The sequence below is a fragment of the Rhea americana genome, unplaced genomic scaffold (assembly GCF_003343005.1).
Source record: "Rhea americana isolate MKP2758 unplaced genomic scaffold, rheAme1 scaffold_153, whole genome shotgun sequence".
Lineage (NCBI taxonomy): Eukaryota > Metazoa > Chordata > Aves > Rheiformes > Rheidae > Rhea > Rhea americana.
The window spans coordinates 1,029,056-1,083,423 of NW_028185628.1; the positions used below are offsets into that span (position 1 = coordinate 1,029,056).

The 54,368-nt window shown below is 35.7% G+C and overlaps 3 protein-coding genes across 3 annotated transcripts in view; 1 reads left to right on the plus strand and 2 right to left on the minus strand.

The window, feature by feature from the left end:
- Positions 1 to 217: 217 nt before the first annotated feature.
- On the minus strand, positions 218 to 7,842 carry LOC146598779 (carnitine O-palmitoyltransferase 2, mitochondrial-like). The gene is made up of 5 exons (XM_085299725.1): positions 7,652 to 7,842; positions 6,056 to 6,136; positions 5,173 to 5,279; positions 2,289 to 3,590; positions 218 to 546 (listed from the first exon to the last, which is right to left on the minus strand). Exons 1-5 carry the CDS (start codon positions 7,840 to 7,842, stop codon positions 218 to 220), a joined length of 2,010 nt encoding a protein of 669 aa, XP_085155851.1.
- A 6,542-nt stretch (positions 7,843 to 14,384) lies between these two features.
- Positions 14,385 to 42,860, plus strand: RHOBTB3 (Rho related BTB domain containing 3). The gene is made up of 12 exons (XM_085299745.1): positions 14,385 to 14,398; positions 14,562 to 14,787; positions 20,537 to 20,729; positions 23,137 to 23,288; positions 24,774 to 24,885; positions 26,984 to 27,349; positions 30,520 to 30,632; positions 32,143 to 32,254; positions 35,744 to 35,917; positions 37,577 to 37,743; positions 39,347 to 39,443; positions 42,638 to 42,860. Coding segments are annotated over exons 1-12 (1,830 nt in total). The 5' UTR covers positions 14,385 to 14,396; the 3' UTR covers positions 42,754 to 42,860.
- A 9,551-nt stretch (positions 42,861 to 52,411) lies between these two features.
- The window catches only part of GLRX (glutaredoxin), a 7,566-nt gene continuing 5,609 nt past the window's right edge, over positions 52,412 to 54,368 (minus strand). Inside the window, exon 3 of the mRNA XM_085299726.1 lies at positions 52,412 to 52,628. The gene's annotated coding sequence lies outside the window, so the exon portion shown is untranslated. The remainder of the gene's footprint in view (positions 52,629 to 54,368) is intronic.

The following is a 54,368-nucleotide window of genomic DNA, read 5'->3' on the forward strand; positions in this document are numbered from 1 at the left end:
CTAATATTAACACTGAAAACAAATGAACAAGAAATAACAACATGAGATCCATCATAACATTTTAACATCACTCTGCTCATGTTTCCCTTTTATAATTAGTGTTTGCATTTGCATTTTCCAGTAATAATGTTCATTATTGTATTTTTAAATTCTTTTGCCATTATTTTTAATAATCAGAAGTTACTCGAAAAACAAAGTTTTGCTACCATTTATGGTATTACATAAGAGGTCTTCCTTCTAAAATATCAAAAATGTCATTTAAGCTGTATTCAAGGCATCTCAGGAATTCCTGAAGTTCTTCATCTAAATAGCTAGTTGCATTACATCCTAACCAATCATCAGACACATGATATCCAATTCCAAAGCCATCTGATACTACTGGCCCAAATCCACCAAGATTAACTGCAGGACTTTGTARTGTACTAGTTGAAATTATATTATGATTTATTTTCTGGTAGGCGGTGTCAAGAAAGAAATCAGGTGTAGGTTCACCTCTGGACACTGCAAGATGTTTCAATGCAAATAAATGGCGATCAAATCCATTTCCTAAAAAAAACACAAAAACGAAAATAAAAGACAAAAATGCACAACCTGTTTTAAGACCTCAGAATATATATTTTCCTAATTCTGACGCAATATTATTCAAAGATTTTCTTTAAACTGGTAACAGGCAAATACCAAAGCTAAAATAGCTAGAACTGGTACTTTAACACTCTGGTATTTCCCTTTTAGTACACCAGATAATAAAATACATAGGTTAATAATTCTGAGCATCTTATTAGCTGTAATGAGATACCTGACACATGTGATCTTAAACCTTTATTCAGGTAACAAGACTTCAACTGAAGTCAACAAAATGTATTTATTCAGCATCAGATACATATAATTTATATAGATGCCAAATTTAGACAGCCAGTTCTGAAAGTCTGGGTTTCATAATGGAAACAAAAATTTACATAACCCCTCCTGCTAGCAATTTCACTAACACAGCTTCTTTTCCTCCTCCTGCATTTACGAAGGCAACAGATTAAAACAAAGTGTTTTTTCCAAAATTTTTAGATGAATTTTCTGAAATGAGAAATGCACACAGTTCTTCTCCATGGGCATCTGGATAGGAGAGCTGAATAAAATTCTGCAGATATTTCACTGTGTGAAMCACAGTATGGAATAACGATCACTTTTTTGTGCAAGAGAATAAGGTTATTCCAAATKGATGATTGCTTTGGCATAGCTTTATTCTACAACAGCATTTACCTATGGAGCTATTGAGGAACTGCTAGTGAGTAGTTCCTCACAAAAAAAAGATGAATATTATAATCTCGTTACTTATTTGACACTATACAGCTAGTATTTACTTTTTAAAATTACAAAAATAAATATGGATTGGATTACCCCTCTGAAAATTAGTATTCTAATAAAAATTAACTTACTCCATGAACTTTTAAAAATTCTCTCAGGATCTCATGCCAGCTTTTCTATCCTTCAACTTCTTTAAAAGTTGTCTTAACTATCTAGCCATGATTCTTTACCTCACTTCATTTGGTTTTTTTTTTTTCCCTCATACATTGCTGTTGCTTTGCTGTGATGGCAGTCCATTATACTGTGTTAAAGTAGAAATGACTTTAAATTCTAATCCTCAYAGAGCATTCTAAGGGAGACCTAGAAGGGAGATACATATGGAAACTGATGCCTTTTCTCATTTTCAGTTATTTTAAATGTTCCAAACTGCTAAGAAGTGAATACAGATTCTACGTGCTAAGGTAGAGAATTTCTTTACTATTTTTGACTATTAAAAATTGAAGTCTTATCATTGAAAAATATATGGCAACTGAAATGCGGTAAGGAAAGAACACTGAAAAATTCAGAATCAGAAGAATTCTTCATTAGACTTTTAAACCCACCTTTCTTGATAACAGTTTGAAGAGAGCAATATAAACAAGGAGTCTTTGGATTTAGGGTCTCTAGCTTGATATATTAATGTATATCGTGTGTACGAACAGTTGTCAGAGAGACTAACACTTAAAATCTGCTAGGGAATAAGGGCTGACATTATGTTTTTTAGGTAAAATCYACCCATAAAACAATTTCAAAATTTCTGTGCAGATTTCAGAGCAGCCAAAAGGGCAGAACACTGATTCTTGAAGCATCTTTCGTAGTTTGTTTGTAACAGCAGAAACTGACATCTGGACACCTCCTTCCCATTACAATGGGTCTTGGGAGGCCTTCAAATACCAAGAGAATCAGTAACATTAATAAAATTTTAAAGACTTCATTGGCATGGAACTAACCTAAGGCAGCTTCCATTTGCAATCGTCTATGATACTTTGAACATTCATCAATCATATTTCTCAGTTCTGCTACACTGCGTTTACCTCTTTCTTCAACAATTGCCTGTGAACACTGTTTTGTGAGCATAGACGTGGGTCGAATGGTTTCTGTGCGTCCGTGTTTAAAAGCAGCAGTACTACATGCTTCATATGAAGGAACAACTTTTCCAAACTGTCGATAAAAAGTAATCTGACATGCAAGTTGAAAAATAGCATCGGGACTCATCCTCTGTTTTACAATATATTCTTTCCCGAACTTTTTGAACTGAAATCTTTTCATGGACATTTTCTTCTTCCTTTCATTAAACTTCTCATGTGCAACATGTATAGCAGATTGGATTGAGTCATTCAATTTAAACTTCAGTCTCTCACATGTTATGACAGTAGTTTCTGTAGACCTAGAATGTGGTAAAAGAGCTGGGTGCCGTGTACTGTTTCTATAAACTTCATTTACAAAACGAAGAACTGCAACTCCATCCCCCCAAGAATGCTCAAAGTTTATTCCTGCACGGCCATCACCTGTAATAATCAGACTAAAAGATTTATCAAACCAACGATTGAAGCCATTTCCATGAAGCAAGCAATGGGAGAGCTCATTCTCATCCTTTGGAAAAACATTATCTAAGCAGAGACAAAATATTGCACTGTCGATTTTCTTTAAGTTTTCTTCATTACCTGCTTCAAGAAGTTGTTGTCGTACTCTCGCCCAGCTATTCCTGTCTTCAGTGGTCAAGTATGATAGCGCAAATTCAGGTAAACTGTCTGCCTCTTGTATAATATAAATTAAATGAGCCACAATTTCAGATGGATGCAGAATATTATCAACAGAATCCAACACATCAAAAACATAAAAGTGTCCATTTCTCATCACTAGCAAATGTCTTGAGCATTCACTTGTGAACAGTTCATCTTTGTTTAGTTTTGGAATTCTGGAACTTCTGAAGAGATGTTTATATTGTGACATATCTAACGGATATGCATTTACCATATATGCTCCATACCATGACACAGAGGTTGGAAGAAGACGAATAAAGTTTTTGAAGAGCCTACTCTCACTCCACTTGGGGTTTCCATAATATATATCTGGCCTTAAATAATTATTTTTTAGAGAGTTCAGAAATTTGATGGATGATATTATCAGATTTGTTGCTCTTACCAACTGATTGTTGTAAGCTTCTCTTGGATCAGGAGTTAAACTAATAAAAGGGTTGAAGTTCAAAACAACAGGTTCTCTAGCAGAAAGATACATGTYAAACCAAGGATCTACAAAAATAAGATTAAAACTCAATTAAATCCCAATTAACTATCTGAAGAAACACATCATATAAAATATTTCTACATAGCAACTTGTTACTTTGATGACAGCTTTAAATTTGTACAAGTCTTTTGACTGATACAAAGAATATAAAAAACTCATGAAGACTGAAGCATTTACAGTAAGTTCCATTTATATTTTTTAGTTTACATTTTCACCACCGATCTCTTTTTTTTAAGCCATGTTTTCATGTAATGAATAGGATATAAGAGGTAGGCTCATCCAGTAAGTAACTCTGCTCCTGGAATTAGAGCAGGAGTTATTTTTACTTTAGTCATGATGCTCTGTATCATTTTGTTTTGAATTCACTTAAAAATGCTTTTGTTAAAAAGCATGAGCTATACACACCATTTCATATAGACTTCACTAAACACTGGCTTTCAGAAGGGGTAATTAAGAGTAAGATCAGAATATTCTTTTCCAGCAGAATACATAACACTATTTTGTGAGAGTATTGTTGAATGAACAACATTTTTTGTAAAATTGTTTGTAAACTGTTTGTAAAATACGTAGGAAAACATTTACACCTAAAATTTCACAAACAAAAGCCATTACTGTTAAAGAGAAAACATAATTGATTTTGTTCTTTGTTATTTGTTTACATACTTCCTTTTACTTTCTTCCAAAGATTTATCTCTGTGTGGACCTTTTCAAACATCATTTCCTTACTTTCCTATTTTTATTGGATGACAAAACATTTTTTTTTTTTGGATAACCCTTTGAAGATTTCTGTGGATAACCTACACTCAAGACTGTAGCTCAAGTTGCTGCCAAATATGTAATTGAAAATCATGATCTAATTTAAGACTCTTCACTGTGGAAAACTGTACAAAGACAACTGATGATTCAAATTTAACTCCTTCCCAACAAGAACCTCAAAATTTTTTCTTGAAGAAAGATTCTGATTTTTTTTTTTTTTTTTGCAAATGAGAAGGAAAAAGCATGTCAAAATTGTGTCTCCTTTTATCTTTTAGTAGTATTTACTATTCATCCTCACACTGTAAATATATCAGAGCATATTAATGATTAGAGCCTTATTCACAGTGCCTCTTAATTGTAAATAAGGTGAAAATAAGGCCTTTGCCTTTACAAAACTGATGCTGTTTCCATCTTCAGTTTTAGACTGCAATATGAGATCTTATATCTCAGAAACTGATTTTCATGACAGGATCAAAACCTAAATAATAGGGTCTGAATGTGATTTTTGAAAAAGTATCGTTTGGTTCTTTTTTAAGATTTAGTAGAGAAATAGTTAACATTAGGAGAAGAAGGGAAAAAAGAAGACATATGGAATTTAAACAAAATGTTATTATTTTGCATTAACAAAACATGATATTTTACTATGAGGTTAATAGAAGGGGAAGAGATGTAAGGAAATTTATGACATGCTTCAACATAAAAGCCACACTTCAACATAACAGCCACACTTGCCATGAAAATGTAAATGCAAGTAGTCCAAAAGCATGGCTAGACAGCTTGTTGATTCCAATTTTCACTACACCTCAGTAAGATATTAAGCGGAAAACAAACCTGATATATAGCTTGTATGTGTGTTCTTTTCATCTAGCTTAACCAACTCTCTGTGCAGGCGCTTGCCAGCTCCTTTTTCAAACTCCTTGACAATTCTTTTGGTATTTCTACAGTATTGAGAATAGCACATTATTACAATATATTAAAATTCCTCTTCTTGCTTATTTCTTTAAATGATAATTTTTTGCAAAACAAAAATCAAACCCTTAAAGCTAATCTATTCTCATTGGCTCTGAGCAGAACATCTTTCATGTTGACCAGTCTGGCATTCTGGCTTCATTTTTAATTGCAGCTACAATACAATTAATAAAGCAGTGGGCACTGAAGCAAGTGCACCACAAAACATCAAGTCCTAGAAAGTCAGTTACCTCTAGACCAATTACAAATGCAAGGTWATCTGAGGTTACATTTACCTATCTCAACTTAAAGGAAAAAGCATATAGGCAAAATACTTAAGGATTTCATGGACTGAGTCAAGACTGCAACTAAAGCTTGCAGAACTGGCATTTGGAAATATCTTCTTACTTGAAAATTTAGAAATTTGAYGTGACCTGTCAGAGTGCTTTCAAAGATGATTTTCTTTTTTTTTTTAATTGCAGATGTGCACTTTAAGTAAAGTAACAACAACCTGCATTCCCAGAAAATATTGTGAAAATAAAAAGTGACACTGGGCTTAGAATGTTTGTCACTTCTTAAGAGGGAGTGATTGCTAGCCTAATTTCCAAAGTAAACAAAGCTTTGACAGCCACATTGTCYGTATCTGTCTGTCTGCCAGCCATTAGTAGTGAACTTTGGCTATAGTCAGCTGACAGTGAAAAAGCCTCAAAGTCTTAAACAAACTAATTTTCRTTTATATTCTTTTATCATATACCACTTCTCATACCTGTATTGTTTATCATCTAACAAAGGTTCCTGGGCAGCCAAATACCGCTTTAGAGTATGCTCCAGTTTTGGAATAGGTAATCTGGAAGTACAAAAGGCTRTTAGATGAAAATTAAGTAATTTTTTATTGATATGAAGAAGGACGTAATGAAAAAGTTCAAATCCACAAGAAACATCCTGTCCCAGCACACAGCTCATCTGCTCTCAAACTATCTCAGTGAATGCTGCTGTTGTAAGAGATATGTTGACAGCAGACCAGGAAAAAGTTGGGAAGCAGYGAGAACTAGAAGGAAAATTAAATAGCTGTAAAATCATACYAGAAGTAAGAAGAAATAGTATCAACAGCCCRCTTAGAAGCATAGGTCTGAACTAGACCCCTGAATTTTTGAAAACCAGAAGAATTTTTTAATAATGTCATCAAATGACCACTTGGAAAGTATTTAAGTTTTGCATAAAGACAGCTCATTATTAACGTTCCCTGTATTTTAATTCCAGAGAAGTATCGTTTTATTAAAAAACCCTAGAATTTAAAATAGAAAAATTACTCCTGACAAAGTTTTGTTTATGACTCACTGAAAACCTATGACATYGATTGCTGAATAATTTTGTTATGCATATACTACATAGTAGATTTTTTTTTTATTTATCTAGGTATAATCTTTTATCCTTAGTTTTCTCTTCTTACAGCGCACATCACCTCATATTGACTGATATTAACAGACTATTTAATAAAGAATATTACCTGCACCCATGTAACATATTTTTAGCAACAAAACCTAGAAATCTTATACATTACTGAAGAAAACTGTTGGCAAGTGAAGGACAGAGCTTTTGCAAAAGTGTATTATGTAGTTCTGAGGCACTTCCCTCTGTGGAGTTCATGTGCTGGGTCACTTGGTCTTAAGCGCTTATCCAGGGGATCATAAAGTGGATTAAAATGGTCTAGAACTTTCAGAGTGAACATAAGCCATCTCTTCCCTGACCTCAGACTACAGCTGTTTCTACTGGAAAAATGGTCCCATGCCTCTGTAAGTATGTTGAGGCCACCTACACAGCAGAGACCSGCTGAACTGTGTGTACCAGTACTTCTGTTTCGGCCATCCTTATCTTTAAGGGTAGTTTAATTCTTAAGTTTTATCTTTAACGATAGTTTAAGAAGTTTCCCCACCTCTGGTTCCCTAGCACCCACTCCTTTCTCACTTCACTCGGTGACTGCTCCAAAATCACCTCTCCCCACAGCTCAGCATCAGCAGAGCAGCAAGCTAACAAGCAAGGAGAACGTGGCCTGAGGTCCACGCTCCTGCCACCTCCGTAACAAGGTTCTACCACGGATCCTCCACCAAATCCTCGGAGAAGGTCAGCAGTCGGGATCTCCTCACAGCCTCTTTTTCCTCCTCCTCACCTCGCAGCCCTGAGGGCACGAGTGGCCTTACCGCCCCGAACCGGCCAGCGAGGACGACCCAAGGAAAATGGCCCCCGGCGAGGGGGCCGACCCCAGCACGCAGGCCCGRCGGCCCGCGGCTTCCCGCTGCAGCAGCCGCCGCCGCCGCCCCGCGCCTGCCCCAGCAGGAGAGAGGGGCGAGCCCGCGGCCCCCACCTGGGCAGGCTCTCCTGGAAGTGCATGGTGGGGATGGTGCTCCTGTGCACGAAATGATGGTCCGTGTCCACCTGCGAGACGATGCCCTCCGTCATCCCAACACTCCGCCAGTACGCGCGGCGCCCCGCCGGGCCGGGCCGCCTCCGCCTCCGCCAGGCGCCCAGGCCGCGCAGAGAGCCCGGCCGCAGCATGGCGGCGGCGGCGCGAGGCACGGGGCGGCGCGGCCGTTAGCGCAGCGCCGGCGCGTGCCCGGCGCCGACCGTTAGGACCGTTAGGCGCCACCGCGGCAGGTGGGCGGGGCGCGGCACGTGGGGCCGGCCGGCAGCGAGCGGCGCGGCGCGGCGGTGTGGTGCGGTGCGGTGTGGTGCGGTGTGGTGGGGGCATCGGCCCGGGGTGCCTGCGTCTTCGGGGATGTCCGCTGCGTGCAGGTAGCTGGAGGGCTTCGGGGTCCCGAGAGGCTGCCCGGGGGCAGGAGGCGGCGGGAGCTGGCGGAGGCTGATGCTGCTCGCGGAGCAGCTCCTCCTTGGTGGCTGTCACCTTGGTGTCGCCCAGGTCTGGGGGGCTGCTCCGGGCTGCTCCTTCCCCCATTGCTCCGGAGGCTGGTGACGGGAGGCCTCTCTTGCTGAAGGGGGCTGCAGCTGAGCTCTGCTGCATGCTCCGCTGGGTTCTGGGCAGCACTGCGGGACGAGACTCACATGGGCTTCGAGTCCTGGAGTCCTTTGCCAGTAGAGTGGCTATCTGGCTTGAACTAGTTTTCTAAAACCTATTTTTCTCTATTGTGCTTGTTTCTGTTTCTAAAACAATGACAAATAAATATAAACCTACTTTTTAAATATGTTGACCTGTGTGGGCTATAATAAAGTCTATAATAAAGAACAAGATCGAAGAAGTGGATAAACACAGTCTTGTTGGGAAGGAGTCAATGTGGCTTCTGTAAAAGGAAGTTGTGCCTCACTAACTGCTGGAATTTGGAGGAAGGGCAATATGTGAATAAAGGGAATTCTGTGAATATAGTAATCCACTTTCATTTTCAAAAAGCCTTTGACAAGCTTTTTATAAGCTTATTAAGCTTTGTAAAGAAACTAAGTTGCCACAAGATTGGGCAAGAGGTTGGTTTTTGAACTGAAAGCTGCTTCGAGAATGCAAAGTGAAGGATAGGTCTTAATGGTCACACTTCAGAAGGGAGACAATTCATAGAATAATTCAGTTTGAAAGGGATCTCTGGAAGTCAACCAGAGGTCCAGCCTCCTGCTCAAATCAGAGCTAATTAAATCAGATTGCTTAGGGACTTGTTTGGTTTGAATGCCTTCAAGGATGGAGATTCTACAACCATACTTCAAATGTCCTGTGATTTGTACTAGTTTTGTTTAATGTCTTCATTAGTGACTTATGAAGGTAGTGAACAGTGAAATCTCCAAGTTTGTGTATGACACTAAGTTTTTGTTTTGTTTTGTTTTCAGGTAGTCAGATGCTGAGAAACTCCAGAAGGACCTCACAGTACTGAAAGATTGATAAATGATCTTTGGTAGATAAATATAAAATGATCAAGGGCATGGAGCAGCTGCTTTACTCAGAGAACCTAAAAACTGTAGGGCTCTTCAGTTTTGGGAGCCAAAGGCTGTGGGGATTATGATTGAGGTTTACAAAACTGTGAAAGTGGTATATGGTGTAAAGGTGGAGCTGTTACTCACTAAGTCTTGCAATCCTAGATTTAGAAGCCACTTGATGAAACTAGTAAGAGGTAGTTTATAACAGATGGATATTCTTTTTACCCAGTGAGCTGTAAACTTGCTAGCCTTGCTTTCCTAGAAGGTTGTGAGGGTAGACAATACCAGCATGCTGAAAAAGGGATTAGACAAGTTTACAGACAACAGAGTGGTAAACAGAATTATGGGGCTATCCTCTTAACTTCCCTAATGCAATAGTTGTGGATGCTGGAGGACTGTGAGGGGAATGGACTTCAGACCGACTCTTAGGCCTTCTTCCTTAAMCAGCCTATCCTGTAGCTGCTGTTGAACACAGTATTACATTAGATGGAATAGTAGCTTGGTTTGGTAGGTCATTTATTATGTCTTTTTTTTATTCCATTCAGATGCATGAGTTGGCACACTGAGTTGGTACACTGAGACTGTGGTTATCACTGTTATCATTGACATTGGATCTGTGTACTCCGGATTACTCAGGACTACTAAATTGTAGTACACAACTGTGTTTTATGTCCAGTCAGCTGATGCAGCTGATACAAAGTTAACCTGTCAATATTTTTAAATGACTTTGAACAAACAGAATGAATTTATACTGGATCAATACATTGCATTGTTTGTGGTGATGGTTTTGATACAGTATTGTTAGATCAGAGTTTACCGAATTGTTGAGCTTCGACCCTGAGGGTTGGACGGACAGTGAGTTCTGTCAATGAGTTGTTGTGCAAACTCTTGAGTAGGCTCTGGCACTTAAGTATATAAGTGGAACTGTGCTTTCAAGTCAGATTAACCCTACAAAGTTTTCTTGGCATGGATGTACTGAAAAATATTAGTAACCCTTAACAATATGCTCTTGTTTGTTTCCACTGTGCTTTTGTTGGCTTGAATTTGACAGAATACAACAGCGACAGAAAAACTCCTTTTGTTGGTTTATGCTTTATCGGTGTGAGACATCTTGGATGTTAGAAGCTATAGCAACAATCTCTGTACTATAGACAAACACAAATAAAATCAAGCCTAAGAAAGATTCTGTTTTGTGTCATTAGGAGAAAACAACTCTATTCACCAATAATATTACTGTTACTTGAAGTAATCTTCTGTCTTCTTTTAAAAACAACTTGAAAATTTACCTGTCCTAGAACAATAAACTTAATTTATTGTGTATCCAAAGCTGTTAATAAGGTTGGGAGAAGCTCCATGAATCAACAGCGTTAGAATTAATAAATGAACACAGAATCAATGAATCAATGTACAGAATCAATGAGTGGATAGGACTGCTGACAACTTCGACTCATTTGTGAAAATAAGGAATGGTTAGTCATATTTGAGTCAGTGCAAGTAAGACTACAGCTTTCATAGTGAGGAAATCCTTTTCACTGGCTTGGCTGCAGTTCACTCCTTGCCATAGAAAATGACATTACCCTTTTGTCAGCAAAGACTAGATTCTTTTTTTATTGTTTTGTCTCAGATAGTCACTGGAAATCTTAATGAGAAATCATTTGAAACAAYGTAATAATGTTCTAGTATTAAAATGCGTGAGATCAAATATGTCATTGTTTTCTGAATCCTGTCAAAGACTGTCTCTGTTTTCTATAATTTTGTCTTTGTGTGTCAGCAGTAATGGCAAATGTCTGCTGGTTGAAGTGTTTGCTGATCCTAGGATACTCAGCCTCCAGATTGTGAAATAGGAAACAGTCAAGCAGTCTTTTATATTTCTGTTCTTTTAGTTAAACAATCTTTTATTGCTTTCACTTGTAGTGCCCACATAACTGCTTGTGAGGTAGAGGTGCTAAGCAGCTTCTCACTTCATGATGTTTATTGCAATGGAACAGTTAATTTTTTTTTCTTTTGAAATTCATTATGTAATCACTCAGCAATGCAGAGGGAAAAATGGGGCTATAGACCTATTTACATAGAAGAACAGGCAGTATTTGCATCCTATTTTCATACTTATTTTTAAGTATTATGTTTTCTGGTTGTTAAGTGTTACTAACGTAGTACATTGTTTTAATCTGGAAGCTTTAAGTGGTGTGCATCAGATGAGATGAATCCCACATTCACTATTTGCAGAATATACTGCCCACAGAATTAATGCTTCTGGTAGTTCTCATTAGTTTCCCAGATGGTTCAAGGAAGGACTGAGAGGAGAGTAAGTGTTCTCTGACTCCCAGCTCTGTCAGTACTCTGGGCCTTCTTACTCTTTGGGCAGGATTAGGTCTAGAACTATGGGCTGTGCCATTTAGAATTGGTATCAATCACTTTCTCTGTGGTCTGCCTTATCTCCCATTTCAGTTTCTTTCTTGGTGTTCCAATTCAATATGTGTGTGTATAAGTATCTGTCTATCTCAGCTGGGGAACTGGAGCTGACCATGATGAACTAGAACACTGATAAACGAGGCTAGTTTTAAATTTTAAAACAAAGCTTTACTAGACTGGCATTTATTAGCAATACACTCTTTGCTAATAGTTCTTGCATGTTATTCATCATTGTCACTTACTGTATTTTAGTTATTGCACACTGTCAATATTACTACAAAGCAGTCAGTCGCTCATGTTTCTATGCTAAATTAACTGTGAGTATGAAATACCACAGAGCTGATGGTGTAAAGTTAGCACTGATTGCTCCAGGCTTGATCTTAGTTGTTGAAATGGCCAGTCTTGAGAGCTCTTTGACCACAGGAATTGGCACTGAAGTAGGTGACTTTTTTCTCTCCATCCACCCCTCCCTCAATTTAGGATTTTATCCATTTATAAAACAGATGAATTTCTAGACAATTCTCAGCACTTGGCCTCTACTCCTTGGCCTAAATACTGAAAGATGTATTTGAGGTTAGTTTCCCAGGGCTCTGCAAGTGTCTTAGACTTTTTCTCAGCTGCTTCCCTGCCTGGCCGGCTTCCCCTTGTCCCCAACACTGCTTGCTTAGCTGATTCTTCATTTTTTAAAGCAAGAGTGGCTTTTCCCAAGCTCTCAAGGTTGTGCTTTTTCAATGACGAGTAATTGACCATAAGCAGGCTATTTGTGTTCTGGGATTTCTGCTTTCAACCTGTGCCTATATTTTTCATGCCTTTGCTGTTACCCCAAACTTAGATATGGAAAGTTATTACCAAAGTCCAGTTCACACAGCAGCTTCTCATAACACGTTGATAACAAGCCAAATGGGACAGGAGTGGTGCCTTTCACAGTTAGCATAAAGCTTGTGACTTGTTTTTACTGGACAACTGATTACAAGAATATGTATACAGTTATAATAAATTAGTATGCTTATATTGGGACTCTTTTTAAAGAATTCTCAGAGAATATTCTCTCATTTTCAATGTTTAGTCTATTACAAGCCCCAGTTTCTCTGCTCARAGTTAACATTTCCAAGGACTGTATTTATTCCTCTTTTAAAAGTATGTTAATAGACCCAGTTGAAGGACTTTGTTGGCTCTAATGCAGTAAACCTATTTACAGTGTTCGGACTCTAYTGAAGAATTTAAATGCAGAAGGCAACACATTACAACCTCAGGATCATCTGAGGAAAAAGCAGTGGCTTCCTTTGATTGCCTACTCTTGTTTGAGTCACCTAAGAAGGATTCAAGATTTTTTTGATTTTTTGTTTCTCCCTCCTCCCTCCCCCCCAAAAAAATCAAAAGCACCCCATCTGTCATTAGTTTTTTAGTTTTCTAAGGAAAGCTGGATTGAAAATTGGTAGAAACTGGAATGTGGTAAAACACAGGAAAGGGAAATGACTGTTAATAAATGTTTTATTTGGTTTGCTTTACAGTAAGTCCTGTAGTATTTAAAACAAAAAAGTTAAGAAATACTATTTGATTTCATTAGCATATATCAGATATTTATGCTTATGATTTTTTTAAATAATCCACCTAATAAATACAACATAGTTACAAAACTTCAGCAAYAATACCAATTAATATTCTCCCACATATAGCTTGTCATCTTACTAATAGTGGAATAGTACCTTTCTAAGAGTATGGATTGTTGCAAGGCAAAGGTCAGTCTGTTAATTATTCTGTTGATTTTTTTATCAAGATCTGTGTTAAGTGAGTTCACATGATTTAGTGGCTTTACTTGTAGGATTAACAGCAGAATGTACTCACATAATAGGAAGTGTTCTTTTATCACATTATATACCAAAAGTATTTTGACTCTTTATTTTTAATTCTAATGTGTATAGTGATAGCTCATAGAGAAGATGCCATTTAGACTGAATTTGGTCAGAGATAAAATTATATTTATAAAATTATGTTTATTTTATTATAATTAAAAATTGTCCCTTTKAAAAGAGTGTTTCAAAAAGCAATATAACTGAAAAAAGCGAGTATTTAAAAAGTATCGACCTAACATTGAAAAATGTAAATATTATTAAACAAAACAAAGATTGAATTAATTTTAAGACAATTCATTACTTCACATTGTTCTCTTCTTTAACTGAAACTGACCTTTACGCTTTTCTCCTGCTTGGTATGGTTCAGCACACTGCTAATGCAGATTAGTTGGCAGTGATTTTCTTTATTTACGTTTTTTTTGTGCAGCAGCTGTAGAAGTGCACCATATAAATGCCTTCAGTGCAGTCAGATACTGCTTTGCTGAAGTGCCTTTGTCTCTTTTTGCTGACCTGGCTGCATTATGTTAGTTCTGCAGAAATGTCGAATCTCCCTCCCCACTGCGTGTATTATGCTCTTAGACTGAGTTTGCTGACGTCAGGATGCAATGGCTGTAACTGAGCTGCCTGCTGCTCGTTTTACATGCCGTATTCACCTACAGTAGCAGCAGATTAGCACAGTAGCAAACATTTGTGCTCTTGCTACTGTCACATGCAGTTGCATTCGTTGACTTGCGGGGGCTGAAGCATTGAGCAAGAAATTAGAACACATTGCAAATAGAAGAGGATATGCGACAGGAATTGGAGGTTACATCAGTGAGACTGAATATGGAAACAAACAAATGAAAAGCCAAGCAAGCTGAAGATTTATAATGCAGGCAGCATTTCCAGGTTTCTTTCCCACTTTGCTCTCACCCTGCTGTTGGATTTGAGATCATGTATGTGTTCTGCTGTTGATTACTGGGGGTGTTATAATCTAATGAAAGAAGAGGATTCAGAAGGATTAATATGTTTTGATCTAAAGGTATTTTTTTCTTATCCTTTTTGTTGATCTTTGTTAACACTGCTATGTCTTTATTTCTTATGTATCTCTTATTTTAGGTCTGTTAATATTGTAGCCTTTGGAAATGAAAGAGATGGATTTTCTGAAGACAATCAGCAGTCAAATCTGATCTGGAGCTATCTAGGGAGAAGTGCTCTCATTTCAGAGACTGAAAGCAGTTTATTGCTGAATTCTGCCAATCACATTAGAAATCCAGTTCTTACTGAATATCAAGCCTGTGTATTTGGAAATGTCAGATTGGTGGTACATGACTGTCCATTTTGGGTAAGAGATTGTTCTGAAACTTATTAACTGGACTTGACAGTGTAAGCTGTCTTAATTAAAYGAAAAAAAATATTTTTATTTTGAATGGTTTTCATTATTCTGGGATTTTAGTCATGTTTTACTCATTGAAAATAATAAAAGCATATAAAAGGTAAATAAGGCAAATACCAAAAATTCTCTGAGGAGTATAACAGAATGTTCCTCATTTACAGGCCGATGTATTTCATATGTATGATGATGATATTTTCAATTTGTTGTTTAGTGAAAGCTTTATTGAAAATAATCCAGAGGTAAACAAGAACTTCTTTGTGAAACTTGAATATAAGCAGTCTCTTCAACTATTTATCTATGACAATAAAGCAGAACATATATTTTTTTTCAAAAATGAAAAGGGAATTAAATTTCCAACTTTGAGAAATGACAGCTATTATAATTTACTTTATTGCAAAATACAGTATATGGAGTCATTTCTGTTGTAATAAATCATCACATCTTTACTTACCTTCTGATGTAGAAAATAATGTTAAAATGATTTTGGCATTGTTCCATGTTATTAACACTCCTGTTAGTAAGTGAGGCAGCTTAAGTATGAGCAGAGCAATGATTACATAAGAAGTGACATTGATCATCTGAATGTGTTAAAACATATTTTAATAAGTATTTAGTTGCCTAATTTCATGCACTTTGCTGAGTCCTTGAGGGCTRTTTCTTCTGAGCTAATTTAAGGACAGATTTGCATTTTGTAGCCGTTTGTATCTTACCTGGATTAAATCCGTATGGTTAAGGTGAGATAGTCCTAGGCGCAAATTTGGTAACTGTGTGCACTTAAAGCTGTGCCTCAAGCAGGGCAAACTGCTGTTCATTTTCTACACAGTTCCTTTTAGCTATCAATGCGGAAAAGCAGAGGGATGCATATTTGCAAAATATTGTCCCTCAGGTAAGCCCTTTTGTGAGATAGATTGTGGGTGAGTTTACTTATTTTTCCTTTTTGATGCTAGAGGAACGTTTCTTTATTTTGCCACTGTGTGTGTTTATGTCAGCCCAGAATGCTGCCCAGCTTTTTGAGTCTAGCGTTGGTCTAAAGCTCAAGTGCGTTGGATGAACTCTCCTGACTATCGCCCCAAGTTTACGATATAGGGCATTTTACTGTGTACCATAGGATTCTTTGAAATAGATGTATTAAGATCTTTCAGAAGTTCCCAAAACGCTCATGCACTGGTGTAGTAGAAAAATATAACAGGTCTGGAATGTGTGAGGAATGCTACAACAATTGCATTGCTCTCAAGAAAAGCAACACTATCATAGGTTCACATTCCTTTGTAAGCCTAGGATCACCAAACACGGCTTCCAAACACCGGTATTAGGAAGCAAGGCTTTTGACATCTGTTTAAGTCTTCATCTTTCCAGTGTCAGGATTGAGATAGCAGCCTACTTCTGTAGTGATTGATATGGACTGCTGAAAAATAATTGTCCAAGATGACTACATTTACTTAGTGAAGCAGTTTGATTTGGCAAGTTCAGCTGTGGATAATTTGTCAGTTTACAGTGCTGTAGAGAATGCTGATTCCTGATGCTGACTATGGAGAAGTAATGTCTGACAGATGTTACGGGTAAATATTGGAGAATGGTATTTACAACCTGCAGTGGGGCTACCTGCACAGTTGCTCCATTTCCTCCTCCTCTTTAAGAACTGTAAATATGTTAACTGTCTGTACAGTGTACTATTTTCTTTGTTTTTGCTGGCCTTAAAGAATTAAGAGAATTCATGATTCCCAATATGGAAAATAATAATAGTGTGCACACCATATTTTGAGAAAATCTCTTTCCCAGTGACATTTAAAGAGTTCAGGAGAGAAATGTTTTGTTTAGGGAGTCTGTTTATCATCTACAGAGATGACATGGAGTTTTAGAGATAGTGGTGGAGCATACTTTTCAAAACCTGAAGGCAGAATGCCACTGTTTCCAAAGTCACTTTGATCTCAGTGTATCGAGCACTGAGTATGTCACTATGGCCTGCTGTATCCTGAACTATGTGTATAAAGCTCTGTGCTGGTATGTTCATATGGAGTGGGCAGATACACAAATGGACAGATTTCTTAGTGATTCATACTTCTGGAAAACATTTTGACAAAAGATATAGACCTAGGCTGAGAGGAGCTGTACAGAACTGAGGAAACCATTTGTGCTATTGTTATTGTTGCATATTGTGATTTTAATGACAAATTGTTGCTAATTCATGCTCTATTTGTGGTGGTGTATATCATGCTGAACTAGTGTGTTCCACATTTTTTTTTTTTTTTTGCAAACCTCAGTATGGGGGCTAGTAACTAAAAAGGAATAATTTGCAAGATTAATTTCATGAATTGCTTTAGCAAGAATTGGTTTATTTAGCAAAGTATATCAGATTTGACAGCCGTGGAAGCCGAGGTGTTGTTTCATTGGCTTGCATGCATTTTACAGCCTCAGTCATTTTACACTGAATTTTGTTCAGCTTGTGCGTATGTACAAGTGTAAACTGCAGAAAAATTCCAGGAAAATTCTGTAACTAATGGCAAGTAAATCTTGGTCAACTTCAGAAAAAAAACGTAGCATGGAAGCTATCATTCATGTTTTGATTCTTTTAATTATGCTGAACAGTGGGCAGCGGAATGAAAGCTTCACTTTTAGTGATACTTCCCAGTTACGTTACCTCTCTTTCCCTCCTTTTTCTATGGCTTAGAGTAGTGCTGTATGGACATTAGGATGTCTCAGTCCTAGATTGGAGTCTATTGTTTTTTTTGTTACTTCCCTCCCTCAACCCCCATGAACCATCTCTTTCTTTCCCATGGCACAGTACCTCAAGAAATTTGCTGTTTTGCCCAGGTTCATAAAAACTTTCCAATTTGTAGAGAACCTGCTGCCATGATCATAGCGTACTTTTACTTTTTCCTCAGCAGCATCCTTATGCTCAGATTCCTGGCTAGGCTGACTGGCCTTTGGCCTCTTAGCATGTCTGAAGAGAAAAGAATCTGATCTTCTTTTTATTTATTATTTTTAGAAATCCACTCATATTACTACTTCATTATATAACTATAGATTGCAGCTCTTCATTGTTGGTATGTCATCCTTGCTCATTTTAAGGCTTGACTATCTGCAGTTGGCATTTTGCAATAATTGATTGTATCCTGTTATTTTCCTTACTAGGAAAGCAACTCTAACCTCTTTTTTTTTTTTTTTTCCAGCTCAGCCTATTAAAAATACAAATGTTTTGGAAAGTCTAGAGTAAAAAACAAATGTGACTTTTCAGGGTTGTAGTATGAATTGCTTTGATTTATGAAGAAGATACTTATATGCTGTGTGTTACTTAGCTAAATTTCTTGAGAGATCTAGTAAGTTACAGGGAGTACACCTACAAAATTCGTATTGCCAACTAGTGGAAGTGACTGATTAGAAATTCTATTGCCTGACAAACTTGCAGAGATCATTTTCAAAGAATGGAGAAGCGTTGTCTGAAAGATTTTTTTTTTTTTTTTGGCCAAATCCTGCTGTATGAGAACTCGGGGACACTAAGTAAAACTTGTAGATGATTTAAAGCAGGTAAAAGAAAATATTTCTTTATACAGCAGGTAGTTAACGTCTGGAGCTTGTTACCGCAAGAGTTTGAGAAGGCGTCTGACAGGCTCAAAGTTGATGAATTAATGGAGAATGAGTCCAAAAATGGATTCTCGTCAGCTTGTGTTAAATTACTTTTAACAATAGAAATATTGTCCTTTGGAGTAGTCATATGATTTTGTAGGGAAATCACATCTCAATTGCTTGTCAAGGCTTTTTAAACTTCAGTCCTTGACAAGTATGATTTGCTGATGGCAACACATGTGCTGAGACATGTGTTCTTAAGATTGTAAAAAAAGAACAAAGCTTTTTTTTTCCCTAGTAAATTTTGAGAGGAAGCAATAAGATTATAATTAAAATCAATAAGGTTGGAGGACCCTTAAGGTTTGACTTAAGTTGTGCCATTAGTTTTTTATTTTGTCACTAGTTTTGTCAGTGGCTGTCTTGGGAAGTGCATTGTGCCAAGAGCGGGAAGTGATGAGAAGTAGCTGCTAGATAAGTTTCATAGATGGTGTCTGGAAACTGAACTATTCTTTATCATCTAAAGAAATCCCTTCCACTATTTTTGCATGAAAACTGTCTTAAAGGTGTAAGCAAGACGTGTTTAACTTGGCTAAGGCTCCAGATGTTCTGTCTCCGTGATGTGCAACCCCTCATTGTCAGACACATTTTCAGAGAATTTTCCCAGTACATGAGCAGTAATCTAAACAAACTATTGCAGATTTGCTGCAAGATGAAAATAATCACAGTAAGACCTCTGGGAGCACATCTTTCAGATTTATGTCTGTAGATGTAACATCCAGAACAAGAACATCTACTAAGGTAATTTATAGGAGTGCCTATTCTGCTTTAAGCTTATTTCATGATTTAAGTCTTTATAGAGACAAGGCTTAAATTGAGTACAAAGTGCACTGACAGTCTAGACAAATATTTGCCCATTGATATACTTCTGTCAAGTTAGCATTCCTTTAMATGTAAGAGTACTGCAGCTAATTCACCACAGATATGAAACAATGATTATTTTGAAGTGATGAAAAATATCTACTCTGTTGAGAATAAAAGCCACTTCACTTGCTGATAGCAATCTTTTTTATATATTTTTATATACGTATATATATTTCTGCTTCCTATCTTTAATGCTTATTTTTGTGATCTGTTCTTCACAAATCACATTGCCCTCCCTCCCCCACTCTACCACTGGACTTTGAGTTTTGTCCTTTTGTCACTTCTTCCATGCCCATTTATTCTCGTCTTTTCTATGTTTTGTTTATATCATTGCTTATTTCCAGTGTCGTCTTAGCATACCAGTGCTCTGTAGTTTCCCATCATGGTCTATAGATCTGTTCTGAGATAGGTTTGAGTTCATTTTCAGTTCGCTGGATCAGTTCTAGATTTCTGTCAGAGTTTTCAATTGACTACATTTACAAAATGATGCTTTGCTTTGGTATTTATGAACTATAGTCAGATAAAGCAGAAATTGTGAAATTACAGTTCTCATGCAAATTGCAAATATACAAATAATAACTGTTACATGTAGATGGAGTGCAGCTGTATATTAATTGAATACAGAATAATTTTAAAGTGTAAATCTTAGTTACAGGGCAGATCAATGAAAGTGAGTAGGAAGTCAAGAAAGAAAGCTTAAGGGATTAAAATCCTAATGCTGAAGACATTAGCACTTGTTACTGTATGAAGACTTTTGTGAAGCAGAGAAAAAAGATTCCTAAGTACATAGCAGAGTTCTGTGAAACCCTCTTTCTAAAATATTACGACAAATTGTGGTTTTTTATGAATTGCTGCAAACCTCTGCACCTGAATTTGCTTTTATTTTTCTTAATAAAAACATTTGAAAGTTAAATAATTAAAACATTAAAAATTTTTCCATGGAAAGTATATTCTTAGATAAATACTATTTCTTCTTTTTAACTTCTGAATTATTAAGAAGCAGTTTATTATTTATTATACTGTGTAACTTGTTCTCCAAACAAAAAAACTATAAAGCACAAATTCTGCTCTTTTCTCTGTTGCTGCTCTTCAAATAAGAGATTGAACTGTCCACTGAAGATGCCTCTGTGAGGTTTTGTGTTACAGAATATTGAATGGTTGGTGTTTTCATTTATAAACAAGAGGATTCTTGATCAGTATTTTTTCTGTTTAGGATATATTTGACAGTGACTGGTATACTTCTCGCAGTCTCATTGGAGGAGCTGATATTATTGTGATTAAATACTCTGTCAATGACAAGACTTCATTTCAAGAATTAAAAGACAGTTATGTCCCAATGATAAAAAAAGCACTAAACCAYTGTTCAGTTCCCGTAATAATTTCTGCTATTGGTGCAAGAAAAAATGGTATGTATTCAATCTCATGTAGTAAACAGTAAAAGCATCATTTGGAAGTTAGTTGAATAGTGAATTTCAGTAGAAGCTGATTATTTTTTCCAGGATGCTAACAGAAATAAATATTAGTATGCCTCTTCCACAGTCTGTCAGAATGACAATAATGTGTTAATGTATTACAGTTCTGGAAATTGGTGTACTGATCAGAACAATATGCTTTATTAACACTGACCATGAAAGGCGTTGTGCTTTGACCTCTACAGTGACTCCTCTTGTTGAATCATACACTGGAATTAATTCTAGTGCTTTAAATTTACAAACACAAGTTTGAGAGTATGAGACAAACTCTGTAGTTTTGATCTGTCTCTAGTCATTATCTCTAGTATAAGATATCTCTAGTAGATGAGATTAAAATGAGATCCATTAGCTTGGAGTTACTGGAGAGGAGGATAAATCTTCTAGGATGTGGTCAGAAGAATGAAATCACTTACCCTATGAATGGATGTTAGGCTAACAAGCACAAAGCACAGTGTGCTGCCATATTAATACAGCTGAACTGTCATAGTAGAGTAGCTATGGTTTAGCTGTGTGTTAATGGAGTGTTCTGTCCAGGCTGGTTAGTAGGTCTGACGTGAGTACAATGAAAATTACTTTAGAGTAATTATATACTTAGCACAAAGGGGTTTTTGTTCTTTGGCTTTTAATTTTTTCTTAAATAAATACGGACATAATAGTTATACAACTATGGATAGTTAGTCTTAGAACTGACAGACTGAGTCGGCTTCAAAGTGGTCCACTAGTGACTGGCACAATTCCCATGAAAACCTGTTTGTGGTTTGGATAKATATTAATACCTTTGGTCTGTTTACATCACAAAAATAAGCTTTAAAACATACCAGATACTGATAGAACAAACACACAAACTTTATTCTGTACTTTGAAGCATTTTATATTGTACTTCCGTTGATTTTCAAGCAAGTCTATTTAGTCATGGGGTCCGATTCTTCTTTTTAAGTTTTTTTTTTTAGGTTTTTAGTTTACTTCTAAGGCAAAATGATAAATGTCAAAATGGAACCTATGAATTGTCTTGTACTTTTAACATTTGGCTAAAACAAGTGTTTCTGAGCATGCCTCCTGCTATGAATAAGGGACAGGATTTATAAAATGTAGGTACAGAGATTTATTTTGTAACATGCAAATAAATATTAAGGTATGTGAAATGTATCCTCTCTGGACATAATGTTCCATTTTACCAGGGTTTRTTTATAAATTTCTTTGGTCAGTGACCCAGAAAGGACTGTTAAAGAATGCTCTAAATTAATTTCTTTTTCTTTTGTAATTCACTGATAATGGTAAAATGTAACTGTGCTGTCTTATACAGTAATAGTAAATATGCCATTCTGATGGGATTGACATTATGAAATCAATTAACTAATGTTTTTTTTCCCTCAACTCCTCTTCCTTCTTACACCTCTGCTTTTTCTTTCAAGCATATTATACCACCAATCTGACTGACTCTACTATTGGTATTTTTCCATTTTTTTTGTTCTTTGTCTTCCTGTTCAATAATCTCATTGTGAGAGAAGTCAGTATTTTCTGATCATAGTTTTGCTACTGTTTGAGTAGACTGCTATGCACACACAAAGCCTTTTTCTTTGAAGAGGTATGTGTGAGCATAGCCATTTGTTCATAYAAGCTATTAGGATGTTAATCCTTTGTAGTAGCGAATGGTGCCACCAAAGGAAATAGCTGTTAATATATGTTATACATAGTTGAGAATACAGGGATGTAATGTAAAATATGTATTTCAAAGCATGCTCATAGCTGTCAAATTGCTAGCAGCATCAAGCAAAGTTGTGTCAATGTGACTCACGTTTAGATTTTTTTTCAGTTAACTAGGAGTTATCTTCAAAAATATATGTTTTAGGATAAGAATTTATATATAAAATGTCTAATTAAATCATATTCTATAGTATATACATGACCAGGACTGTAGTGGCAATTTATCCCTTCCATTATTTTATGTACTTCCTCCATTGACAGGTAGTAATAAATAATCTTAAGGATGCCATTAGTGAATAACAGCACCTACAGGTTTAAAAATTAAAGACTAATAAAAGACATATAAATATAAGCATACTTAGAATRCACACCAAACCTGAATTCTAGAAGTCCTGCATGACTTTTCTACTTTAACAAAATTTAATTTTAAAAATTGCTAATGTAATACAAACTGATTTTGTGTAGTAGTTAATATTTTTAATTAATTACAAAGAAGTTATTTTGCCATACTCATAGATTTGTTATGTTTCTCYTTTCCTTTTTTGTTATTGTCTAAATAATACATCTTTACAATTATTTAGAAAGTATTTGGAATTATTTAATGAAAACAACTTACACAAGTCATTTATTTTCTCAGAAGTGCCTTGTACATGCCCACTGTGCACTTCAGACAGAAGGAACTGTGTTACTACTTCTGAAGGAATTCAGCTTGCTAAAGAATTAGGAGCTACATATCTTGAACTGCATACTCTTAATGACTTCTATATACAAAAATATTTTGGAGGCGTGGTAAGTGAGAAATTGTAGTGTTATAACTACGGTATAGAGCAAATCTTTCTGATAATTAGTTCAAATCTTGGCTTCAATTTATAACATTGTAGTGCAAATGGAAAGTATGTAAATAATGCAATTCCTTAAGTGACCTCCAGAGGTCATTTACAATCTGAATAATCTATAGTCCTCTAATATTTTTAGATTTTTATTGCTCAATCTTTTATAATTGTTCTACGTGTACAGTGAGAATGTTAAAGTGACTGATTTTTTAACGTATTCCTGTAGTTGCTTCAGTTACAGTAATCGAGCAGTTTAGAACCCAGAGTAGAACATGCAGTCACTTGCAGTGAAGTTGAACTAGGCAGGAACAGCAAAGGTTGTTAAAATGCATCATCTATGATTAGCTCCTCCCTCCAGTGTCACAGTCCTGAAAACAGGGAAGTCTGCTCTGCAGTTTCTGACCTAGTCTATTAGATGTCTTCTGAATAAAATTATTTCTGAACTTTATACTAATACCTAATTTTCCATATTTTGAGATAAGTTCAGCATCTTGTTGAACCTTACCTTTACTTTCAAGGTAGCATTTGGGTTTGAAGATATAAATGTAGTTTGTTTGGCATAATAATTTCATATCATCTTTACTACTGTTGTTCCTGGTATATAGGTACAGTGTACGTTGCACGGGATTTGACAGTAACTTGAAATAGCTGGCACAAACACTTGGACAATCTTAATTGGATCCATTTGCTTCCACTTAAGAATAAGGAATCCACTCAACATCTTGTCCAACCAGAAGATTATTTTAGTTTTTATAAAGCTTTCTCTACACTATAATAATACCTAATGTGATAAAAGTGTTTATCACATATGTTAACTAGAACTGAACTACCCTTTATGTTCTCTTTGCTCTTGTAAAACAGAGCATTTCACCTCAGGTACATTCTTATTATAGTGATCATGCCTGTCTTCTGCTTCCAGTAAAACAAACCTTGGTCAAACCCGTCACATTTTAATGTGGCTTTGTTAGAAGATAGTTTAGCATTATTTAGTAGTGTTGGTTATTTTCAAATTGAAGACATTAAGTACTGTTTTATTATTTCCATCACTTGCTCCTGATCATTATTTATCAAGTCTGATTCTTTTCTGTAATTCTATAGCTAGCATCTACTAAGCTTAGTAAAGTGACTTTATTTCTGGTCATCTACTAAGCTTAGTAAAGTGACTTTCTTTCTGGTCTCATACCTGTCATTTTTGCCAAGATTAAATAGAAGAGAATTAATCATCATCATTTGGAATTAGTAGTCTTTTAAATTATGCTAATTTCAACTACATTTAGTACYTTCCAGTGATGAAGAAGTACTAGGACTCTGATGACCTCGATTACTGTTCGTAACGGCAGTAGCTTCAGTTTTGTATATAATACCCACTCATTATTCTTAATTTGATTTAAGCTTGTTCTTAAATAACTAGTAGTTTTTTAAAAAGCACTTCATGTTTTAGCTGGAATATTTTGTGATCCAAAGTTTGAATCAAAAGTCATCTGAAAAAATGAAGAAAAGAAAAAAGAACCAGAAGTGCCATCGAATTAAACCACCTCAGCTTGAACAACCAGGTGCTCACTAATATCTGATCTCTACTATATTGTTTGTTTTTTATATATATATATATATATATATATATATATATATATTTTATGCAAGTAATGTTTTGTCAAAGTTATTGTGCTCGGTATTATCTGTCGTCAGCTACTGTAGTTACTTTGCTATAATTGCATAATCTTTTAGTGATGCTTTATTTTGGGAGACTTTTGTAGCAGTATGTAGCATCACAATGGAACTCTAATATATTTGTGCAAAAATCATAGCGATTTTCTGGTCCATTTGATGAAAGAATCATAGAATCATAGAATCGATAAGGTTGGAAAGGACCTCTGGAGATCATCTAGTCCAACCTCCCTGCTCAGCAAGGTCACATAGAGCATGCCAGACAGGGTTGCATCCAGGCGGGCTTTGAATATCTCCAGAGAAGGAGACTCCACAACCTCTCTGGGCAACCTATTCCAGAGCTCTCTCACTCTCACAGTGAAGAAGTTCCTCCTCATATTCAGGCAGAACTTCCTGTGTTGCAATTTTGTGCCCATTACCTCTTGTCCTTTCACATGGCACTACTGAAAAGAGTCTGGCCCCATCCTCTTGACACTCTCCCTTAAGGTATTTGTAGACATTGATAAGATCCCCCCCCTCAGTCTTCTCTTCTCCAGGCTAAACAGGCCGAGCTCTTGCAGCCTTTCCTCATAGTGGAAATGCTCTAGTCCACTGGTCATCTTTGTAGCCCTTTGCTGGACTCTCTCCAGTAGTTCCATGTCTCTCTTGCACTGGTGAGCCCAGAATTGGACACAGTATTCCAGATGCGGCCTCACTAGAGCTGAGTAAAGTGGCAGGATCACCTTCCTTGGCCTGCTGGCAGCATTGTTCCTAATGCACCCAGGATACCATTGGCCTTCTTGGCCACAACAGCACAGTGCTCGCACATAGTCAGCTTGTCCACCAGGACTCCCAGGTCCTTCTCTGCAGAGCTGCTTTCCAGCAGGTCAGCCCCCAGCCTGTACTGGTGCATGGGGTTATTCCTCCCTAAGTGCAGGACTCTACCCTTGCCCTTGAACCTCATGAGGTTCCTCTCCGCCCAACTCTCCAGCCTGTCCAGGTCTCTCTGAATGGCAGCACAGCCCTCAAGGTGTGCAGCTGCTCCTCCCAGCTTGGTATCATCAGCAGACTTGCTGAGGAGGCACTCTGTCCCCTCACCCAGGTCATTGATGAAGAAGTTGAACAGGATGGGACCCAGTACTGAGCCCTGGGGAACTCCACTAGCCACAGGCCTCCAACTAAATTCTGCAGCACTGATGACGACCCTCTGAGCTCTGCCTTTCAGCCAGTTCTCAATCCACCTCACAGTCCACTCATCTAACCCACACTTCCCAAGCTTGTCGAGGAGGGTGTTATGGGAGACAGTGTCAGAAGCCTTGCTGAAGTCAAGGTACACAACGTCCACTGCTCTGCCCTCATCTACCCAGCCAGTCATTCCATCACAGAAGGCTMTCAGATTGGTTAAGCAGGATTTCCCCTYKGTGAATCCATGCTGGCTACTCCCGATCACCTTCTTTTTCTCCATGTGCTTGGAGATGRCATCCAGAATGAGCTGTTCCATCACCTTTCCAGGGATGGAGGTGAGGCTGACTGGCCTGTAATAACAATGTAACGGCTGTAATAACGTAATATTATGAAGTAATAGTWTTAATTTACTGTAAATAAAACATGGGGGAGGTGTATTTGATTTCTAAGCGTCTAATATGAATGTTCAGTGAAAGGATTACTGACAGGTATTTAGTCCTAAATATGCAGCTGTTTTTTCTCACTCTTGCTAGAAATTTGCTCAGAGCTTTTAGGCTTGGTAATCATTTCTTTTAAATATAAGTGCCTAAATAGGTTTTGTAAAATAGTGGATATTGTTTACTAAATAGTTTAGTTCTACTAACTAGTTCCATTGTTAGAATATTTTACATGTTAGAATATAAACATATTCAAGCAAGATATAAGACATTTTCTTATAAAATATTTTCTTTAAAAATTGGTTTTCATTTGATCAGATGTCTGGGAAAAAATGTACTATACTTAATACTTACAATTTACAGACCAACTCATTATCTTTTATAGAAAAAATGCCAATCTTAAGAGGTGAAGCCTCGCATTATGACTCTGATTTACACAACTTGCTGTTCTGCTGCCAGTGTGTGGATGTGATATTTTACTCAGAAGACTTAAAGAAAGTAGTAGAAGCTCACAAGATCATTTTGTGCTCTGTAAGCCATGTCTTCATGTTACTTTTCAATGTGAAGAGTCCAGCTGATATTCACGATTCTGCTATCATACGGACTGCACAGAGTCTCTTTGCAGTGAACAATGAGGCTGTGTTTTCAGTTCCTAGCAGTGGCTCATCATGCAACCCTCCAGTAAGAGTCATTGTTAAAGACTCCGTCTTCTGTTCTTGTTTGTCAGATATTCTACACTTCATTTATTCAGGTATCCTGTGAGAATGGTTCCAGCTAATTACTTCTTTTACAGCAAATGTGTTGCTAAGGTGTATGTCTGTTATCCTGAAAAATACACTTCTGATAGGATAATTTTTTTTGTGCTGTATTGCTACATCTATTTATCCCTTGTGATTATTAGGAACAATGTCTAATTGAAAGCTGTCTTTCACCTAAATTGCATTAAAATACATGCTTTTTGCATATTAACTATCATATGAAATGCAATGAACAGAAATTAAATGTGCTATTTTATTTAACCCAATCCATAAACTACATCAAAAACACTTAAAAGCTTTACCAACAAAATTTGAGACAGTTTATGACCTGAGACCTCCAAAATATTTTAAATAGTTGCATGTTCTAAATATGCTGAAGAGAATGTAGGGTTATTTAAGTAAAACTATTAAGTGCTTTCTCTTCCTGATCCTGTACTACTGAAAAGAGGACATCATTAACTGGCTTGAGTGCAGGGGACTRAGATATAATGCATATGTCTTGCTACTGATTAAATACAGGCAGTGACCTCACCTAACTAAAATTAATTCTAACTGTTCGTTAAAACAGTTAAAATATTGCCTATTAATCTTTGGGTGAAAGAGGGTTTTTTTGATAGAAGTACCTTATATTCTTAGATATCCTTAGAGATGCATATATAAGGAAGCATACTTAACTCCTGTAGAATGATACCTACCTGACATATGAAAAGAATTTCTGCCTTAAACTCATTTAAGGGTAACTAAAGTGGACATAGGCTTGTGAAGCCACAGGGGAGGCTTTGTCATCTTTCCATTACAGTTTATACCTTGAAAATCTCCTGGTTAGTACTTTCAAAACCAGTGTTGACCATAAAGAACAGATGCAGTGGTTTGTCTGGTGTAAATGGATATAAACCTAAATTATTACATAACTAGAGGATTAAACTTGACATTTTATTGGATGAAAGATAAGTGCATTATCTTCATCGACTGTTGTTTACAAACATTACAGTTGCTACCTGGTATATATTAATTTCACTTTTATGTCAACCATTACCCAAACAGATGAAAAACTTTGTGTATGGCATAGATTAAACTCTGGTCTGAGTCAGTTTGCCATCTGATGGGAATTGCCCTAAGTCATTGAATTGTTTGGTACATTTGAGGGATGACGTTTGAGGCGCATACTGAGAACAGATCAGATCAGAATAGTGTCACTGCTTTGAGCCTTATACTGCCATTACATTCTGTTTATGAGATTATAAAAACTGACCATCCATTCTGTTTATGTAAGAGCTGATAGAGCTTAAGGTGTCCTGTGCTGTATCATTTCCTGAATGCTGTTTCAGTCTTTTGTACCACAGACTGCCTTGAGAGCTATGCTAATTAATAATGCTTATCCTGAACTTTATTCTGTCTCTGAATCCTCCTTATTACAGACTTTTTGACCCTATGGATGAGGACTGAAAGAAACCCCGTGTGTATCTGACACTTAGTTCAGCAAAGAGTATAAGCTTAAACTATGGTGTTTTGTAATCTGTTTCCTTGTCTACTGTCATGTGAGTTGCAGTTAACAAATTTGGTAATAATACATATTTTATTTGCTATCAAGAAATTCTTGACAGTTTGGGCTAGATTCTACTCCAAGTCAACAAGATGCCTTCTCAGGCTATAAGAATAAATGTATTCTAAAGCTGGACAGCATGTTCTGTTTTGTGGAAAAAAACATTGGGAGAACAAAGAAATCACTGTAATTTTGACTCTGAAAACAAGAAATTCCATTGCAAATATGCTTTTCTTTCGTTACTGATATTCAGTTGTGCTGTAAACTTCTCTGGTTCAGAAACCTCTTGTGTTATGTAAGCAGTAATACACATACTGAAGAATTCTGATAAACAGTGAGATATTCAGTATTTTTATTAAATGTCCAACTGCAATATGTAGTGACTGAGCATGGAGGAATCACAGAAAATGATTCTGAAAGCAAGGGAGATGAGGATTGCCTTAATCTTCCATTCTGTAATAGGGCAATTTTTATCTTGAATTAAAATGCCTTTAGGAGAGCATGATCACACAGTTGATATGTCTCCTAAGGATTATGTAAAAGCTGTAGATTCTTTTTCTTTTTCTCTAAAAATCGCTCCCAAATTTTACATTGTTATATRTAGTATTTAGTATTATAGTGTTATATGTAGTATATAGTATTTATGGATACTTTACCATACTATCCTTAAATTCCCCAGAGAATATTTCAGGGCAATCAAATTGTTTTGTTGTCTTCTTTTTTTTTTTTCCTCCTAACATCCGTGATTTGTACAATGACTTTTTTTTCCTCTCAGTCTATTCAGCCTCGCAAGAAGCTTTTATTGTCTGCAGTATTACCTTTGTGCATTTGGTACATAATTGAGACATGAAATGCAGGTTTAACTTTCATGTAGAGTCAAAATGAGAGAAAGCTGCTTTGTAAAGGAGGATCCAGTGGCAGTTTAAGTTAGCATGATGATCTGTGAACAATAGCTGAGATGCTAGCACACTTAGATGTTTGCCAGCAGTAATGAGGCAGTAACTTCCAGTGCAGCACTTTTTGGCTACCTTGAACAGATTCAGCAGTACTTATTTAATGGAGACAGAACTAATAGATTCTGGTAGAAACATCCTCCTTTCCAGGTTTTATCCCAGTGTTTTATTAAACAGCTGATCACAGATATTCTACTAAAATGGAATTATTTATAATACCGGATATTGTAAATTATAATAATGTTATTTAATACCTAATATTATGCTCTCACACAGTAGTTTTCCTTTAAATGCTCTTGGTCTTTTTCTTAATGGCTTTGACTAATTTTAGGTGTTYGTATTTCTAATGTAGTCCAGGACAGCTAGATGTGTTTCTTCTCTCTTCTTCCCCAGTGAAATTAACATGTCTGAATACKCTAGAGAGCGCTGAAGGTCTAAGTTCAGACATACTGTCTATACTTGGTAGAAAAGTCATCACCAATTTACTGCGAAAGTTTGATCATGGCAGAATTGCATTTTTAACTTTCTGAGCATAAAGATCCAGCTGACAGAAGTGCTAAAATATAATTTCTGTAAGAACTGTTTGGAGCTGATGTCATCTTTCTTCTGCCTGCTGAGTCCTGTGCCTATTCTATTTATAAATCAACTTTATTTGCTTTTGTGACAGGTGCTTTCCAATGGGAACAGTTAGAGGAAGATATAAAAAAGAAGCTAAAAGATCCTGAAAAAACTGAACATGTTCTTGAGAAAGTTAAATGTATCCTGAAAACTCCAGGGAAGGTACATCTAACTCTTCTGTGGTAACTTTTAGTATTAGTTAGTTAAGTTCTTAGAAAATTATTTTGTAGACATTGTTTCCTTTACAGTGTTTATTTTAACTTTATTTTGATTTACATAATCTTTTATTAACAGTGGGAAGCTCATATGCATTTACAAAATAGAAAGAAATAGATGGTGATCTAATGTGCAGAATTAATATAATATAATCAGTAAAAAGCACATAAGTAGATCTCTTAAAAGGATTACTTACATTTCCTGCTTTGCACATTGTCTGACAATATGATTATGTTTTACTAATTCTCATGTGATAGAGACTGCCCAGGAGAGCTTTACTGTCTTGGATATATACCCCAAAGCTTTGCTTTTGCAGTAGCTTGGAAAAGATGGTTTCTCTTATAAATGTTGTGATAACATATTCAATTCAGAAAATGACTTCACAGTAAAATGTAATTTATGTCACATTGTGCTAATAGTTACATAGTAGAATTAATTTAAACAGCTATTTACACGTAGAACTACAATCCCTGATACTGTAGGAATTGTACAAAATCTTTCTGTCAATTTAAATGGGAAATAGTCTGTGGCTGTCTTGAGAAAACATAAAGATCAAAAGTTACTTAGCTGTTTTAAGCTTCTGATCTTTTAGTTGTAGGCTTACTAGTCCTCAGTGTCAAAAACTAAAAGTTCAAAAGATTGGATTTAAGAAGTCCTGAAAACTTAAGTCTGAGGGTTTTTTCCTTTTGTGTTTTCTTCATGTCTTCAGCATACATTTATTTCACATTTAAAAGTTTTTATTCAAAGGCATGAGAACTAGAAATGAATTGTGATTTGCTTGGTAACATTAAATATTCATTACATTAAAAAGATTTTTACTGTTTAAGATTTAATTCAACTTCATCTGGGTTTCACTTACTATAATCTAACAACATGATTTTGATATTGTTCTTTTTATATACAGAATGATAGTTTTAAATTCCTTTTTTTAATTAAGAAAAAAATAGAAAAAAGTAACTCAAAATAATAGGTTTTGAGGCTCTCTATTTTAGTATGCCCACATTATTAGAAGTAATAGTTAGACCTGTGAATTCCACCTGCATTTGTGGCAAACAATCTCAAGGCTTGTCTAGTAAGAAAYATGACTTCTTGACTGCCTCGAATTAGTAAATAGCATTACTGTGGAGGAACTGTGTGGCCAGAGTATGGGCAGCTCTGGCACACTGCAGAAAGGTGTGTGCCTAGATCTGCACAACTCAAACATGGATGTAAGTGCTCTTCCTACAGTGCCTCCAAGCTTGAGTTTTTACAGGTTTGTGCCCAAACAGTGTCCATATGAATAATGTTTGGACTTTTCAGAATTATGTGCATGAGAGATACGGTTGAGTATCATTAGCAAAAGAATGTGCAAAGTGAAAGGGTGTTGTTTAGTTTCTCCATATAAATGATATCTAGTAGTCATTTATCCTGTGAGCAACTATACATGACGGTATTTTATTAATAATTTATTTTGCAGCTCAACAATTTAAAGGACTGCAGATCTCATCAAATAAAACGGTTGTGTAATACTTCTCTCAGGCTTTTCTTTAATACACCTATGCTAGCTGATGTCATCTTCAAAATACAAGGTACAGGACATGTTTTTGTTGCTATGGATGCATCTGTGTATCCAACATTTATCCTCTCTGTAAGAAAGTGGAAAATGGAGCTGATTGTATTTTCTGTTGCATCTTCATTAAAGTCAGAATTAAGAAAATGTATGCATGTATTAATAACTGTGAAAAACAGTTATCTGCTTAGAGGTAATGCTGTTCTGTACTGATACTTTAGAGCAGTGTCCACTTGCAATAAAGTTTATTAGGCCTGAGCTTAATACAAATGCCTCTACAAGTGACATCTGCCTTTAGGGGAAGACTTTGTGTCCCTGTAATCTGTGTGTACTTCTGATTAGTAAAGTGATGCATCTAGTGCAGGAAATGCTGTTGCAACATTATAGCAACAGTGTAGCAAAGCTAAATGAGAGATGTCGTAATAGGGGATGGATGRTGATTTTAATTTATTTTTCCACTCACATTCTCATGTCTACATGTGCACAAGTACCCAGACGTGTGCTAGTGGTCTGTCCTCTTTCAGGCTCTAAGATGCATGTATTCAGGCAGTCTGGTCTAATTTCTTTGCAGTGACAGGACAAGGAATGCTGGCAATTTTCTCCTGATCACATTTCTTGTATAGTTTGGTTGGTGCTGGCTTTAGATGTGCCTTTCTGTACCCTTTAAGAAGCTGACAGTGATCCATTTCCCACCTCTGTGTCTTTAGGATTTATTCATTGTCCTTTTTCTCTTAACCTTTCTAATCCTTAGAAATGCACTTAGAATGGGCAGGGATTTCGATGAGCTGCTAGTTTGAGGCCGTCAAAACATGCCGATTTTATTGCTCTTGCTTCTACCGTTTCCATGGCTAGGCATTTGCATATTAATCTTAACATTTTTATTGCAGTTCTCTACAGTACAGCACTCCACAATGCCTTATGACAGATGACTCCTTATGAAAGCAGCCTTCATCCTTGTAAATGCCTGCATTATAGCTGCCTACCGCTTAATACTATAAGTGTGAAAACAAACATTTAAAATGTTTTTAAAAGATCTGTTGAGAGACAGTAATAAGTGTCTATTCTTCTTCATAGCTAGGAGCAAAATGTATGTTAAAGTGATTTGAGGGAGCAGAGGCTAACCTAACTTAGTTATTTACTTTTTCCTTGAAATCCTTTTGCATTTTATTGAGTAAATTCCAAATTGGAGAGAGATAGCCAGGATTCACTGTCTTCATGCCACTGAAATAATCTAGCCTTCTACACAGTTTAGTATCATACTAGTGTCTTTAGGATAAATCTACCTTGTTAATTTAGAGAGGTTGTTGGTGGAGTTTCATAAATCTGCTTACAAAGACTGCTAAGTACTCTTTGGCAAAAGTACAGGAAGGAACCACACAAATGAAACTATTTGTTGTTCCATTTTTGTCTATAAAGAATGTACCAATACCAGAGTGTCATGGATGATTATTCCAGAAATTAAGTGCACTCACCCTTAAAAATAAAAAGAGAGACAGAAGAACAGCATTGCACCCTTTGAATGTGTGAATGTGAACTAAGAATGAGATGTTTTTTAAATGCTAATGTTTTTCTTGATTTGTCCACACCCAGCCTCCATGCAGAAATAGTCTTTTAGGATTARACAATTGTTTAATTATTTTCAGCTTTAAACCTCAGAGCCAAATATGAAGCATTAATCCCTCAAAAATAAGCACATGGGGACAAGCAGATTCTTTTTAGATGTTCTGTTTAATGTGCAGGAAAAACAAAAAGACCTTTGAAAAAGAGAACAAAGTACTAAGACTGAGTTTGATGACATAAACAATTCAGCTCAGTGTCCCATTCTTGAAAGAGGCTTTGTGGGAAGTTGATGAAATTGTAGCACCACTATATATTTTATAGAAAAAAATTACTGGTTTATGAGTTGACATTTATTTTTAAAAAATGCTTATCTGCTCACAATTTTGACTGATTGGTGATTCTCCTAAGTGTTTTTTCCTACTTCATCAATCACAATAATAATTATAATAATTGAAATAATATAATAATTATTTATTAATTCAATTARTAAAATTGAATAATTGAACTGAGACAAATTGAAGACTTTAGTCTTGATCCAGCAAATATATTTTAAAGTCTGGGTCTAATTCCTTGAATACTGGGAGTTTCTTTGATCTTCTAACCTACAAAAGTATTTGTGTATCATTAAAAATAGGAGCCCATTAAATTTGTGTAAGACTCATAATGGGTTTGAACCTTCTAATGAGCAGGTGAATATACAATTGCGTGCAGATAAAAAAACGCATGCCTATTTTGTATAAATTCTGTGTTACACAGTGTTCGTATAACATATATATAAATATACAGAAAACTATTTACATGTGTTTTCTTTATATAGAAATATATAAATTTTGTATGCAGTGTAGACAAATTGAAAGTGGAAGCAAAGACAAATAGAAATGGAACAAAAACAAAAAAGTGACAGATGCCTTCAAGCAATTAGCTGAATTCAGCAATTAGCTGAATGTGATTGAGGAGGAAATTAAGACTGGAATTTATATCCGAGTATATATAGTATCTTATATGTCAGTTGATCTGTTTATTATAGTTTTTATACTTTTTTAATATTTGACTGTAAGTTCTCATTCTGTCRTTGGCTGCTGTTCTGTCTGCTGTTGATTTGGTAGTTTCTTGTATAAAGGATTGGATTATTGAATTTAGCTGGACTCTGCAGAAGACCATGTGAGCTCAGAGAGGATTGGCAGTGTTAGACTGATAGATAACATCTTAGATATTGTTATATTTTCATGAAAGGACTGTAGGACACCTACTACACTGGACTGTTAATCTTATTAAATCTTTGATGTTTTGCAGTAAAATAAATGATTTACTTATAAATATTACAAAATGGAATAATTTATGGAATAGCCTATTATTTGTAAGAGAACATCAAGAAATTCCTTTTGAGTAAAATACTTAAATATTATTGACTTAATGATTTAATGGAATTTCCTCTGTGAAAATTTGCCTTTCTCTATTTTCTGTGGTTACATGGATGTTTTATTTCTAGAACACTACTCGCATTCATTACCGATGGCATTACTAATGAACGTGAATAATTCATATGCATAAGCATTTACAAAGTTGTGTATTTATACACAAGGACCAGATGTTGAATTAGTATAAGCTGCTGTAATTCCAATACTATCAGATATTATGCTAGTTGACATTTACCCTATTTAGAATACCTGCTGTTGGGAGCGGGGTATGTTAATAAATTTGTATTTCTTTTTAAGATCTAATSTGTTAATGTGCTACTTTTGTTTGCTGGTGGCTACAATGTGTATGTAAACATTGACTGATATAAAGTGAATGTGTTATWAATAATCTATTTGATATTTTTATTTCACACACTCTATAAGATAATTTTAAATCATGCTCAGTGATGTGTAAGACTTAAATGAACCTTAATATTAAAATCTTACCATCTATGTAAGTTTATCTTGAACTTTTGTTCCAAATCTTGCAGGTGCAACTGTACCAGCCCACAGAGCAGTTCTGGTAGCTCGCTGTGAGGTAATGGCAGCTATGTTTAATGGTAACTATCTAGAAGCAAATAATACTCTGGTTCCAGTGTATGGGGTTTCCAAAGACACTTTCCTCTCCTTTCTAGAATATCTCTATACCGACTCCTGTTGTCCAGGTAAGCAAATTTAAAAATACACATATATCTGTTACACATTTTGCCCACATTGGGACATGGAGAATGAAGGGATAGAGACCAAAGTAGCAGTATCTTTCAGTTTCCTTTCTTTTCTTGTCCCCTGATAAGTATTCATCCTTTGTGTAAAATGTTATAATACAGAACTTCTCCCAGTGCACTAGATACTATAAACTCACTAGAAAGCCTGCTTTACGTTAGTGGACATATTTTTGATTAAAGATCTAGCATAATCTGAAAATATTGGTTGAAAGCATTTGCTTCATTGAAACATGGCAACATTTTCTTGTATGACCTGCCTCAGGAAAGAGATTTTTTTTCATATTTTACAAATAAAAGATTTTTATTATTCAAGTAAAATCAACAAGCAGTCAGTACAAATATCACTAATAAAATACTGTAATTATCTTTTGCTTACATAGCAAGCCTCTAAAAAATCTATAATTTTGTTTCTGGTTCATTCTATCTTCTAGAATTCTCTTTTCACAGCAGAAAGAATATTACTTTCTAATCTTAGTTCTATGTTTTATTTCAGAATTGTCATTTTGTTTGGCATATATTTTGTTAAGTTTAATATAAATAAGTTTAAATCGCAAAAATACTTTATATAAACTGATATTTATGTATAAAATCAGAAAAAATATATAAACTAAAGTATTTGACAAGAACAATAGAGCTAAAATAATTTTAGTTTCTTAACCATTGTTTTTTTTAGTAGGAAGAGCATCTAAGTACTAAATCTCAAATCTTATTTCGATTCAGATAATTTTCCTTTTACGGAATGAATGGTGGTGTGATAAATATTTTTGTTTTTGTATTCTTTTTTAAATAGTTCTACCTTGCTCTTCGGTTTTTCATGTTTCCTTTTTTAAAGCTTTCTAACGTTTCCTTTTCATTAGTTTAGATATGCAAACACTGTATCATGTTTTTTAAAAATATTATTAAGTATATTAAATATAAATATATTAAAAAGTATTTCCTCTTAGATCTTATTATTCTATTTTCTTTTATGTATTTTATAGAGGTTTCTTTTTTGAAGGAAAAATTAGAAGGCTAAATCTTTTTATTACTTATCACTCCTTTTAAATAGAGCAGCAGCATTTGACTTAGCATCCTTAAGATATCTATGACTTGTCGGGGCCCTGGCTATTTTACAGCAAGATAAGCAAAAGTATATGCACCTGGGAAGGGAGTCGACACAGCACTCAATTAGAGACTGAGCAGATACACCTGGACAATGCTAGTCAAACAATAGCGACGCTTTGTAAAGTGCGTGAACACGTGAGCCTTCTGAAAGGCTATATAAGCCAGATAGGTAGAATAATAAGGTGGTGYTGAACTTGCATCACATTGATGTGTGTGTTCTTTCCTGTCTTGCTGAGAATGGGCTGCGGCAATGACTAGTTAGTATATAGGCTACAATGTATTACACTTGCCTTCTAAAAAGTCACTAACTAGTCTTTTCCCGTAAATTATATCGTTTATCTGTTAAAGTGATGCAGCAAACACGAACAATATAAAAGGAGAGGATCAACAGCAGTTTGATTTTGTGTACATTGTTAGAAGTTTCTATGGAAAGTGATTTTCATCATCTTGTCAAAAAAATAAAATAAATGTAACTTATGTTTTGCTGTTTTTCAGCTAGTATTCTCCAAGCTATGTCTCTCTTGATTTGTGCTGAGATGTACCAAGTAACAAGACTCCAACATATTTGTGAGCTTTATATTATCACCCAGCTTCAGAGTATGCCTAGCAGAGAATTGGCATCTACAAGACTCAGTATTGTTAGCTTGCTTAGAAAAGCTAAGGTACTTACTTTTTACATTACATGAGACTATATATGTTGATTCTAAATCAAAGAGGGTTTTTTGTTTTTAAAACATAATTGTTAAGATTTTTAAGATCTTATTTCAAATTTCAAGGACAAACGTTGGTATATTATCTTTTGATTAAAGATTTTGGGTGTCATAAGGATGGCTAAAATATGACCTGATGAGACTTTTGCAGCCTTTCATTTCTTTAAGAAATCAAATCTTTATTGTAAGATACACAGTCATAGCATATTCTGTCTGATTTTGTTCATCAAAAAGACATTGGAGTAATTCACCTTAATCATAACTTCTCTCAGAGATGTAGGCAACTGAAGGTGCACTACTTCCTGTTTTAGCCAAGAAGAAAAGTATGGTATGTCCAAGTAACAGAGAAGATCTGGATTGGATAGAAAATAGGGTGAAATATATTTTAAAAAATGTTACAAAAAGATTAGAGGCTGCAAAATGATAGAAAGAAAATAAAGACAGATTTGCAAGAAGAGAAGAGAATAAAAACTGGAGTAATATTTACGAGAGAATACTGTTAAGAGAGTATCTTAAAGAAAGAGAATGAAAGAGCAAAACCAACATGCCATGCTCATAAAAAGGGAATAAAACAACTCAAAATTATTGTATGTTGGGAAATGCCTTACTTAATAAATCAAGTGTTAATTTATAGTAACAGATTTTTTTTATCCTTAAATCTAAACCCAATCTGGAAATTTTTGATTGGTAAAGCAAGCAAAATAGCTGGTATCTCCTTGTTTCTGAGACTTCACAGGAGATAGAATACAAATTTAAATACTTACTGGGTTTTTCTCTTTGTAAATGCATTATAATGATTAGAATGTCATTTGTAATACAGTGCAGATTTTAAAAAATGTTCTCATTTTGTGCTTTTATTTCAGTRAATGTGTAGACATTCCCATGATCTTTCCTTCACTGGCAACACCAAATAATTACTTACCAAATTTTTAAGCATGAATATCACTGTGTTTTGTTTACTACTGTTTCAAAATCCACCTTGAGATAAATAACTTGAGCATAATATGGATGCATACTAAAGCTTTCAGATAATTGCTGCCTAGCTCTATAGGGTAACACACGGTTTCAATTGCCACATTTCATTGCCTCTGATTCCCCAGGTGAGAGAAAGCTTTACACAGCATTAAACTGTAAGGCTGTGAGAGGACTGAGTAGTGCAGAACCTAATTCATACCTAATGCTAATCAGGATCCAAAATCCAAAACTGAGTATCTGACCTGTGTGGCGCTCCACCCAGGTGGTGTTTGTATAATAGTCCTAAAAGACTCTTGCCAGTATTAAGCAGCAAGAATCTCTAGCACAGGGGTTAGGTCACACAGCTAGGGGAGGGGAGTTTTAGAATTCATTCAAGGGGCTGCATCTGTTTACGTATTTCCTTCAATGACTTTTTCTTCTTTTTCTCTTACTGTCAAAACTTTATTTAATAAACTGCTATGTTGACAGTTACAATCCAAAATAATGTATTTTGACATGTGAGCTATGCTAGTTTTTTTTCTCGCCTACTTTTAGACCTGGTAATATTCAAATGTTGTTTGTATTTCCTTTCTTCTTGCAGTTTCACAATTCTGATTGCCTGTCAACTTGGCTTCTTCATTTTATTGCCACTAACTACCTCATCTTCAGTCAAAAGCCGGAATTCCAAGATCTTTCAGGTAGTTTTTCAAATATTTTTTAAAAAGAAATCTTTTTCAGTTACGTTTAGATTAGAAATGAGATACCAAGTAATGCTACTTCTACATGAGGAAATGAATAAGACTTTTTTAGGATATACAGTCTAATCCAATCCAAAGTCATTCTGGGCCAGATAGTAGTCTACCAGCCTACTGTGGGAGTAGCATATGACACACAGAAGAGTAATATAGCTAGAGAAGCATCCACTTGTCTTTTGGTTCGTATGCTGATGACCATGTTCCCACTCATTATTGAATTGGCTAGGGCAGTTTGCTTATCTTATTTCAACTCTTCCATCCCTTTAAGTATAACTGTGTTTTATTTATACATTTGACTCAAGATAATGAGTTACTTCCAATAGTTTCTGTTTAAGGTATTTTTTTAGGAAGAAGATAGGTTTCTTGTGGTATTCTCCATTAGATCAAGTAAATAAATCCAAGTTGTTCCAGAGAATTGATATTTATTTTCTAAAAGAGAGTATATTTGTTTCCTGACATGTAATTCTAGAATGTTTTGCCATCTGTCTGAGAGGGAATGTCTGTTTGGCACTCTGATGAAGGTGATCTCAATGAATGTGTCACTTCTGCCTGGTGATAGTATTCAGACTATTGATACTGAGCCAGTGTCTTCAAAATGGAATTTTCTTATCAGTGGGCTGATTCAGTCCGAAATATGTTAAAGGTCCTCTTTCCTCATTTGCAAGGCTTGCATATGCATGGGACGACAGATAACTTTGCGATTGTTTGTTATGAACAAAAAAAGGAGAACTGGGTCTTCTTTGCTTTGTTCTGGACATCGGACAATTCAATATTATCTACCTTTCAGTGGTTCATCTGCCCAGCTTCTGAAATGCCCATTTTATAAATGAGAGCTGGATTGCAAATCTGGATTACAAATGAGAGATCAGAAAACCTGTGCTGATGGATGTCAGCTACAAGTGGGTTCAGTTCATGTAGGACTTGGTTTGCTTCACTTCCGTGGTGGCTCAGGTGGTGGATTGTGTTTGAAAATGCTCTTTGGTAACTTTCTTCCTTCAGAACTTTGGTCTCAACCCTCTCAAGGTTCTCTCTTAAAGCAGAAGGGTTTGGGTCTTTCAGTCTGGTGAAGGTTTGTGTGGCAACTGTCTCTGTCTTCCAACTGGGGGATATGGGACCAGATACTCAAAGGCTTATAGATTCCTGCAGGTCTTGATGTAGGCACAGCCACTTATTTTGCAGTTTCCCAGCATGGTACCAATTTTATGCTGGCTTTTTTCATGGGATTCTCTCTCTCCAAAACTTTAGTTCTTGCTCTGTCTCTTCTTATCTGGAAAGGTGGCATCACTTCTATCAGGCCAGTACACGAGATTTGGGCTTCCATAGGTAACCTCTATTCAAAAGATATTCTGTGTTCGTCAAGGACAGTGTGTATCTTCATGCTCATCTTAAATTTATATCTTGGTGGTGCCAAATCTCTGTCAGGCAAGAGATTAATCTTTCGATGGTTTTCCTAAAGCCTTATATTTTTAGGGCCGGAACTGCTTCATAGTATCAGCAGCAAGAAGGAGCTCTTGTTTTCTTATTGCAGTTTCATACCCTTTAAGAAGTTTGTTTCTTAAGCTGTTTGTTTCTACTGTGAAAAGTTCTAAGAGCTCTTTTGTTTCCATACAGGCAGTTATCCAGATGGGTATCAGGTTGCATATGAACCTGTTACGAAACTATGAAAGTGATGTTTCAGATAATGATCAGAATGTGTTCTAACACAGCCCAAGAGACCTAAGGGATGAGTTGTACAGTATTTCCATACTGAATATTTGCTGTGTGATCACTGGGAGTTTCCTCCAAGCTTTCAACATTTCTGAAGCATTCAGGGCTGATGCAGAGTGGTACTACAGTTGTTGTTTGTTTGATAAAGTTTTTTAAATCTCCATCAGGTGACTGTTACCAGAGTAACTATTTGGAATCAGCCTCTGGACGAAAGCATGTGTGGATTCTCTCAAAGAAAAAGAGTATATTCCCAGTAACTGGTGTTCTTTGAGACATGCTATCCGCATTCACATTAGTCTGCCCTTTGCTTTTCTTTGTTCTCTGAGTCTCTTCCAGATGATTTTTCACTGAGAGGTAGACATGCTCTACATCATAGACCTTGCAGTGGGCAAGATGGAGGGAAGAAATAAAAATGCATATGTAAATACGTGTACGTCATGGAAAAACATTCTTTTCTGGTTTGTCAGGACACAAATATTCTCACAGTTAGAATTCAGATGCAGAATATACTTCTCAAAGAAGAGCAACTATTGGTAGGTGACCTTGCTTTTTTCATTAAGAAGGATTTTTACTCTTCATTTCCATTATCATGTCAAATGTCAAAAAGAACAATGATACATGAGGTAGGTGGTGATTTCTGGAGTTACTTACTTAAAGTTAAAATCTTCAAGTGCAACTCTGCAATTTGCATAAGACAAATGAAATAGCCTGCCTATTGCTGATTATTAATGAGTGGCCTGTCTCCGTCAATTCTCAAGCTACAGGTCTCTCTACTGTCCTTTAATCTCTGTTCCAGTTGGTCTGAATCTCCCACCCCCCAAAAAAAACTAGGCAATTGCTGCTGCAGACTAATTCAGAAAAAGCTGGGATATGGGGATGAAAAAGCATATTTTTATAAAGTCAAATAGAATTCACCTAAACAGTATGACTTAATTCTGCTATATTTTTATTTTGTTATTTGTATTTTATTTTATCAGAAACAAAAACTTGGAATCAAAAGACAAAAATCTTACTAAATTCTTAATTAGCTCCTTCACATTGCTTTTTGTAATGACAAGCCTTTGGCACACAGATTGAACTGCATTCCTTGGTTGTGTTGCAGCATAGAAGAGCTCTCACTGTTGATTTCCTGATTATCTTTTGTGGATAGAGAATATGCGCCTCTAGAATGATCTCTTTGCTCTCTTTAATGTGTATTGTATTCATTTTAAAAAGTACCTTATAGCAAGGCTTAATAGCAAAAGAATATAATGTAGAAAGTTTTCACGTTGTATGCAAGACCTAAGTAAGATGGACTGCACTTGTCTGTATCTGTTTATATCCTTAATATTTTTAATATTTTTAAACCTATTTTAAAATATTTTCTGAGCTTGTACACTTGTGCCTGTATGTTTGTGTACTATGTTTAATTCATTTATTGCTTTCTTTAGTGGACGAGCGCAATTTTGTAGAGATGCACAGATGGCCCTCTGATATGTACCTGAAGCAGCTTGCTGTTTACAGGAATTATATCCATTCTCAGAAATGCTATTGCACAGTAATGTAAGAAGACTGAACATACTCAAAGTATATCTCAACTGGGAAATTTCAGATTGAGAATTATCTAAAATACAAAAATCACATCAAGAGCAAAAATAAATACTGAACACTGTATACTATGCTGTATTGCACTTACTAATATTCTTTGCTTTGATAATAAATCACTTTTTTTCTTAAAAGAGTGATAAATGTATCATGAGGATTTATTTCAAACATGAGAATTTCACACTCAATAGGATTAAACCTAGTATGGGACTCTTGCATAACTCATCTGTAACTATCCATTTTTCTGTTTCCCCTTTCAGTTTCCTTACTGCTTATTTTATTGCCCTTTATGGTTATTTTCAGCTGCTAAGTCGTTGAAAACGGATTTTTTTTTTGAACCTTGTGTTTGGCCACAGTATCAGTGCAAGAAAGTTGGGTGGCTAACTTGTGAGCTCTTTAAATATCTCAGAATACAAAATTTTACCACAACCTTTATTGGCTTGCAAAGTTAAGGATACATTTAATAAACATTTGAGTAACTGTTCATTTTCTACTTCAGGTGAAGCTTGCAGTTCTCATTAATGGGACTTCTAGTCATATAAGCAGATATTCTTAATTTCACCAGAATGCTTATGTGGCATCATCACTATGTTGTTTAGTGTTTCCTAATTATCTAAAAGTGGAAATATTTTTTTCCTCACAGTGAGTAGGATATAGAAGTCTGCTTTAGTAACTTGTTGAACATCTTCGCTAGTGTGAGAATATTTTATGTTCTTGTATATAAAAATTCAGGAAGTACATAACTTAGCTAAGAGCATATCTATTCAGTACTGGTAGAGATAGGGAAGCACAGGAAGGGGGTCAACAGTCATTCTTATGTTTTGTGGGAGAAAACTCCCTAACACTAATGACTTTCTTCAGAAAAAGTTTGTCTCAATCAGAAGTTTCCTCCAGGAGCTGATACCGTGTTTCAAATAGATGCCATGGTTGTGGAGGGAGGTGACCTTTCAGATAGATATGCCAGTCCTGTGAAGAACTTCAGCAATTTATATAGTGTCTGAACCTAGAAAGACACAGAAAAATACTGAAAAAATTACTTAGTATTTCTCCAAGAACCACAGCAGACTATCTCAAAAGTACCTGGAAACTATAGCTATGAGGTGAAAATGAAACTGCAAATTGCTGGAATTTAATTTTTTTTGTATCTAAAAATTGTTTCTGTATTGCAATAAAATTTTATAGGTTAATTATTCTTTTTAATTCCTCACTAGAATCATAGGGATTTTCTTTTTTGGTGATATTTTGAAGAATCAAGATGATGTTTCCTTTCCTAAAAAAAGGAGATTGTGATTCAACTGACTGTTGCAGGTGCAGAATTCTAAGGTTAGTTTTACATAAGAATAGTGGTAGTTGAATTCAATTTTTACTTCTAACTTGTCATCTGGAGTTCATAAAGTTCTTTAAAATATGAGATACAGTTATCTGCATCTCACATATAAGGAAACTTAAATGTAGAGCATTAAGTTGCTTTTTCAGGATCACTAAAGAAAACTTAAGAAAAAAAACTAGGTAGAAAAGTTAAATATATAAAAATTAAAGGTAAAAAAGTTATTTAATGCTGTTATATTTGTTACAACATAAATTACATTTTAAACATAAATTAACTGGATAAATAAGAGTAAAATTTAGTTTTTTGAAGCATAGGGCCATGGACAAAAATGAGCACACAACTAGAACCATAACTTGCATGGATACCTGATAGCATGCTTGATTGCAAGATATGCTTCTATCAGTAGGCAGCTCAGTTATTTAAATTACAGCTTATATGCCTCATACTAACTTTTATATTAAAAGTGATTACAAAAGTTATGTATGAATATTGGTCTGTGTTGCATGTAGTCCTAAACTTTTAGTATTTTGAAACTTTACCATATATGTTGTAAGTTTTTGCTAGAAATTAGTCTATTGCCAATAATTTAGGCATAAGTAAAATACAAAACAAAATACTATTTTTAACTTCACTTAAATGTTTTATAAGCATTTAGAAAATAGGCTTAATGGAAATATCAACACTCTGTCGGAGCAACTGAAATATTTTGATATTATATATTTTAATCAATTGTTATAATCACAAGTTTAATACAGAGAAGGCAGGCAATATAAAAATATTATTTATTCACAGATGTACTGTAACTTATTATTCAGAAATTGAAATAGCTTTCCATCTTAACAGGTATCCTCATAGTGCCACCTGTATCAGGTGCAAGTATGGTACTCTTGCAAACATAGAACATAGGTGATAAATTTATGAAAAAGCTTTCTCCATTCTTATTTTATATGATGTTTATCTGTAGAAATGTGTTTATCTTAAGCTATTTTTTAAATAAATACTTCAGCATTCAAAAACATAACTGAAAGTAAATCATGATGCTTGAGTAGTTACTGTTGGTAAATTTTGTTAATAGAATATCTTGTTAGCSTTTAACAACTTACAGATCATGGATATTCAGGAGCTAGAGCACTACTGTGTGACGTATTTTGAATGCATAATACATTAGGACCTTTGTTAGGCTGTAAAGTAATAATTAGGAAGCAGCTGAAAAAATAATTCAAACAAGTAACTTTGAAGAAAAGTAAAATGTGTGAAGAGGAAAACTTACATATTAGTTCAGGAAACTGTTAATAACTTCTACGTCTCTAAAATAAAATGTTAGTGTTTTGATAAACAGTTTTAATATATTATCCAGGTACCTAGTTTTCTAGTTTCATAACTGCCAAAAGAGCTTTATGTTGTGGAAGAATTAGGATTTACTTGACCTCAAATTAGAATCCAGAGAATCGGTGACCTTCTTACTTGATGGGGTTCAAACTTGCATTTCTTACATCCAAGTCCCTGAGTGTTAAGTGATGCTAATTGCTCTTCAACCTTTATATTTTCAGGCGTGCAATTCACTCAAGRAAAAGCAGCAAAAGGAGCATGATTCTAGAACCTTTTAGGCCAATCAAAGGGAGATTATTTCTTCTCAAAAATTTAATACATTTCATTGAGTATCTGTTGAACCTTACTAGCAGAAACAGTCCTAAAAACAGATAATGGAAAAAGGTTCTTTTGTTCCTGTGCAAAAGATCCCCTCAAAACATGCTTGTTCTTTAATGCTATCTCCCCTTCTGACTGCAGATTTCTTTCCAGGCTTCTCAACACAAGGACTGGGTTGAATCTTGAAATCACAAGACTGTAATTACATACTTTTCCTCTTGTAAAACATACCTCATTTTCATATTAAGGCCCATTCCCCTCTTGGGGCATGCTCAGAGTCAGCTTACCATCTACAGCCCTGGATATGCCCCTGATTTCTCAGTTCCAAGCTACTGAGACTTGCAGCTCTGAATGTCTCTGGAAACAGAACTCCTAGAATATGGAGAACTTTAAGGTCAAGTAAGGCAGCAGGGGGTGAATTTAGGTATTATCAGGTAGTAGCTAAGCAGCTTCTAGATGGTTTGGGATTACGGTTTTGAACAGACATCTAAGTGGAATTTAGATTTCCAAGTGCTTTATTAGATCTAACTCTCAAAATCTGTATTTGTAAGACAATTAATAATTAAGATATTTAACAACAGATTGCACCATATACTTTTTACTGTTTTTAGTATATGTTAATGCTTGTCCCAAGCTAGGACTGAGCTTTATATTGAAAGGCTAACAGAAAGCTTTCTGCATTAATGAAGTTTTCCACATGGTAATTACAGATTCTCTGCTGTAGTCCTTAAGGCTTTGATGTATTTGATATGAAAAAATGTTAGAAGGAAGAAACAGATATTTTATTAGGTATGTGTTGAAACTCAGCCTTTCATGTATTTGTCTTTTAATGTAGTCTGACAAAAATTTACATGTTTTTAGATTTGGCAGTTAACATTTTGTTAAAAAATAAACACTTTTTTCTAGTCAGTCTCATGTGATTATTTACCCTTTGGTGTTAGAAAATATGAGCATTACACTACAAAGATTTTTTGTAGCTTATTAACTTATAATTTATTTGCAAGGTGAGAGTGAGCAAAAAATGTAAATAATTGCTTATCTTGCAGTATTCCCCCAGGTCCTTAAATTAAGGCCCACTGAATCAAATGATGTATGCACATACAGGGAAGTCGTTTTGTTCTAGCGTTTTTTTCCTTCTTCACATGACTCCTAGATTAATTCTGAAAATTAGTTTTAGTGAAGTAATCCATTTTGAATCAAGGGAATTTAGGTGCTTAATCACATCTAAAAGTCAGAGCCATATCGGCATCTAGTTTTATAATGTTCCTCTGACATACCCAGAGAAAGTCTTTACTCCAGCCTGTCATATAATGAGGAAAAAAAAATAAGATGCTTTGGATACCTTTTCTTGTTAGTGATGCAGTAAAGAACAGCTAACCGTTATTTTGGTCAGCTCTTGACAGTGCTTGTTATTCAGAATTAGTGAAAGGAGATCAAATTGAGTAACTTGAAAGGAAAACTATGCCAAACACCTTCAGATAACAGGCAGAAAGGTCTCAGTATTTAACTTGCATAAGAAAAATATCAGGATTTAGGATGCTTGTATTAGAGAGACTGCTTGATCAAGCTGAAAATATTTTTTGTATTTTGGAAGTTGTAGTGAAAAGATTCTATAGAACGGGCCTGCATACCACACAGCCCACAAAGCAATTTCTTTGACCTGCCCTACTGTCTTGATTTGAAAAAAACTCTTAAGCTTGCCTTGCTTCAGTCCCCCAACATACTGCTAAGCACGTGGAAGGTTACCACATGAACTGCAACTTCTTGTTCATTCAGCTGATCTTTATTTGATTGGGGGTCAGCCAGGTTATTTATTTGAGAAAATTAAAGGAAGATGCAGTTCCTCATTTCAAGTTTTGCTCTCTGCATGTTGAGAAGTGAGACCAGAAACTCTTTTTAAAAGATGAAGTACTAGGAGGAGAGGTCTTGTGACAAGTCAGAAAGTGGTGAACATGGAGAGATGTGGTACCAGCTGAAAAGAAATAAGGAGAGAGCACAAGTGGGAGGAGTCCCTGCCATTAGAAGACAGATTTGGAAAAACAATTTGCTTTACCAGAAGTGAGAGGCAGTATGAAAGAAAAATACTGAAGCAGAAATTGAGGAAGAATGCCAAAATGCTTGTTTTAAGTCACATGAGAAAAAGAAAGGACCGCAGTAACTGATTCTTATGAGGGATGAAGAAGAGGATGAAGAAGAAGCACTTACCTGGGTGCAGAATAGCAACATGTAGAAAGAACTGATGTTACCCAAGGTACTTTTTGGTGCGTGTGTTCTGTGGCTGGTAAGCACAATGGGGTAGCTCTTTCGGCCCGCTGTCCTGCATTTAATCACAGAATTGCTTAAATGGCTAAACTATGTTACTTCACATGCTTACTACCCTAGGGACTGAAAGGCAGTATTAACTTGCAGGTGCTATACCTGAGTTTGCTTATGTGTCAGAACACTTTCTGCAGTGACTCCAGTGCCAAAACCTGACCTTCAAATGAGAAAAGAAGATGATGAGAGAAGGCCAGTTTTAGAAATATGAGGCATGATAATTGGGAAATTCAGGCTGAAGTGAGACAGCATCACATCATTTTAAGTAGATGTATAGGTTTAACAGAATGGAAAGAAAACCCACCCCAGATCTCTTGGTTAACATTCTTATTGCACAATTCTCCTGTCCCTCAAATTGATGAAAGTAAAATAAGTCAGTTTGTGGTGATGCTTAATCTTGTCCTTTTATTCTGTATTAATTTGTGTGGAGTATATGGTGCAGCATCTGTCCAGAAACCATTATTCCTGAAGAAAATTGCAGTGTGTTCTGATGGCTGTAGCCTGGTGTTAGGATCTGCAATGGACCACTTGCTCTTCTGAGTTGAATCCTGCCAAGGAAAAGGTAAGAGATCTTTTTGCAATCTGTATACAGCTTTGCCTGACCTACAGCAGGACTTATTTGTCAGAAATATTTCAGATTCTTCTACAGTAAGTTAGTAAGGCTGATATTTGCAGTGCAGCATTTTATATTTCCTTACAAAAAGTATGGAAAGACATTGCAAAAGAAAAGGAAAACAATTACTGAAGTGCTTTTGATGCTAAACTAGTGAGGTTACGCTCCTTTGAGTGTAAACATTTCAGTCAAATTATACATGGTATATTTAGCCTCAGCTAGGCACAGATTGTTCAGGAGCACTCATGGAAGAAATTCAGGTCACCGTACTGGATTCTACATAATTCACTAGCAAAGTGAGGACATTTTGCTCTTGAAGTGATGTTCTGCCAGAGCTACTTTAGTGAGGATTGATTTTTTTTTTTAACTCTGTGAACATTTTGTTACTCTTAAAATGCACAGCAAATAAATTTTATAGGACTTTTCTCTTAAGTGGAAATAGATTGGACTAGAAAATGTGAAAGACTCTGCAGTTCTAAAAACTATGCATATTCTAATCTACCTGTTCAATAGTTTTCACATAAGACTATCCCTACCTGTAGAATTCATGTGATAGTAGTCTGCTTTCATGGGTTACAGTCTTTACATATATTTGTCATTTTAAAACACTTTCATCTGTGTATTAACTGTGACCATCTTGGAGTTATAAGAATTTCTTTCAAAAATCATCTTTCAACTTCTCTACTTCTCTCTTTGGTATGTTCTGGATTTTTGCCAACAGACTAAAGCATAAGTAGCTGTTAAACAGGAATCTGTCTGAAGGCAGTCCAATACGAGCACAAAATTCATATCCTATGATGGGTGTTAAAATCTAGTAAACTAATAAAACTTATAGTTGACCTTTCTGGAAAGATAATGAAGCCTATGGCAAATGCAGATATAGGTTTAGTTTTACCTGCCAGGTAGGGATACATTGCTGGACCTGTTTCTAAATTACTATAAGGCTTCTGGAAGATGACATTTCTGTTTAACTCAGTGCTAGTTAAGTGTTTAGAGAGTGAGTTATTCTTTTTGAGTTACATGTAGAGATTATGCTCAAGCTAGTTGGCTTTTGGTGGATGTTTCTCTTTTGAAGCAAGAAAAACAAGGGAGAGATTTTATAATTATTTTACTTGAAGTCATTTACCAATTGAGGCTACTGGGGTATATAAGATACTGGAGTATGTTCTTAACTGTCTGTTTCTAGTAGCTTCATTAATGTACCAGTTACCTGGCAGCGTTTTTCATCAAGATAAAAATGCTTCGACATGGTAATTTCATATATTCACCACTGGTTTCTATTTCCTGGTTATTAAAAATTGTGATTAATACCCTGGTTGCTTCATCTGTAATAAATACTTTAGGAACTAATTGAAATTTGAGAAAAACAATGATATGCTTTGCAATTATAGTTTAATGCAACTCTGTGCATTTGTCATGCAACTAAATAAACCTCTTGTTTCAGATCCCTAAGAAACCCCAGATTCAAATCTTATCAATGTCAGTTTATTACTTAACTGTATTCAAACCAAGAATTTGAGACTTCAGAAACAGTTATGGTAAGCTACTATACCTGTATTTTATAATAAATAGTGTGATTCTGATTATAGGTTATAATCAAAATGGGCAAGAGCCATTTTATTTGACGGGAACATGATGAGCCTGGGAAATGGTGTTTGGACAGACCTTAAAAAAAAAAAAGTTGAAAGTTGAACTCTGTTCTCAAAATGTGAACAATGTTTTTGGTATGATATTGGTGATTTTAGAATTAAAGTGTGTATTTAGCTATTTCTGCTCTCCTGTCAGAGTTCAGCTTGGAACAATTCAGTTACGTAGGTGCATAGATGAGCTCTTCCTTTCTTTTTCTTCTGAAAAATCACACAGGAAATATAACTGGCACATAGGTACTCTTGGAGGCCAAATGCTTTAGTGATTAATGCTCTTGACTGAGACCCATCAATACCAGAGTATGCAGTTTACAGCATATAATTTGACCCTGCTGAACTGCTSCAATATAACTCTCTTCAGAAATGCTAAACAAAAAAGAAAGCAGCATGACTTTTTCAAGCACTAAAAATAGATGTTTGTGGTTATAGTATTAACACTTCTTGACCAGTTTCTCTCATCATCAGCTCATCAGGTACTGCCCATCATCCAGAATTACATAAAACACATCTCCAGGCACATCTGAGAACAGAGAGAAAATTCCTACAGCAGCTTCAGCTTATCTTACTTCTGACACAATGAGTGAAAATACATTTAAACTCTGTTAGTAGATTTTAAACTTTTCCTCCAAAGACAATTCCAGCTGCATAAAACAATTGAAAATACTGAGTTTTGTGTGAACACATTTTTTTTAAGCTATCATGCAAATTCTCATATATGAGATTTGCTCTTTGTTAGGAAGAGTGCTAAGTTATGCTGAACAAACACAAATTCCCAGAAATTTGCATAAATCATCTTGAGTACTCTAAGATCAGCTGAAATATGCGATTGTTATTTCTGCCAAGAAGTAGCAGACTTAAAACTTGCCCAAGAAATAAGTTTTTTTCCTTTTCCATGGCTTTTCAAGCGTGGATAAAAGCCTGTAGTGTTGACTTTTTCACTTTTGATGAGTTTAATGAAGTTCAGGAACAATAACAAGCATAGCTGGGGGATTTTGCAGGGAAAGCACACAAGATGGCTTCTTTCTGAGCTCATAGCTATGAGAACAAACTCATAAAGTCTCATGTGAACCTGAGACAGAGACAGATGTGGTTGTGCTCATTGGCAAGCTTTGTTGTGATGAGGCTGGTAAGGAAATGCTGACATTTTAGCTCCAAACCTGGGTTACTTCCTTCTCCTTGGGCTCTTTCTGTTCAGTAAATACTAAAAGTTAACTTGTTTATTAAAAATAAAATCAATTTAAGGTGCTAGGCTTTAAAAAATAAATTTTGTTTCACGGTTTTTAATTGAACTTTCAAAAAAATACACTTTTAATCTCTGACAAAAAAAAGCAGAAAAAACAAGGATGAGGAAGAAATAAAAGATGAGAGAGAAGTATTGAGGAGGGTTTTGTTCTTTTGAGTTTTTTTTCCCTCATCACTGAGTAAACCAAATCTTTTTTTTCCCCCGCAAAGATAGTGTTATTTTAATGCCAAGTGTTTGAAGCAATTTTTCATCCAGTTTTACATTGCTCTGATTTCCTGTAAATCTGTTTTCCAAAACAACACTGTGTGCTTTAGGCCTGAACTTGGCAAATACTATCTTAGTGGAGTATTCTTCAATTAACAGCCTCTTAAACAGTCTACACATCCCCAGGCATTTTCTATCCCAAACAGCCCTCAGTTCATAATGATTATAGTCAGAAATGAAAGCTCTGATACATAACTTCCTGCCAGAAGCTGTGTTGTAACAAAATATTTACAAAAAAAGTGCTGCTCAGACTAGTCTCTGTGCCCTTGCCGTGAAACATGAGCCAAAAGACCATGGGTCATAAGGGTAAGGGCCATGCTTACAAGCTGCTGTGGTTATTTTCAAGATCGCATTCCACAGTACCAATGTTATGGTTGACTATGTATATTTCCTGCTTAGTCTAATTAAAGAAATTCTGTATGCTGTGTAGAAAACATTGAGAGTTGCTAGCACGTCATTTGGGAGAGAGGGGCAGAAAGAAGACTGAAGAGAAAAGAGAGAGGCATTTGGAATGAGCATATGAATCAATCTATACAAAAAAGAACCACAGGAGTGAACACACTGAGTGCAAGCATATTTTATTTGGCTGAGTCAGATCTCGTTCTAGACTTGTTTCCAGCATTACAGAAAGGATGTAGAAATGTAGCATATTGAAGCACTTATCAATGAAATCAAAAGAAATTACATTTCCCCCAAAATATTCTTCTGATGCCATAGCAGGAAGTTAGAAGGAAGTTGTTCCAAAAATGAGGAGGTGTAGCTCTTGGTCATCTCTCTCCTGAAAGCAGAAACAGTAGACATAAAATGCAGATTCCTACTGTTAGGAGTTAGTTTATTGATAAGATATGTTTATAGAAGAGACTTTGAAGACTTCTTAAATAATGTTTTTATATGTGTGTATATATGTATTTGTATATATTTATTTATATACACATGTATGTGTGTATCTTTGTATTTTTATATGTACATATCATAATGAAGTCTAGTCATCTTTGCTAAAAATCTTTGTACAAAACCAGCAAGTTTACCACATGATTGCTTTTATATGTGGTCAAGGATACTGACTACTATAATGACTGTAAGCTTTTTATTGTGTAGAACACACAATATTTGAAGTGCACACACGCACGCACAGACATTCTTGTCTGTTTTAACAGAATTGGTTGCATTTTAACCTGGGAGTAAGGAGGAGCTGACAGAGGACCAATCAAAAAAAATGTCTGAAGTCATGTTAAATGTTTAACAGATTTCACAGCTATAGTATCTTTTTTGGTCAGCACAGAAATAATGTCCTGAATGTCTCTTCATCTGTAAATTTAAAAGGAGGAAATGCGTATTCTCTTTTTGCATGATAATTAACACAGCAAGTACATTATGATACCAGGTTGTCACTCAAGTGTGGAGATTTAGGGATTCAAAACTGGCTTCATGCTGTATGTTCCAGAAAGGGGCCTAGGCCATTATATCCCCTGCTGTGCAGAAGAGACATTGATTGTGGTAGGGCCGAGATGGGCCACATGATGCCATTGGTTGCCATTCTTCGATCAGTCAAGAGTGGCAGATCCTTTGGGACTGAGAAGCTCATCCCTGTGGTTTTATAACACAGGAGGAACAGAAATTTTGTATTAAAATCTTAAAGATTATTGAATTCATAAATGATTGTCAAACATCAGAAAGTAACTATATACCTGTAATGAGAAACTGTTACTTCCAGGCATTGTACAGATAAATAAGATGGTGCAAATTTTCTTCTCCTCTGGCAGGAATTAATGCACGCAATATTGAATAAGTCTGTCTGTGACCCCTTGTCTGGACTACCTTAATCCCTCAGCCAGTGGTCTGAATTGTTTCACAAGGCCAGGAAGTATTCAAACATATCCTGGCTTCATAGTGAACAGGCAAATGCCTGTTTTCCACCAGCCGACCCAACCTCCTGATTCCAAGCGTTTTGTTGATGGTAAGACTTAGGGAAATATGAACCTGACTCAGGCTGTTGATTGGCTGAACTAATTCTGGTGTCTGATTCTCCTCTAATCTGTCACCAGTTAGTCCCAGAAACCGTCTCTTCTAGGTGTGCTTGAAACCCAGGTCCCTAAGCCACCTGAGCCACATGGTTGATCTACTGCACGCTGTCCCACTGTGTAAAAGGTATTACACAGATGACAGAACCCTTACGAACTTAATCTGTATCCATATATTGTTTCCTTAGTTCACTGCTGCAGCGTTTGTCCGTACCTGTAACAGCCGTGTATATGAGTCTGTCAGACTTGCACTGTGTAACAAAATGACATGCAAGAATACCTTAACAGTATTTCTTTAGAGACCTAAGTTAGTATCTCTGTGAACTACTGTGGAAGAGTTAAACTCAGTCTGTTAAGAATTAGTTAAAGGATTTTTAAAGGTCAGTACTGTGTCATGTAGACAGACCTTTACATTCTGATGAGAAAATTTTGACTCATATTTTACTACAAACAGACGCAATCTTCTTATATGGAGGGAGAAAAAAAAAAAAAAAAAA